The following is a 72,089-nucleotide window of genomic DNA, read 5'->3' on the forward strand; positions in this document are numbered from 1 at the left end:
GAGAGAGATGGAGAGAGAAATGGAGAGAGAGAGAGATGGAGAGAGAGAGAGATGGAGAGAGATGGAGAGAGATGGAGATGGAGAGAGAGAGAGATGGAGAGAGAGAGAGATGGAGAGAGAGAGAGATGGAGAGAGAGAGAGATGGAGAGAGAGAGAGATGGAGAGAGAGAGAGACGGAGAGAGAGAGAGACGGAGAGAGCGAGAGATGGAGAGAGCGAGAGAGAGAGATGGAGAGAGATGGAGAGAGAGAGAGAGATGGAGAGAGCGAGATGGAGAGAGAGAGAGATGGAGAGAGAGAGATGGAGAGAGATGGAGAGAGATGGAGAGAGATGGAGAGAGCGTTTTTCACTTCATATGACACCGCCCTGGCATGCCATCCTGCAGTCTGCTCCCCTTTGAGCCTCTATTCTACCATAGAACAGAAAAAAAAATCAATTGGTATTTCCATAATCCACACTCTTGTCTGCCTGCCTCCTCCCCAGGGTCGACTAACCCCTCCACCCTGATCCTACGGCCTACAACTGTCATTACGCCGGGCAACAATACCGGGCCAAACAAAAGGAAGCCTGAGGAGACTGTTAGCGGCTCCAACCATATGCTCCTTCGCTCCTGGAGAAAAGACGAGTGACTGACTGATTGACCGACTGCAGCTTCTCTCTCTCGGTTGCAGTGCGGAACCACAAAGAGGAAAATGAGCCTAGACCTGGTAATGAGCTGTGTGAATAGTGTACAGGCCTTTCTGGCTGCCGACCGGTGGGGGAAAGGCCAAGCCGTCTGCACACAGTCACACCACGGTATATAATAGCTACACTAGCCATCTCATTCACAATGTGGTCAACACCAGAGAGAGAGACAGATAGCAAGAGAGAGAAAGAGAGGAGTGCAAGATGGTAAATAGACGAGAGACAGAGAGAGTGAGAGAGAAAGGAGAGAGAGGGAGGGGAAACAGTAACACTTGTTACTTAATGCTACTTAACGTTCTGACAGCTTCACTATGAAAGTTCTCTATCATTTTCTTTCTGTATCTGTTTCTCTTTCACTGTGTTTCTCTTTGTTCATCTTGCTGTTAATTTCCTTCTCTCTCCTGATCTTCATCCTTTCCCTTTCTCTCTTCCCCAATCATTCCCTCTCTATCCCATGACAGATACAGTGATCTAGTTGTAGGCTATTAGTGGACAGACAGACAGATCCCCTAGTGTGATGTAGTTGAATTAGTGGACAGACAGACAGACAGACAGATCCCCTAGTGTGATGTAGTTGTATTAGGGGACAGCAGATAGACAGACAGATCCCCTAGTGTGATGTAGTTGAATTAGTGGACAGACAGACAGACAGATCCCCTAGTGTGATGTAGTTGTATTAGTGGACAGACAGACAGACAGATCCCCTAGTGTGATGTAGTTGAATTAGTGGACAGACAGACAGACAGACAGATCCCCTAGTGTGATGTAGTTGTATTAGTGGACAGACAGACAGACAGATCCCCTAGTGTGATGTAGTTGTATTAGTGGACAGACAGATCCCCTAGTGTGATGTAGTTGTATTAGGGGACAGCAGATAGACAGAGCCTGTAGTGTCTCTCCAACCCGTTGATTCTTCAAAGCTGCTTCTTCTCTGCTGTGGTACATACAGTTCGCCTACGCAGAACCCTCTCTCTCCTTTTCTTCCATTATTTTATCTCCTGGCGTCTCTCCCTTCTTCCTGTGACCAGCTGCGGTCTGCCCACTTCTCTGCTCTTACACGTGTGTGTGTTCCAACACCTTTCAACACACTGGCCTGGTCACACCACAATATGGTCCATACCTCCGCCTCATCCCTCCATTCCTTTATTCCCTCCGCCTCATCCCTCCATTCCTTTATTCCCTCCGCCTCATCCCTCCATTTCTTTATTCCCTCCGCCTCATCCCTCCATTCCTTTATTCCCTCCGCCTCATCCCTCCATTCCTTTATTCCCTCCGCCACATCCCTCCATTCCTTTATTCCCTCCGCCACATCCCTCCATTCCTTTATTCCCTCCGCCTCATCCCTCCATTCCTTTATTCCCTCCGCCTCATCCCTCCATTCCTTTATTCCCTCCGCCACATCCCTCCATTCCTTTATTCCCTCCGCCTCATCCCTCCATTCCTTTATTCCCTCCGCCTCATCCCTCCATTCCTTTATTCCCTCCGCCTCATCCCTCCATTCCTTTATTCCCTCCGCCTCATCCCTCCATTCCTTTATTCCCTCCGCCTCATCCCTCCATTCCTTTATTCCCTCCGCCACATCCCTCCATTCCTTTATTCCCTCCGCCTCATCCCTCCATTCCTTTATTCCCTCCGCCTCATCCCTCCATTCCTTTATTCCCTCCGCCTCATCCCTCCATTCCTTTATTCCCTCCGCCTCATCCCTCCATTCCTTTATTCCCTCCGCCTCATCCCTCCATTCCTTTATTCCCTCCGCCTCATCCCTCCATTCCTTTATTCCCTCCGCCTCATCCCTCCATTCCTTTATTCCCTCCGCCTCATCCCTCCATTCCTTTATTCCCTCCGCCTCATCGCTCCATTCCTTTATTCCCTCCGCCTCATCCCTCCATTCCTTTATTCCCTCCGCCACATCCCTCCATTCCTTTATTCCCTCCGCCTCATCCCTCCATTCCTTTATTCCCTCCATTCCTTTATTCCCTCCGCCTCATCCCTCCATTCCTTTATTCCCTCCGCCACATCCCTCCATTCCTTTATTCCCTCCGCCTCATCCCTCCATTCCTTTATTCCCTCCATTCCTTTATTCCCTCCGCCTCATCCCTCCATTCCTTTATTCCCTCCGCCACATCCCTCCATTCCTTTATTCCCTCCGCCTCATCCCTCCATTCCTTTATTCCCTCCATTCCTTTATTCCCTCCGCCACATCCCTCCATTCCTTTATTCCCTCCGCCTCATCCCTCCATTCCTTTATTCCCTCCGCCTCATCCCTCCATTCCTTTATTCCCTCCGCCTCATCCCTCCATTCCTTTATTCCCTCCGCCACATCCCTCCATTCCTTTATTCCCTCCGCCACATCCCTCCATTCCTTTATTCCCTCCGCCACATCCCTCCATTCCTTTATTCCCTCCGCCTCATCCCTCCATTCCTTTATTCCCTCCGCCTCATCCCTCCATTCCTTTATTCCCTCCGCCTCATCCCTCCATTCCTTTATTCCCTCCGCCTCATCCCTCCATTCCTTTATTCCCTCCGCCTCATCCCTCCATTCCTTTATTCCCTCCGCCTCATCCCTCCATTCCTTTATTCCCTCCGCCTCATCCCTCCATTCCTTTATTCCCTCCGCCTCATCCCTCCATTCCTTTATTCCCTCCGCCACATCCCTCCATTCCTTTATTCCCTCCGCCTCATCCCTCCATTCCTTTATTCCCTCCGCCTCATCCCTCCATTCCTTTATTCCCTCCGCCTCATCCCTCCATTCCTTTATTCCCTCCGCCTCATCCCTCCATTCCTTTATTCCCTCCGCCTCATCCCTCCATTCCTTTATTCCCTCCGCCTCATCCCTCCATTCCTTTATTCCTCCGCCTCATCCCTCCATTCCTTTATTCCCTCCGCCTCATCCCTCCATTCCTTTATTCCCTCCGCCACATCCCTCCATTCCTTTATTCCCTCCGCCTCATCCCTCCATTCCTTTATTCCCTCCATTCCTTTATTCCCTCCGCCACATCCCTCCATTCCTTTATTCCCTCCGCCTCATCCCTCCATTCCTTTATTCCCTCCGCCTCATCCCTCCATTCCTTTATTCCCTCCGCCTCATCCCTCCATTCCTTTATTCCCTCCGCCTCATCCCTCCATTCCTTTATTCCCTCCGCCTCATCCCTCCATTCCTTTATTCCCTCCGCCTCATCCCTCCATTCCTTTATTCCCTCCGCCTCATCGCTCCATTCCTTTATTCCCTCCGCCTCATCCCTCCATTCCTTTATTCCCTCCGCCACATCCCTCCATTCCTTTATTCCCTCCGCCTCATCCCTCCATTCCTTTATTCCCTCCATTCCTTTATTCCCTCCGCCTCATCCCTCCATTCCTTTATTCCCTCCGCCACATCCCTCCATTCCTTTATTCCCTCCGCCTCATCCCTCCATTCCTTTATTCCCTCCATTCCTTTATTCCCTCCGCCTCATCCCTCCATTCCTTTATTCCCTCCGCCACATCCCTCCATTCCTTTATTCCCTCCGCCACATCCCTCCATTCCTTTATTCCCTCCGCCTCATCCCTCCATTCCTTTATTCCCTCCGCCTCATCCCTCCATTCCTTTATTCCCTCCGCCTCATCCCTCCATTCCTTTATTCCCTCCGCCACATCCCTCCATTCCTTTATTCCCTCCGCCACATCCCTCCATTCCTTTATTCCCTCCGCCACATCCCTCCATTCCTTTATTCCCTCCGCCTCATCCCTCCATTCCTTTATTCCCTCCGCCTCATCCCTCCATTCCTTTATTCCCTCCGCCTCATTCCTCCATTCCTTTATTCCCTCCGCCTCATCCCTCCATTCCTTTATTCCCTCCGCCTCATCCCTCCATTCCTTTATTCCCTCCGCCTCATCCCTCCATTCCTTTATTCCCTCCGCCTCATCCCTCCATTCCTTTATTCCCTCCGCCACATCCCTCCATTCCTTTATTCCCTCCGCCTCATCCCTCCATTCCTTTATTCCCTCCGCCTCATCCCTCCATTCCTTTATTCCCTCCGCCTCATCCCTCCATTCCTTTATTCCCTCCGCCTCATCCCTCCATTCCTTTATTCCCTCCGCCTCATCCCTCCATTCCTTTATTCCCTCCGCCTCATCCCTCCATTCCTTTATTCCCTCCGCCTCATCCCTCCATTCCTTTATTCCCTCCGCCTCATCCCTCCATTCCTTTATTCCCTCCGCCTCAACCCTCCATTCCTTTATTCCCTCCGCCTCATCCCTCCATTCCTTTATTCCCTCCGCCTCATCCCTCCATTCCTTTATTCCCTCCGCCTCATCCCTCCATTCCTTTATTCCCTCCGCCACATCCCTCCATTCCTTTATTCCCTCCGCCTCATCCCTCCATTCCTTTATTCCCTCCATTCCTTTATTCCCTCCATTCCTTTATTCCCTCCGCCACATCCCTCCATTCCTTTATTCCCTCCGCCTCATCCCTCCATTCCTTTATTCCCTCCGCCACATCCCTCCATTCCTTTATTCCCTCCGCCACATCCCTCCATTCCTTTATTCCCTCCGCCACATCCCTCCATTCCTTTATTCCCTCCGCCACATCCCTCCATTCCTTTATTCCCTCCGCCACATCCCTCCATTCCTTTATTCCCTCCGCCTCATCCCTCCATTCCTTTATTCCCTCCGCCTCATCCCTCCATTCCTTTATTCCCTCCGCCTCATCCCTCCATTCCTTTATTCCCTCCGCCACATCCCTCCATTCCTTTATTCCCTCCGCCACATCCCTCCATTCCTTTATTCCCTCCGCCACATCCCTCCATTCCTTTATTCCCTCCGCCACATCCCTCCATTCCTTTATTCCCTCCGCCACATCCCTCCATTCCTTTATTCCCTCCGCCTCATCCCTCCATTCCTTTATTCCCTCCGCCTCATCCCTCCATTCCTTTATTCCCTCCGCCTCATCCCTCCATTCCTTTATTCCCTCCGCCTCATCCCTCCATTCCTTTATTCCCTCCGCCTCATCCCTCCATTCCTTTATTCCCTCCGCCTCATCCCTCCATTCCTTTATTCCCTCCGCCTCATCCCTCCATTCCTTTATTCCCTCCGCCTCATCCCTCCATTCCTTTATTCCCTCCGCCTCATCCCTCCATTCCTTTATTCCCTCCGCCTCATCCCTCCATTCCTTTATTCCCTCCGCCACATCCCTCCATTCCTTTATTCCCTCCGCCTCATCCCTCCATTCCTTTATTCCCTCCGCCTCATCCCTCCATTCCTTTATTCCCTCCGCCTCATCCCTCCATTCCTTTATTCCCTCCGCCTCATCCCTCCATTCCTTTATTCCCTCCGCCTCATCCCTCCATTCCTTTATTCCCTCCGCCTCATCCCTCCATTCCTTTATTCCCTCCAACAGATCCACATCCTGTTCCGTTCCCACTCTGCGTAACTGATCACCAGCATCACCCTCACATGGCGGAAGTTGTCAAATGAGAGGATTTATAATGAGTGGCGCTATAGCTATCGGGCTTTAAGGTCTCTTTTACCATAGTGGTGTTTTAAAAACGAAAGAGAGAGAGAGAGAGAGAGAGAAAGAGAGAAGGCAAGAGAATGGAAGACATAAAATGAGTGAAGTGAAGACAAAAAGGAAGATCGAGAGAGCGAGGAAACAGAGTGCATTCCTGTCACGGTTGCACGATAATTACTGATTCGTCAGTTATTGAAGACCTGCTCACTGCTTTCATTACCAGGAACAGCCGTTCACTGAAAGTGAGAGAAAGAGAGGGGAGGGAAGAGAATAGGTGGGGGTTCGTACAGGATAGCAGGATGAGTAAGGGAAGGATGGAAGGAGAGGGAGGGAGGGAGGGAGGGAGGGAGGGAGGGAGGGAGGGAGGGAGGGAGGGAGGGAGGGAGGGAGGGAGGGAGGGAGGGAGGGAGGGAGGGAGGGGAGAGATTGAAAGGGGGGGGAGAGAAGAGAGGTTGAGGGAGAGGGGAGAGAGATGCAATATGACTTGCGATTTCAAAACACTTGGGTGAACTGTTGGAATCAGGGAAATAGAATGATTATTCTAATTCTATAGTTAGAATATAATAGTGGCCACTTTGAATACAGTGTTGTTTGACATGACAACAAATGAAAAAGCCCAGGAGACATTCATAGAATTAGGAATTTGAATACTAATATGATCTCTATGGAGGTGTTATTGTGACAGGTTAGGAACCAAAGGGTTGGTCAGTATTTCCCAGGGGAGTGGGACCCTATAATCCAGGGGTCTCTAACCAGTTAATCACAGACACTGCAAGCTCCCAGCTACTATCTAGTCAACGCAACATTCACATTATCCCACCCCTGGTTAGCCACTGTTGGCTTAAAAAGCCAAACCTAACACAATATCTGCCAAATAATGTCCAGCATTATTACCCCTGTCTGTCTGTGTGGGAAGAGTTGCAGAGGAAGAGAAGAGAATAACGTGCCTATTTGAAAGCAAGAAAAAAATTAATTGTAGCTCGCGACATGGCTCTCGCTCTAGAAAAGGTTTGGGACACATGCTATAATGTTTGGCTACATGAAATGTTCTCTCTTACTTCATGTAGCTAGCTAACATTCATGCTTCGCTTATTCCTCTCGGATTTAGAAGATGCCTTTGCAAAAACAACATGCTGATTTTGGCCTACACCAGCACTGGTATAATTTATTAGCTAGCTAGCAAGCTATTAGCATTAGCAGCTAAAATGATAATTTTAGCGCTCCTTGAGTGACAGGGGGCGGGGCTTGGTGAGAGACGACTCAAGTATTGGAGTAAACTATCAAAACAGAGCAGTGCATCACAACAAACCAAACATTGAAATACCGTTTTAGAAGATAACGTAAAAACCAAAACCGGTCCGTGCATCAATACCGGTATAGTAAAATACAGTAAACTACCCAGCCCTAAGTGAGAGAGAGGTTAAGGCAGGGGGGGACAGAGAGAGAGTTTGAGGGAGAGAGAGAGAGAGAGAGAGAGAGAGAGAGTTTGGGGGGGAGGGGGGAGAAGAGAAGTTGAGGGAGAGTAGGGGAGAAGAGAGGTTGAGGGAGAAGAGAGGTTGAGGGAGAGTGGGGGAGAAGAGAGGTTGAGGGAGAGTGGGGGAGAAGAGAGGTTGAGGGAGAGTAGGGGAGAAGAGAGGTTGAGGGAGAGTAGGGGAGAAGAGAGGTTGAGGGAGAGTAGGGGAGAAGAGAGGTTGAGGGAGAAGAGAGATTGAGGGAGAGTGGGGGAGAAGAGAGGTTGAGGGAGAGTGGGGGAGAAGAGAAGTTGAGGGAGAGTGGGGGAGAAGAGAAGTTGAGGGAGAGTGGGGGAGAAGAGAGGTTGAGGGAGAGTGGGGGAGAAGAGAGGTTGAGGGAGAGTGGGGGAGAAGAGAGGTTGAGGGAGAGTGGGGGAGAAGAGAGGTTGAGGGAGAGGGGGGAGAAGAGAGGTTGAGGGAGAGGGGGGAGAAGAGAGGTTGAGGGAGAGTGGGGGAGAAGAGAGGTTGAGGGAGAGGGGGGAGAAGAGAGGTTGAGGGAGAGTGGGGGAGAAGAGAGGTTGAGGGAGAGTGGGGGAGAAGAGAGGTTGAGGGAGAGGGGGGAGAAGAGAGGTTGAGGGAGAGTGGGGGAGAAGAGAGGTTGAGGGAGAGGGGGGAGAAGAGAGGTTGAGGGAGAGTGGGGGAGAAGAGAGGTTGAGGGAGAGGGGGGAGAAGAGAGGTTGAGGGAGAGGGGGGAGAAGAGAGGTTGAGGGAGAGGGGTGAGAAGAGAGGATGGGGAGAGGGGGGATCACTATGAGAAGGGAAGAGTGAGAGCGAGAGAAAGAGGTGTGTGTGAGAGAGAGAGAGGTGTGTGTGTGAGAGAGAAAGAGGTGTGTGTGTGAGAGAGAAAGAGGTGTGTGTGAGAGAGAGAGAAAGAGGTGTGTGTGAGAGAGAAAGAGGTGTGTGTGAGAGAGAGAAGGCAGCAGGCAACATGAAAATGTTCGTTCCATAATGCAATTAGATGGGAAACAAAGTTGTCAAAAGGGCACTGCACATGTAAGATGACAAAGATGAAAATATCCATTAGAAATGTAGAGAGGAGATCTAAAGATGCAACAACTAGCATGGGTTGATAATATGACTAGGAGTGTGTCTTTGGCTAACTGGACAATAAAAGAAAGTCGATATAAAATAATTGCACAAACGGATACGGTCTGATTTTGGCTAGGCTCCTTTGAAGCAAGGTAAGACATGCCTCATAATATGTAATAAATCAAACAACTAAAAGATGCACTACGCAGAAATCACAATTTCCTGGTTGCTAAAATTCTAACAGTTCAGCTAATTTCAGTTTCTGTGACAAAACAAGCAAATATGGTGTAGAGAATCATTTCACCATCTAAAACACTGAGAAATTATTGGACCTTCTAAATCGCAATGAAATATATTTTCCATAACCAAATCTATAGTAAACTCAGCAAAACTGTGTTTATTTAAACTGTGTTTATTTTCAGCAAACTTAACATGTGTAAATATTTGTATGAACATAACAAGATTCAACAACTGAGACATAAACTGAACAAGTTCCACAGACATGTGACTAACAGAAATGGAATAATGTGTCCCTGAACAAAGGGGAGGGGGTCAAAATCAAAAGTAACAGTCTGTATCTGGTGTGGTCACCAGCTGCATTAAGTACTGCAGTGCATCTCCTCCTCATGGACTGCACCAGATTTGCCAGTTCTTGCAGTGAGATGTTCGCCCACTCTTCCACCAAGGCACCTGCAAGTTCCTGGACATTTCTGGGGGGAATGGCCCTAGCCCTCACCTTCCGATCCAGAACGAGCAGTATGGCTGGTGGCATGGTCATGCTGGAGGGTCATGTCAGGATGAGCCTGCAGGAAGGGTACCACATGAGGGAGAAGGATGTCTTCCCTGTAACGCACAGCGTTGAGATTGCCTGCAATGACAACAAGCTCAGTCCGATGATGCTGTGGCACACCGCCCCAGACCATGACGGACCCTCCACCTCCAAATCGATCCCGCTCCAGAGTACAGGCCTCGGTGTAACGCTTATTCCTTCGACAATAAACGCAAATCCAACCATCACCCCTGGTGAGACAAAACCGTGACTTGTCAGTGAAGAGCACTTTTTTCCAAACCTGTCTGGTCCAGCGATGGTGGGTTTGTGCCCATAGGCAACGTTGTTGCCGGTGATGTCTGGTGAGGACCTGCCTTACAACAGGCCTACAAGCCCTCAGTCCAGCCTCTCTCAGCCTATTGCAGACAGTCTGAGCACTGATGGAGGGATTGTGCGTTCCTGGTGTAACTCGGGCATTTGTTTTTGCCATCCTATACCTGTCCCGCAGGTGTAATGTTCGGATGTACCGATCCTGTGCAGGTGTTGTTTCACGTGGTCTGCCACTGCGAGGACGATCAGTTGTTCATCCTGTCTCCCTGTAGCGCTGTCTTAGGCGTCTCACAGTACAGACATCGCAATTTATTGCCCTGGCCACATCTGCAGTCCTCATGCCTCCTTGCAGCATGCCTAAGGCATGTTCACGCAGATGAGCAGGGACCTTGGGCATCTTTCTTTTGGTGTTTATCACAGTCAGTAGAAAGGCCTCTTTAGTGTCTCAGTTTTCATAACTGTGACCTTAATTGCCTACCGTCTGTAAGCTGTTAGTGTCTTAACAACCATTCCACAGGTGCATGTTCATTAATTGTTTATGGTTCATTGAAAAGCATGGGAAACAGTGTTTAAACCCTTTACAATGAAGATGTGTGAAGTTATTTGGATTTTTACAAATTGTCTTTTTGCTGAGTTTATTTTCAGCTGTTTGAAGCTGGTGTGCAAAACCGAAAGTAAAAGCAAAACGTAATAATTGGAGGTATAGAAATAGTGCACATAGAACAGATCTACATCCTTCTTAGAGTTGCTTTCAATGAGAATGACAGATCTATAACTCACGTTTCTATGTGAATTTGGTCGGGGGTCGCACAAGCAGTGACACATTGCAGCTTAAGAATATGTTTTCAAAATGCAACCTGCCTCCAGCTCATTGTGTGACGCGCTGATGAACCCTGCCGTCCGTTGCCGATGCTGTTTGAGACGCTGTAGCAGCATCTCTGTATCTGTATCCTGTACTACGCGTGTGATAAGATACATAACCAATATACTGTACACACGCACCAATTTAATTCCACTAAATGTATAAAATTAACCTAGAGGCTGATAAGCATGACCATTCAAATGTATTTTAACGCCGCCAAACATTCCCCCGTAAAACTGACTATCCTACCGATCCTCGACTTCGGCGATGTCATTTACAAAATTGCTTCCAATACTCTACTCAGCAAACTGGATGTAGTCTATCACAGTGCCATCCGTTTTGTCACCAAAGCCCCATATACCACCCACCACTGCGACCTGTATGCTCTAGTCGGCTGGCCCTCGCTACATATTCGTCGCCAGACCCACTGGCTCCAGGTCATCTATAAATCTATGCTAGGTAAAGCCCCGCCTTATCTCAGCTCACTGGTCACGATAACAACACCCACCCGTATCACGCGATCCAGCAGGTATATCTCACTGGTCATCCCCAAAGCCAACACCTCCTTTAGCTGCCTTTCCTTCCAGTTCTCTGCTGCCAATGACTGGAACGAATTGCAAAAATCGCTGAAGCTGGAGACTTATTTCCCTCACTAGCTTTAAACATCAGCTATCTGAGCAGCTCACCGATCGCTGCAGCTGTACGCAGCCTATCTGTAAATAGACCATCCAATCTACCTACCTCATCCCCATATTGTTTTATTTACTTTTCTACTCTTTTGCACACCAGTATTTCTACTTGCACATCATCATCTGCTCATCTATCACTCCAGTGTTAATTTGCTAAACTGTAATTACTTCACTACTATGGCCTATTTATTGCCTTATCTCCTTATGCCATTTGCACACACTGTATATAGACTTTTTTCTATTGTGTTATTGACTGTACGCTTGTTTATTCCATGTGTAACTCTGTGTAGTTGTTTGTGTCGCAATGCTTTGCTTTATCTTGGCCAGGTCGCAGATGTAAATGAGAACTTGTTCTCAACTAGCCTACCTGGTTAAATAAAATAAAAACCATCATCAATGAATCGACTAATAAACATTACTTAGCAACGGGATTGTTTTCTTCTTCTCTCGGACAATTGTTGCCAATTTTATTTATCGGCCATTCTAACTGTATTATTTTGTGGCCAAAAGCCGGCTATTACCGACTAACGGAAAGCCCTGGTGTGTGTTAGCGTGTGTGTGTGTGTGTGTGTGTGTGTGTGTGTGTGTGTGTGTGTTAGCGTGTGCGTTTCCAACCTGGTCTGTGTAGTCCTGGGGGAAGCTCCACTGCACGGTAGGATCTGGAGGTAATTGACAGACAGCATTAATCAGCGGTGAGAAACACAGCCTTCGCAGCGCTGCCTCAGAACACATACATATTAATGAGAGGGGTGGGGGCAAGGGTGGTTGCCGCCAGTCAGCACACACACACATTCAGATAGTAATACACACACACACACACACGCAGTTAGCGAACACTGTGGAGAGACGGAGGATGTGGGTCTCCAATATGCTAATGTGTCTCCTCCATGTAGATATGATGTGATATTATACCCCACATCATCCCTGCTTGGGCGTGTGGAAATCAGACCTGCACGTACAGTAATTTACAACACACATCCTACCCCCCTGTGTGTTTGCCGTAGATGGAGAGAGAATTGGCAGGGATGAATTATGCTGGTGCAAAGGCCTCATGGTTGTCTTGGTATTCGTTTCTAAACATTAAGTAACACTGCCATGCATTATAAGACACGTGAACATCTAGAATCCACAGCAAGTGGAGTGGAGTGATTTTTGTTATTCCGCTTGTGTAATAACAAAAATCATTCCATCATCTCCATTACTAGCAATTACCAAGTAATCCTATGCAACAATATGTCAGTACTATCTTGCAGATGTGGTAATTAGGCCTACAGTGTTACCACAGAGTGGCCTAGACCAAGCAACAATATGACAGAGATCATGGCAATGGAATAGTCCCAAAAGTGTCAAACCCGCCCCACAGTTAGCCAGCTCAAGCTCTTCGAAAAGGACTGAAAAGAAAACAAATAATATTTCTACCACCAGGTCCACGTTCAGTAGCCAAACGTTGTAGATACAAATGAATAGAGCCAATGTGAGTCCTTGTTCTACATGTCAGAGAGGCATGTTTGGGCTACATGGCATATTTCTCTGAAACGTTTCAAAACGTCCTGCTGAACGCTCCCCCAGGTCTATCGTAAAGTCTACATGAGGAAGAGTTCACGGCCGTAGTGTCACTATCAAAGAGGCTTCTGCTAAACACTGTTTCCACGGTGATAGAGTTCCGAAGTCCAGACCACAACTCCAGAAATAGCCTTAATCTGGGTCCGGGAAACTGGGCCAATGGGCTAAGAAAATGTTATTTTAGATTTAGAATTTCAACAGCCGGCATGTTGTCACCAAGTTTCATTCTGGAAGACTAAATTATAATCTCCCTCTCACAAGGACACAGACAAACATCATAAACAGACCACATTTCTCACCCGTGAAGAGAAAAGGGCAAAAGGAGCAAGCAGACAGAATCAAAGTTGCCTTCCATAATCCTGTTGGATGTTCACAGGCCTCCTCTAAAAAGACCCTGACAAAGACACTCTCGGCTCCCCTCGGGGACGCCATCCCAAAATACACCCCCCATCCCTCCACCCTCTCAGCCTGCCACCACAAATACATAAACACCTTCATCCCATATACATGCACCCCTCCACCCCCTCTTGCTGAGCCACCAGGGCAAAGTTATGCTGTTCTTATGGGTGAGAGGATGGGAACCCCTGCCAGACACGGAGAGAGAGAGAGAGAGAGAGAGAGAGAGAGAGAGATTGAGCTATAGAAAGAGAGAGAAGGAATGGAGGGTCTCTTTCTTTCCACTCTCTCCCCTGACTGGAACTCTCCCCAACTACCTTCCCTCTGTCCTCTCTCCCCTGACTGAAATTCTCCCCAACTCCCTTCCCTCTGTCCTCTCTCTCCTGACTGGAACTCTCCCCAACTCCCTTCCCTCTGTCCTCTCTCTCCTGACAGAACTCTCCCCAACTCCCTTCCCTCTGTCCTCTCTCTCCTGACAGAACTCTCCCCAACTCCCTTCCCTCTGTCCTCTCTCTCCTGACAGAACTCTCCCCAACTCCCTTCCCTCTGTCCTCTCTCTCCTGACAGAACTCTCCCCAACTCCCTTCCCTCTGTCCTCTCTCTCCTGACAGAACTCTCCCCAACTCCCTTCCCTCTGTCCTCTCTCTCCTGACAGAACTCTCCCCAACTCCCTTCCCTCACCTTTATTTCCCTCTCTCTTTCTCTGCCCTCTACTCACTCTGCTCCTCAACTCCGCTCCCTCTGTCCTCTCTCTCTTTCCCTCCTCCTCTGCCCAACTCCCCCATCACTCCTTTTGCTCTCTGCCTAAACTCCCCCACTCTCACCCTCACTCCCTCTCCCTTGCTCATCACTCCACCTCACTACTTAAGGTGAAGCTTAGGGAGGTTAAGGTGAAGGTTATGGAGGGTTAAGGTGAAGGCGAGGGGGGTTAAGGTAAAGGTTAGGAGGGTTAAGGTGAAGGTTATGGAGGGTTAAGGTGAAGGCGAGGGGGGTTAAGGTAAAGGTTAGGAGGGTTAAGGTAAAGATTAGGGGAGTTAAGGTGAAGGTTAGGAGGGTTAAGGTGAAGTTTATGGAGGGTTAAGGTGAAGGTTATCGAGGGTTAAGGTGAAGGTTAGGAGGGTTAAGGTGAAGATTAGGAGGGTTAAGGTGAAGGTTAGGAGGGTTAAGGTGAAGGTTAGGAGGGTTAAGGTGAAGGTTATGGGGGTTAAGATGAAGGTTATGGGGGGGTTAAGGTGAAGGTTATGGGGGGTTAAGGTGAAGGTTATGGGGGGTTAAGGTGAAGGTTATGGGGGGTTAAGGTGAAGGTTAAGGTGAAGGTTAGGAGGGTTAAGGTGAAGGTTATGGGGGGGTTAAGATGAAGGTTATGGGGGGGTTAAGATGAAGGTTATGGGGGGGTTAAGGTGAAGGTTATCGAGGGTTAAGGTGAAGGTTAGGGGGGTTAAGGTGAAGGTTAGGAGGGTTAAGGTGAAGGTTAGGAGGGTTAAGGTGAAGGTTATGGGGGTTAAGATGAAGGTTATGGGGGGGTTAAGATGAAGGTTATGGGGGGGTTAAGGTGAAGGTTATGGGGGGTTAAGGTGAAGGTTATGGGGGGGTTAAGGTGAAGGTTATGGGGGGTTAAGGTGAAGGTTATGGGGGGGTTAAGGTGAAGGTTATGGTGGGGTTAAGGTGAAGGTTATGGGGGGTTAAGGTGAAGGTTATGGGGGGTTAAGGTGAAGGTTATGGGGGGTTAAGGTGAAGGTTATGGGGGGTTAAGGTGAAGGTTATGGGGGGTTAAGGTGAAGGTTATGGGGGGTTAAGGTGAAGGTTATGGGGGGTTAAGGTGAAGGTTATGGGGGGGTTAAGGTGAAGGTTATGGGGGGTTAAGGTGAAGGTTATGGTGAAGGTTGCTGTATACATGAAAACACCAACTGTCCTGCAACATATCCATTCACACCAGTAGAAAACATCCCCACCTCCTCCCATCCACTGACTCCCATCCACTGACTCCCATCCACTGACTCCCATCCACTGACTCCCATCCACTGACTCCCATCAGTGACAACATGTTGGCTTTGACAGTGACAAGGAGAAAGCAGTGAGTGACACACACCTAGTCCTTCTTTCTCCTGTGGGTGAGTGTGTGTTAATTTATCGCCGTGGGCTTCAAGCATGGCTAATCTGGGACAGGCAATGTGCAGAAAGGCAACACGCGGTCAGCCCCCCAGCAGTCCAGACAACCAGCAGCAACCTGCAGCCAGGGTCAGTGGCAAATCAATGTGTGAACGTTCCACCGACGCTGGTCTTTAAAAGTCGAAATGCAGTGCTTGATATGTGATGAGAGGGGGGCAGGGGGGCTAATAGGTAAACGATTGAGGGAGACAGTAAGGGGGGTGGGAGGTGTGTGTGTGTAAAGGGGAATGGGAGCAGCCCACTCCCCTTCGACACCACCTACCACCACTTCAGAGTAAATATGAAAGCAACGAGCGGATGGACACATACAGTTGAAGTCGGAAGTTTACATACACCTTAGCCAAATACATTTAAACTCAGTTGTTCACAATTCCTGATATTTAATCCTAGTAACAATTCCCTGTTTTAGGTCAGTTAGGTTCACCACCTTATTTTAAGAACGTGAAATGTCAGAATAATAGTAGAGAGAAGGATTTATTTCAGCTTTTATTTCTTTCATCACGTTCCCAGTGGCTCAGAATTTTACATACACTCAATTAGTATTTGGTAGCATTGCCTTTAAATTGTTTAACTTGGGTCAAACGTTCCGCGTACCCTTCCACAAGCTTCCCACAATAAGTTGGGTGAATTTTGGCCCATTCCTCCTGACAGAGCTGGTATAACTGAGTCAGGTTTGTAGGCCTCCTTGCTCGCACACGCTTTTTCAGTTCTGCCCACACATTTTCTATTGGATTGAGGTCAGGGCTTTGTGATGGCCACTCCAATACCTTGACTTTGTTGTCCTTAAGCCATTTTGCCACAACTTTGGAAGTATGCTTGGGGTCATTGTCCATTTGGAAGACTCATTTGCGACCAAGCTTTAACTTCCTGACTGATGTCTTGAGATGATGCTTCAATATATCCACATAATTTTCCTCCCTCATGATGCCATCTATTTTGTGAAGTGCACCAGTCCCTCCTGCAGCAAAACACCCCCACGACATGATCACAACATGATGCTGCCACCACCGTGCTTCACGGTTGGGATGGTGTTCTTCGGCTTGCAAGCCTCCCCCTTTTTCCTCCAACATTATGACCAAAAAGTTATATTTTTGTTTCATCAGACCAGAGGACATTTCTCCAAAAAGTACGATCTTTGCCCCCATGTGCAGTTGCAAACCGTAGTCTGGCTTTTGTATGGCGGTTTTGGAGCAGTGTCTTCTTCCTTGCTGAGCAGCCTTTCAGGTTATGTCGATATAGGACTCGTTTTACTGTGGATATAGATACTTTTGTACCTGTTTCCTTCAGCATCTTCACAAGGTCCTTTGCTGTTGTTCTGGGATTGATTTGCACTTTTCACACCAAAGTACGTTCATCTCTAGGAGACAGAACGCGTCTCCTTCCTGAGCGGTATGACGGCTGCATGGTCCCATGGTGTTTATACTTGTGTACTATTGATTGTACAGATGAACGTGGTACCTTCAGGCGTTTGGAAATTGCTCCCAAGGATGAACCAGACTTGAGGTCTACAATTATTCTTCTGAGGTCTTGGCTGATTTCTTTTGATTTTCCCATGATGTCAAGCAAAGAGGCACTGAGTTTGAAGGTAGGCCTTGAAATACATCCACAGGTACACCTCCAATTGACTCAAATTATGTCAATTAGCCTATCAGAAGCTTCTAAAGCCATGACATAATTTTCTGTCATTTTCCAAGCTGTTTAAAGGCACAGTCAACTTAGTGTATGTAAACTTCTGACCCACTGGAATTGTGATACAGTGAATTATAAGTGAAATAATCTGTCTGTAAACAATTGTTGGAAAAATTACTTGTGTCATGCACAAAGTAGATGTCCTAACCGACTTGCCAAAACTATAGGTTGTTAACAAGACATTTGTGGAGTGGTTGAAAAACAAGTTTTAATGACTCCAACCTAAGTGTATGTAAACTTCTGACTTCAACTGTAGATGTCAACTATTAAGCGGAAAACAAAAGAGTGTCAAATAGACAACATTTAGCCAATAAGAGTGTCAAATAGAAAATAATAATAACTTACAGCTGCTTTTAACATTATGTCTGAACACATCTATAGAACTAACCGATCAAGTGCAACCCATTAGGAGCCGGACACACATTTTATATCACCACCAAATCGTCACCTTTCACCTTCTCAATAAGACTCTACGTGATGTCGGCCACGTCTCTATGTGAGGCACACAGCATCAGGTTTAAAAATAGAGTGGTGACAAACCACATCACACGGGCACTTGCGTGTGGGCGAGGGCACGCGCACACACACACACACACACACACACACACACACACACACACACACACACACACACACACACACACACACACACACACACACACACACACACACACACACACACACACACACACACACACACACACACACACACACACACAGAGACAGAGAGAGCGAGAGACCGCAGATTCTCACATTTTTAGTACCGATTCACAAACAGTATTATTAAACGTTTAGAAATAAGCTACTTATAGGCCTAAACCTATTGTTACATGCGTTACCAATAACTCATCTCTAAATTAGTTGGCACATTTGCTCACAGAGCAGGAAGAATGTTTCATTGTTGATTTTTGCCTAATCCCAGAAACAACTGGATAGCAGTTAGATTGAATAGGAGCCCTGCTTGTTAAGAGAGAGGCCAGATTCCATATGGAGAGCAGCAGTTCTCTTGTCAGAAGAAAAAGGTTGAACCCAGTCAGCATCCCTTCTCCTCTACACCCACAGCAAGATGAAGGGCCTTGTGACGCCTGCCTCTCCTTGTTTCTCATTTCTCCCTCTCTTTTCCTTTCCTCCCCTCTCTCTTTCTTGGCCAGGGGTTAAACTACTGCACTCTAACCTCACTCTCTCTCCCCCCCACTCTCCCTCCCTCTCTCTCACTTTTATCTTTAAGAGATTTATTTCACCGTATGTAGTGGTCCGGATTAGGGCCTTGGGCCTGTATGGCCTGGGGATAAAGACATTGTCTTAGCGGACGCTAAGTAACTGACTGTGGAGGTAGCGACCGGCCGGGAGGAAGCTGCCGCTACTTAACATCCACAATGGCCGCCATTGTAGAGCAATGGCCGATCGGGCCGCAGGGGCCTGCTTCAGAGACCGTCTAGACTTTGAGCCACCTAGTCAAGGAACTGCAGGAGAAAATCCCATCAGCCACTGAAGTGAAAGTTAACTAAGGTAACCTGCTGTGAACCTGATGACGATGTCAAACCAACATATGGCCCCAAATGTCTATTGTTGGAACGAGGAGTTTTCTTCCTACTGAAGGAGTGAAGAGGTGAGAGGGGGTGATACGGGGGGGGGGGGGGGGGGAGTTAGGAGCCTAAAGAGGAATAACTGTGGTCTTGGCTTTACTTCTGGATCACTAGCCTTATTCTGTTCAGGAGGAGCCCTACCCCCCCGAAACTCACAATTAAAAAGGAGTAAGCAGATTAAGTAGCATCTTTCAACTGGCGCTGAATGAGAACACTCACAGACGTTTACAACGTGTTCCTCTCTTCCCTCTTTCCTCTCTCCGATCTCACACAGCCAATGGCATTACATTTCATGCTGACTTAGTAGGCAATGGGGCCAAGAAAGGAAAAACTTCTCACCGATGATATGGTCCTTAAATTTACTAGTGGTGATCGGTCACACTGTGTTAGTGGCTGGTTCGGTAAAAGTAGGGCCTTGGCCAATGTACTGTGTGTGTATCCTGAAAAAGCCTCTCTCAGCTGCACCCTTTTGGGGGAAAGCACCACAGTTGGCATTCCTACTGAAGGTGCTTTATGGTCTGTGCAGACTGACTATACAGGCTACATATACAGTGGGGCAAAAAAGTATTTAGTCAGCCACCAATTGTGCAAGTTCTCCCACTTAAAAAGATGAGAGAGGCCTGTAATTTTCATCATAGGTACACTTCAACCATGACAGACAAAATGAGGAAAAAAAATCCAGAGAATCACATTGTAGGATTTTTTATGAATTTATTTGCAAATTATGGTGGAAAATAAGTATTTGGTCACCTACAAACCAGCAAGATTTCTGGCTCTCACAGACCTGTAACTTCTTCTTTAAGAGGCTCCTCTGTCCTCCACTCGTTACCTGTATTAATGGCACCTGTTTGAACTTGTTATCAGTATAAAAGACACCTGTCCACAACCTCAAACAGTCACACTCCAAACTCCACTATGGCCAAGACCAAAGAGCTGTCAAAGGACACCAGAAACAAAATTGTAGACCTGCACCAGGCTGGGAAGACTGAATCTGCAATAGGTAAGCAGCTTGGTTTGAAGAAATCAACTGTGGGAGCAATTATTAGGAAATGGAAGACATACAAGACCACTGATAATCTCCCTCGATCTGGGGCTCCACGCAAGATCTCACCCCGTGGGGTCAAAATGATCACAAAAACAGTGAGCAAAAATCCCAGAACCACAAAGGGGGACCTAGTGAATGACCTGCAGAGAGCTGGGACCAAAGTAACAAAGCCTACCATCAGTAACACACTACGCCGCCAGGGACTCAAATCCTGCAGTACCAGACGTGTCCCCCTGCTTAAGCCAGTACATGTCCAGGCCCGTCTGAAGTTTGCTAGAGAGCATTTGAATGATCCAGAAGAAGATTGGGAGAATGTCATATGGTCAGATGAAACCAAAATATAACTTTTTGGTAAAAACTCAACTCGTCGTGTTTGGAGGACAAAGAATGCTGAGTTGCATCCAAAGAACACCATACCTACTGTGAAGCATGGGGGTGGAAACATCATGCTTTGGGGCTGTTTTTCTGCAAAGGGACCAGGACGACTGATCCGTGTAAAGGACAGAATGAATGGGGCCATGTATCGTGAGATTTTGAGTGAAAACCTCCTTCCATCAGCAAGGGCATTGAAGATGAAACGTGGCTGGGTCTTTCAGCATGACAATGATCCCAAACACACTGCCCGGGCAACGAAGGAGTGGCTTCGTAAGATGCATTTCAAGGTCCTGGAGTGGCCTAGCCAGTCTCCAGATCTCAACCCCATAGAACATCTTTGGAGGGAGTTGAAAGTCCGTGTTGCCCAGCAACAGCCCCAAAACATTACTGCTCTAGAAGAGATCTGCATGGAGGAATGGGCCAAAATACCAGCAACAGTGTGTGAAAACCTTGTGAAGACTTACAGAAAACGTTTGACCTCTGTCATTGCCAACAAAGGGTATATAACAAAGTATTGAGATAAACTTTTGTTATTGACCAAATACTTATTTTCCACCATAATTTGCAAATAAATTCATTAAAAATCCTACAATGTGATTTTCTGGATTTCTTTTTCTCATTTTGTCTGTCATAGTTGAAGTGTACCTATGATGAAAATTACAGTCCTCTCTCATCTTTTTAAGTGGGAGAACTTGCACAATTGGTGGCTGACTAAATACTTTTTTGCCCCACTGTATACAAGTAGGGCCTGGGAATTTTACATTTTACATCTGAGTCGAGACAGAGAGACAGAGAAACAGAGAGACAGAGAGAGAGCGAGCGAGAGAGAAGTGCGTCTCCAGGCTAGTTGGGAAGCAACCCAATTTCACAGCTTCACGACTGAGCAGAGCAGCATATGGACGCAGGCGAGGCGAGCTCTGTGACAGGCTCCGCTCTGCGTTCGTATCACAACACTGGTGTTCCCAGTCAGCCTCCATACTGGTCCAACATTATGTCAAACACTGGCTACGCCTCAGCGAGTCAGCTAGCGCTGCCTTCCTCCACACTACTTGTTGGTGTACGGGGGCTATAAAAAGAATGCTTGCTGTCATTGATATCTCAAGTCATATGAACTGACTTCCTCTCTCTCCACAATCAAAGACTGTCTTTGACTCCTACATTGTGAGTTCCAAGTATCAAAACGTACAAGGACAACATTCTAGTTCTAGAATACAGACGATGGGTTACGGATGCACCATATGGGTAAAAATCTAATTGCGAATTTATTTATTTTTTACCAAATACTGTGATTGCGATTTGACGTGCTGTACAGATCAAAATACTTGGGCGAACTGTTGGAATCATAGACATAGAAATAGAATGACTTATATTAAAACGCAAAGTGGAAAGCAGCATGTCCTTGTCTGGAACAACCATTTGACCTAACAGAACAGCATGCAAACTTAAAGTGAATCGAACAGCAAGGAGGAGTTACTGCGTTAATTGAGTTACTATAAAAAGTAACACTACAAAAACGAACGTTACACGCCTCTGAGATGCATTTCAAAATATTGCATATGGTATGGATATCTTGCAATGTGGATATTGTACATGTTAAGATTGCGATATCAATGTGAATTAGATTTTACTGTGCAGCCCTAGGTTCCAGATTATAGGCCGAACTAGATGCTTGTAGAACATTCTAGATGAAGAGTCTGTGCTCGGGGAGCATTCCACCTCAGGTCTGGGTGAAAAAGATGCATTGGAACAGAAATACTTCAGGTAATTACACATTTCTCCCCATATGGTGCAACCATCTGCCTCAGTTTAAAAACAGTACCTGTGAAAAACTAAAATATTAGCCTACCACAGATAACCTGCTCAGAGGGGGAGTAGGTACAAGCTGTGCCTAACCACTGAACTAGGGACAGATACAAGTCACTGCCTTAATGGTTAAGGTTGGGGCGTTTTGGGGGGAGATGGGTAGATTAGGGGGAAAAGTCTACCTCGAGCCTTGAATTTTCTAGCCGTTTTGACAGCCCTCTATTCTCCCATCCATGGTGTGTAAAGGATGGATCTCCCTCCATGACATGTAGGGTAATCGCAGCCTAGAGTACTGTACATATGGCTGCTGATGATGACAGAGTAAAGCTTTGCCTTTGGCGTCTACACGACGGTGCCGTCATACTGTAGCAGGGATCTGACGTTCACACGAGAAGCATGTCAGACAGCTATCAATCTCTAGCGGAAAGACGCCACCGCCGCCGCTGCTGCCGCTGTAAGGGTTGAATGCAGGCACTAGGCAACATGATACTGTTGCTATGGAGAGGAGATGGACAAACTTGCAGTGTTTCTCTTTCTAATACCTTCTCTAGTAGAGAGATGGACTTCACTACTTTGCTTCAGTTGCACCACACCTCACTATTTTTTCAGTTCAAGTGAAAATGTTTCTCAGCTCTGGTTGATATTGTAGGCTTCTTCCTGGAAAACACTAAACCTGGATGTATTTTGCAGGTTTTTTTGTCATTAAAAGTGTTCTTGTATCTGATTTCACTGAGGCTAGTCAGACTACACTGAGCAGCACACACTCATTATTTAGTTATCCTGCCTCAGTCAGCATCAACAACATTGATTCAAGTAAACAAAACTATGAGTAAGAGATGACTTGGTATAACACGACACAAGGACCAGATGACTTGGTCCTACCACGACACAAGGACCTGAGGGAGAGATGACTTGGTATAACACGACACAAGGACCTGAGGGAGAATTGACTTGGTCCTACCACGACACAAGGACCTGAGGGAGAATTGACTTGGTCCTACCACGACACAAGGACCTGAGGGAGAGATGACTTGGTCCTACCATGACACAAGGACCTTAGGGAGAATTGACTTGGTCCTACCACGACACAAGGACCTGAGGGAGAGATGACTTGGTCCTACCACGACACAAGGACCTGAGGGAGAATTGACTTGGTCCTACCACGACACAAGGACCTGAGGGAGAATTGACTTGGTCCTACCACGACACAAGGACCTGAGGGAGAGATGACTTGGCCTACAATGACACAAGGACCTGAGGGAGAGATGACTTGGCCTACAATGACACAAGGACCTGAGGGAGAGATGACTTGGCCTACAATGACACAAGGACCTGAGGGAGAGATGACTTGGCCTACAATGACACAAGGACCTGAGGGAGAGATGACTTGGCCAAGGTTGAATGCAGCCAACCAGTGTATTCACTAGCCTATTTCACAACACCTCAGCTCTAAATCAGTTAGCCTCGTCGCGTTGCGGTCATCACAGCAGTCTTCTCTACTAGCCAGTAACTGAGAAACTACATAACAGTTTTCTTCCCTTACCTTGAAAACTAGATCAATGTCTTGAGGGATTATGACAATGAAGGAAGAGGAAAATGGGGAGGTGGATCTGAACACACACTAGCGTAAACAATGACAACATTGCATATATGCTAATTCCCTATGATACTCAGAGAAACAGAACACCCCTGGACCAATCAGTTGAGAGAATGACGCAACATGTGTGATCACAAATTAGTCACATGATACGTGATGACAAATAGCACGGCTCGTCCCTCACAATGACAACCGTTGGCTGTGACCTACATGCTGTGGTGAAAAATGGGCTGCATCCCAAATAAGGGGCGATAGACCCCATCTAAACGACAGCATATTCCCAGTAAACATATGTACCCAGGACGTCTGTGTAAACGTGAGGGTTGCTGGCTGGCAGAGGAACAGTACAGTCCCCAGAGGAGATACTGTATGGAGTGGTTAAATAGATGCCAGACAGGAAAGGCTATTTTCACATGGCATGGTTTTGATTCAATATTTATGATGGGGCACTTGATTATTTCTAATATAATATATACTCGGGGAACCGGTTCGGGGAACAAACAGAACAGAAAACCAGAAAATAATATTTTTTAGAGGAACAGAATTAGAACCGAGAATGAAAGTGATCTATACTGTTCCGTAACAGAACCAAAGCCCTCACTGTCACTCAGAAACGTATTCCAGTGTCTGCCCACCTGCTGTCTGCCTGCCTGCCTGCCCGCCTGCTGTCTGCCTGCCCGCTGTCTGCCCGCCTGCTGTCTGCCTGCCTGCCTGCCCGCCTGCCTGCTGTCTGCCTGCCTGCTCACCTGCTGTCTGCTCACCTGCTGTCTGCCTGCCTGCCCGCCTGCTGTCTGCCTGCCCGCCTGCTGTCTGCCTGCCCGCCTGCTGTCTGCCTGCCCGCCTGCTGTCTGCCTGCCCGCTGAAAATTTGCTACTTTGCTACTGTGTGTGTAGGCTACCTGCCCCTCCTCCGCCCTCTGAAGCATAGTCCTACTGACGTTGCAAACGTGCTTCAGAAATTAGGGAGAGAGATTTCTTATTCGAGAAGAATGGATGAACTTTTTCAATGCTAGTTAAGGATACTATAGTTATCACGTTTCACATTGGATTTATTAACTACAAAAAGGTATTTTTTATTTTGGTGCCGCTATGCACACACAAGCTTGTTAGCCAGCTAGCTAGGAAAGATTTGAATGGAGAAAACTGACCTGAGAGCAGCACCCCCTTTCTTTCGATCCCATCAATATCAACACATGCCTCAACGGCACACTCACCGACCGTTCTCTCTGTGTGGTTGTTTTGGGAAACGCATGTTACATCTTCGGCAGTTGTAGGAAAGACGCATCGTTAAATACACTCGTAAGCCTAAATTCCATCACTATGGGGAAACAGGGTCCTGCTCTATCCACACTGATTAGTGAAAACATTTCAGAGGTTTAAAAAAAGAACAGAAATGAACGATATAAAACAGAAAGAAAAATAATGTTTCTTTTCAGAATTATACAATTGGAAAATCATTTTGGTTCCAAACCCCTGAAAATAATAATGCCACTTAACAGACGCTTATTAAAGATGTTTTTTGGGGGACTGAAAAACAGCTTTTATCTTAAGGCCATGTTAAATAGCCATCACTAGCCGGCTACCACCCGTTTATTCAACCCTGCACCTTAGAGGCTGCTGCCCTATAAACATAGAATCACTGGTAACTTTAATAAGGGAACACTAGTGACTTTAATAATGTTTAAATAATGTTTATATATTGCTTTACTAATCTCATATGTATATACTGTATTCTATTCTACTGTATTTTAGTCAATGCCACTCCGACATTGCTCAATCTAATATTTATATATTTCTTAATTACATTATTTTAATATTAGATGTGTGTGTATCGTAGTGAATAATTGTTAGATACTACTGCACTGTTGGAGCTACAGTAGGAACACAAGCTTTTCGTTACACCCGCAATAACATCTGCTAAATATGTGTATGTGAACAATGACATTTGATTTGTCCCATGCGTGCCTATATTTTACATATTGGTGACCCCGGGAATGGAAGCCACTATCCTGCTGTTGCCAAAGAGCTACCAACTGAACCATACAGACCCACAATACATGACCAGAGTTTCTTAGACACTAATAACGCAAATGAACAAGAGGAGAAAGATTCTTGGCTGCGTTTACACAGGCACCCCAATTCAGATTTTTTTTAAATTCTTCCCACTTATTGGTCTTTTGACCAATCAGATCCACTCTGAAAAAGATCTGATGTGAAAAGATCTGATGTGATTGGTCAAAAGAGCAATTAGTGGGAAAAAAGTGGGTAAGTGTTATCTAACATGCTAAGTAGTTGCAAAGCTGTTAATTAGCTAAAATGCTAAAGTTGTCCGTGATGAGATTTGAACGCACAACCTTCGGGTTGCAAGGCGTTCGCGTTATACGCCCACCCAACCACCCTACTTTTGTTTTGCCTTAAGTAACCTTCTGTTTTATGTAACCATACCAAACGTAACATAGCATACTAATTTGAGTGTCCCGGATATACGTTTACTTTGTTACGTCTAGTCTATGAGACCAGGCTGGCACAGACATCGGCTTCGCCGAGCCGAGTTCTGCTAGGAGCGAGCCCAACCTAGTATGCTGCAGCCTTTAGGCTGTTTCAAGTTGCTGAAGAAGTTTCAATATGACAAGTAGTAGTCATACGTCGACAACCCCTAACAGCAGACTCAACACAAAACCCTGTCAGTCAACTGGAAAAAAATGTTTGTGATATAGAGAAAGAACAATATTCTCCAACACTACATTTAAAAAAATTAAATTCTGTTCATTAGTAAAGTAGACCACATCAGTACTAACTTCAGTACTCCCTTCATAACAGCCAACCAGTCATTGTTCTTTAGACAGGAAGCATTACAGGTGGAGGAAACCCTGGTTTAAAAACAGCCATCTGCTGCTGACCAGTTACACATACTTCCTGGTTATCGATTCTCCACCAACACAACCCAACATGTCAACAAAGAGCTTTTCAAATTATTGCATATTCAACTGGTCTTGTACCAGCAACGTAATGAAATAAAGCAGCGTAATGGAAATGCATTGGAGTTGTGGTAATAATTAGCCTAGTCCTAATAAAGGAACCCCTTTTATTTCAATTCCATTTTCACTACAAGAAAACGTACACTTCCCCTAACCTCCAAATTCATGTGTTAGTTGGTTTTAAGGTGAGAAATGATCTGAACATCCTCACTGGGCTGATTGACAGGATAAAATGAGGATGAGAGAGAGAGAGGGATGAGGCAATGGGACTCATGTGAATCTCCATCCATCAAAATCATCATATTAATTATTGATCAGGTCCCTACGCATCCCTCTTTCAGAAAAGGGATGAAGAACCACTATTTATAGCTGCAGAGCACCCTGCCTAGAAGTCTTTCCATGTTCTCCCAGACTGGCACCATTACTGCATTCAAATGAGCCTTCTGCATCTTTATCTCCCAGCCAGCCAGCCAGACACACACAGACACACACAGACACGATTTCCAGTAATTCATCAGTGGGAGGTAAAAACACAGCCAACGAATACCACAGTATGCCACCTCTCAGGATGACATACCACTGCCATCAGCAAATCCCTGTTCATCTCTTCTCCCTACCACTCTCTGTCACTAGCCCTACCACTCTCTGTCACTAGCCCTACCACTGTGTCCCTCTCTTAGGGAAGGGCAGAGCAGGCTAGTCCACTGCTGTCCTGAGGGAGGTGGACGAGGGTCATACCACCTGAACGTCCCAGTGACCTCTCTATCTACCCCTGTAGGGACTGTCTGTCCCCTTCACTACAATTCATCTTCAGAGAGAGAGAGCAAGAGAGAGTAAGCAGCAGGAGGGGGACAACAAGAGAGGAAACCCCAGAGACACACAGAGAAAACAGAGGATAACCAGAGACTAGTTTCTCTTCAGTTGCCAGACACATAGCTCCGAGATCGGCAAGACAGACAGCTGCAGGGTTGCCAAGCAGCCAGGGGCCTATCCCTCGGTGCCCAGTAATGTCCACCCTGCGGTCTGCCTCTCTACAGTACAACAGAGCAGGACCCAGAGACCAGCAGGACCCAGAGACCCGCAGGACCCAGAGACCCGCAGGACCCAGAGACCCGCAGGACCCAGAGACCCGCAGGACCCAGAGACCCGCAGGTCCCAGAGACCCGCAGGTCCCAGAGACCCGCAGGTCCCAGAGACCAGCAGGACCCAGAGACCCGCAGGACCCAGAGACCAGCAGGACCCAGAGACCAGCAGGACCCAGAGACCAGCAGGACCCAGAGACCCGCAGGACCCAGAGACCAGCAGGACCCAGAGACCAGCAGGACCCAGAGACCAGCAGGACCCAGAGACCAGCAGGACCCAGAGACCAGCAGGACCCTGAACAACTGAACAACACAGACAAAGAGCAAGGCAAACAGAATGAGATGCAGACGACTGCTCAGAGTTTGACAATCAGTGATAACATAACGTGCAGTCATACAGGGTGTAGAAGGGGACTTCTCATGAGGTCATTACATTTCATAGCAGGGAAGTTATGAAGTTCTGATCAGACTCCATCAGTTTAACAAGAAAAAAACACAAGCTAGATTATATTTTGCCCTCTACATGGAAGATAATTTAACAGAAAGGAGAGTGTGAAAGGAAGAGAGTCAGAAAGAAAGAACAAGAGAGAGAAAGAAACGGGTGTGAGATCCAGGGGTTCTCCAGGAGTGTGTGAGAGAGTGTGTGTGTGTGTGTGTGTGTGTGTGTGTGTGTGTGTGTGTGTGTGTGTGTGTGTGTGTGTGTGTGTGTGTGTGAGAGAGAGAAAAGTGTGGCCTCTTTAATAACCAATCAACACCCTCCTTGTTACCGTGGCATCTGCTGCTCCTCCAATGGCCTCCTGCCTGGGTGTGAGCCCGCCGCAACCTCACCAAGCGGCCAACAGCCAATCAAAACGCAGAACAACCACGCGGGAGGTCAAGGACCAAAAGTGTCATTTTTGCAGAATGTCACCGTTCAACCTTTTCTAAAAGTTCTACCATGCGGGCGTTTTGCAGGGTGAATACGCCGGAAGAGCGGAGGTGGGAAGAGCGGAGGTGGGAAGAGCGGAGGTGGGAAGAGTGGAGAGGAGGGCGGAGAAAAGAGAAAGATGCATATTATCTGTGGAGAGTAATAATATCACAGCAGTGTTTGAGGGTGTGATACAGGAGGAGGGAGGAAGGGAGCAGGGAGGAGGGGGAGGGAGGAGGACAGGGAGAAGGGAGGCAGCAGGGAGAGGGTGGAGGAACAGAGGGAGGGAGGAGGGGAGCAGGGAGGAAGGGAGCAGGGAGAAGGGAGGCAGCAGGGAGAGGGGGGAGGGTGGAGGGAGCAGAGGGAGGGCGGAGGGGAGCATTCAGCAGGGAGGAGGGGGAAAAGGGAGGGAGGAGAAGGAGAAGGGAGGCAGGGAGGAGTAGGGCAGGAGGCAGGGAGGTGGGAGAAAGGGAGGCAGGGAGGAGAGAGGCAGGTAGGCAGGGAAGAGGGAGGCAGGGAAGAGGGAGGCAGGCAAGAGGGAGGCAGGCAAGAGGGAGGCAGGCAAGAGGGAGGCAGGCAAGAGGGAGGAGACAGCCAGGAAGGCAGGGAGCTACGCAGCCAGCTAACTAGCTGGCAGGAGGTGACCTTCTGAGACCTCGGGGTCACGCTGAGAGAATGTTCTGTGGAATAAGAACAAAAGCTGTGATTCATAATTGGTGCATGGTACGAGTGAAGTTAGGAGGGCATCTGAATCAAACGCCACACTGTTATTACGGCTGTCTGGTTCCTCAGCTCAAGTCAATGGAGGATAGAAAGAGCGCATCAACATCGATCCAGCAACCAATCTAATCACCTCAAGTAGCGCAATTCAGTGTTAACTTCAGTATTACCAGTGAAGGACCATCTGAGGCACATGAATTTTGGTCAATAATTCATTGGAACAAGACACATTACTTGATGGGACACGACTGTTTCAGTTCCACCGCCTCACACAGGAACCAATAATCCATAAATGGAATCCATGACTGATAAAGCCATTGACTGGTGTTGTGTTTCTGTCACAACAGCAAATCGTTCAGCTAATTGCAGCATGAGTGCAGTTGCAAAATTAATATGCTGATCTACTAACTTTATAGCTTTGTTAGCGGTAGCGAGCGGCTGGAGCGAGCGGCAAGGACAGGTAGCATCTGTCCCCACCTACTGCCGTTAGTTGGCACCGCTCCGCTAGCAACATCTGCTAGCTTTGGCTGGGCCCTGGAAAACGCATCAATATGGCTTCATGTAGCAGAGCGCTAGCTAGCATGCCAGTCACGCTCTCTGGGAGCTGACGGTAGCTAGCTCAGCTCACTGCCTGCCTGCTTGGCCATGGGCATCCACGGTGCTCTGAGCCAAGAGAACTGAGCAGGGCAGAGAGGGTAGCTCTCTGTAGGTCTGCTGGGGAAAGCAAAGGAATCATCAACTACGTCATAGAAAGAATTTGGCCAGGTTTGGCTAACTTCTATAGCTAAGGCTTGACCCAAAATCTCTGCTTCAATCTGAGCATAAAGTTCTTCTGCCCAAAATGACACATTTGAGTTGTAGGCTAATTCAAATTCTCTTGCATGCAAAAGTTGCCCACCTTTTAATTTACCTGAATGTTGAGGCCTGATGATAACTCTATGGAATCACAAACAACATTTGTGTCTCCACAGTTGTAATCATTATAAAGAATGGGTTACTGAATCCTTGTAAATAATGGCCTAAGCTGATGTCTCTAGGCTAGTCCATGAACAATCAACAGGATGTCACTATCCTAAAAGCTGTTGATGACATGCTCAGACACATTTCAGTGTCATGCTCATTGTTCAATTCAATCTCTATGGGACAAAACTTTTTTAGAGGATATCACATTCATTCTTACAAAGTTTACATTCATTTTACATAAATTCTTGCATTGTAAGAGTGAAACCACTCAACACTGTGGCATTGCTCCCCTAAATGTAATAACATTACATTGTATAATGCCTAAATGTATATAACATTACATTGTATAATGCCTAAATGTATATAACATTACATTGTATAATGCCTAAATGTATATAACATTACATTGTATAATGCCTAAATGTATATAACATTACATTGTATAATGCCTAAATGTATATAACATTACATTGTATAATGCCTAAATGTATATAACATTACATTGTATAATTCCTAAATGTATATAACATTACATTGTATAACCCTAAATGTATATAACATTACATTGTATAACCCTAAATGTATATAACATTACATATTGTAGGCTACTCCGGGTACATATTGTAGGCTACTCCGTGTACATATTGTAGGCTACTCCGGGTACATATTGTAGGCTACTCCGGGTACATATTGTAGGCTACTCCGGGTACATATTGTAGGCTACTCCGGGTACATATTGTAGGCTACTCCGGGTACATATTGTAGGCTACTCCGGGTACATATTGTAGGCTACTCCGGGTACATATTGTAGGCTACTCCGGGTACATATTGTAGGCTACTCCGGGTACATATTGTAGGCTACTCCGTGTACATATTGTAGGCTACTCCGTGTACATATTGTAGGCTACTCCGTGTACATATTGTAGGCTACTCCGTGTACATATTGTAGGCTGCTCCGGGTACATATTGTAGGCTACTCCAGGGAACATATTGTAGGCATTTCGTCAGCCGGTGATTGTCAAGCAAATAACTGTCGGTCTCATCATAATTGACTGTTAATTAACATATACACATTTAGCATCTCCTGGCTTCCACACACAGCCTACAAGCCACTGATGCAGACCTTTAGCCTACACCTTCACAATACATCCATTATTTATTTTTAGACAGGTCTAAAGAAACATGATATGAAGAAAATGTAGTCTATTTCAGAAGAACAGAACAGCATACTCTGAGTTGTCCTTATGTTAGTTAGGTCCTGATCTGGCTATGCCATACGTCTTTGGGCTACACTAGTTCATTTTGCAGACAAGATTTGTGTAGAATTCTGTGGCATTATTTTAGAGTATGAAGAACACAATTGAACAAAGCTGAATTAAACAGAAATTATATTTTCTCCAAACGATTTGAGGGAGTGCGCACATGTGGCAATTCTGTGTTGAGCGGTTGGTTAACAATGAAATAGGTACTCCTATATGCTTAATTTAGAGTTATTAATGTAACTTTAGTTGTTCGACAAACGTTGGGCTATATGTTTAGATTTTTTATTACATTGTAAAGCTGCATGATGCGACTCTAATGATGATTTGAAAATAGTCACGTGAAAGGCATGAGCTCTGCTTTGTTTACTTGCGCAGGCTGTACACACTTCATCAGTGTCCGTTGTGGCCGTTGTGCCCTTGGCCTGGAGTGCTGCGTTGTGCCTTTCTCCCTGAGTGCTGCACGCTCCTAAGCACCTCTCAATCACATGTCTCTTCATCACGTGATCGTGTCTTTCTCACAGGCTACAAGTGAAGACCGACACATCGGGGACGCAACTGCACGCGTCCTTATCCAATTCTGAGGTGCATACTGAGGTGAAGATATTGGAAGAACTGTCCACATTTACTTTTCATCAGCCAACAAATCAAATTTACATTTACATTTAAGTCATTTAAATCAAATGTTATTTGACAGGTGTCAAATATAACAGGTGTAGCCCTTACAGTGAAATGCTTACTTACAAGCCCTTAACCAACAACGCTTTAAGAAGTTAAGAAAAATGTGTTAATAAGTCATTAGTAAAAAATAGAACATAAAAGTAACAAATAATTAAACAGCAGCAGTAAAATAACAAGCGAGGTTATTTACAGGGGTACCGGTACAGAGTCAATGTGCAGGGGCACCGGTTAGTTGAGGTCATTGAGGTAATATGTACATGTAGGTAGAGTTAAAGTGACTATGTATAGATAATAACAGAGAGTAGCAGCAGCATAAAAGAGGGGTCTGGGTAGCCCTTTGAAAAGCTGATGAGTAGGCCTAACAAACAGCAAAATAATTAGCCTATGTCATTTCTACTGTCCACCATAGTACAAATGTTGACCTATTATATTCTGCAGGAGAAATAAATATTCCAAACATAGTCTGGGACAGTTGTGGGATGCGATAGATCCCAAATTAATACAACCACTAGCATCAAAAAAATATGTTTTTACGCAATGTGGCTGATGCAACAGATCAGAACGTTGAGCTTAAAAATGTTGATAAACTATGAGGCTATTTCTTCACATTATAAGTGCAGCAATACGCACACAGCAGCAGGCTATAAGCTGAATGTTCCATTAGCGGGAAAAGTGACCGCAAATGCAATTATGCATGTAATGCTTTTATTATAAAAGGTCCATTTTTATGGTGAAAATTATTTTCCCCAAACTTCCCTGAAACTAATGCGCTGCTTATGTATGCCAGTTAGGCTCTACACCCCTTGTGAAGCAGATTAATGCGCTTAATTTTAAGATGTTATTTGGCCACTTGAGGTGTGATACTAACCTTATCAAAACAGATAGGCCTATGGGCTAAGCTACATGAGGTGTGTGACCATGATTTGAAAAAGTGGTGAGAAAAAAAAAGGCATTGTTTCTTATGCTGGGCATCATTCACAAGTGATAGGCTATTATCGTCACCCATCAGACTATTCTATATTTAATCTTGTCTTTACGTACACTAAATAACATGTGTGAAATTTGTTTTGATTTAAAATGGACCATTATCATCCACCTGTCTCGAATAAAAATACATGTCATCTATGCACTTAAATAGCAAACGGAGGACGCTTTTCCCCGTGGTTCATTTTCATGCCAGCCAGGTAGGCTATACTCCTGTTGTAAATATAAGGTATGTGCTAAATATTCGGAAATTTGGGAAATAAATATAGTAGGCCTAAACTATAGAAAGCTGATGGAATCCTTCTCTTTTTTAAGAAAGAGGACAATTGTGTTTTCGCGCAACTACATAGCCTATAGAAATGTTGAGCAACATGAGCTCTCATGAAGTGTTTGATTTGATTTTCTATTGTATTTGCATTAATGTCAGAGTGGTTAGAGGGACAATAGAGCCCTGAGTACCAGGTCATTAGGACCTGATGGACGGACAATAGAGCCCTGAGTACCAGGCCATTAGGACCTGATGGAGGGACAATAGAGCCCTGAGTACCAGGCCATTAGGACCTGATGGAGGGACAATAGAGCCCTGAGTACCAGACCATTAGGACCTGATGGAGGGACAATAGAGCCCTGAGTACAAGACCATTAGGTCCTGATGGAGGGACAATAAAGCCCTGAGTACAAGACCATTAGGTCCTGATGGAGGAACAATAGAGTCCTGAGTACCAGACCGTTAGGACCTGATGGAGGGACAATAGAGCCCTGAGTATCAGGCCGTTAGGACCTGATGGAGGGACAATAGAGCCCTGAGTACCAGGCCATTAGGACCTGATGGAGGGACAATAGAGCCCTGAGTACCAGGCCATTAGGACCTGATGGAGGGACAATAGAGCCCTGAGTACCAGACCATTAGGACCTGATGGAAGGACAATAGAGCCCTGAGTACCAGACCATTAGGACCTGATGGAAGGACAATAGAGCCCTGAGTACCATGCCATGAGCAAGTTTGGTAGGCTACTAATGACCATCAGCAGCATCAGATCTTGGAGAAGCCTAATTACCGTGACTGAATAGTTACGTGGAATTTAACTGTCTTCATGACTCGTGACCACCGGCGGTAATAACCCTACTCGTGTTTAGACTAGACCAACGGCAACATACACCGTGTGTTTAGTGATGGTTAGGCTATAGCCTCATCAACACTTGAACCCCCCCCCCCCCCCCCCCCCCCCCCACCACCACCACACACACCCACCCTTTTGGCCAAAATGTCAGCTCAATCAATGTGAAACCTGCATCAGATCAAACCCACTGTTCTGAAGTTGGCCATCTCCCACTCTAGCCTAGTGACGCTACTATAAATGGAAGGTGTTAAGGGATGGCGTTGACACATGAGCCTACAACAGAGAACAGACACAGTTGTAGGAAGGTGTGAAATATCTAGTCTGCTTAAAAACAGGCTGGTAACCACTGTGATGATATACTGTATCTGACTTCAAAGACTACTTCAGTCCAATCGTTCTCCTCTCCCTGCCATAGAAAGAGGCCAAGGCAGGGAGTTCCCCTGTGTTAACATACATGCAGAGTAGGCAATGGTAGGCAGCAGTGCATTTAGTAGCCTACTCTGTCAGGATGTGGTGAGGGTAACCGATGTTGAGAGAAAAATGGTACACACCTCAGCCTACCTATAGACAGCCTCCTGTCAATCTTTAAGGGTAAGGCTATTATATAGGCCAGATGCACTCACTGAGCCGGTCTCTCAACTAGGGCGCTCTCTAAACACCAGCCATTTGAGAGCGCAAATTTTTTTTCTCTCGAATTATAAATGTTTGTTTGTTTTTCATCAAGATAGAAGATAAACTTAATTTCTGTTCAATCTATATTCCATATTCTAATTCGCTAGTGTCACACCACTTCATTCCCTAATGTTTATTGTAACATTGTAGAGACATTTTGGTTTCATTTTTGTACAATACATTGTTGCATTTCATTTACCATTTCCTTCCCTCTGAGTGGGCGAGATGTTCATTTTACTCACAAGATAATTTTATTTCCCACAAAAGTGTTTGTTTGCTGTTTTGTCCTTGGAGCTCCTCGGTGTCAAATGGTTGTTACCTCAAGTTATGAGCGCATGGGCATTCCACTAGTTCATACATGGCCTTCCTGTCAGGACGCCAATAACCTACTATAATAAATGAGTTGACTTTGAATTAATGAACGGGTCCTTTCTGAGCGGGTTCTGATTATGACTACTATTATACAATGTAATTAAAGATTTAGGAATATGCCTTTTACATTGAATACCAGTTATGTGGTTTAATTGTCATTTTGACAGTGGTACGTCCCAGGGAGGGGATATTTAATTGTCATTTTGACAGTGGTACGTCCCATGGAGGGGATATTTAATTGTCATTTTGACAGTGGTACGTCCCAGGGAGGGGATATTTAATTGTCATTTTGACAGTGGTACGTCCCAGGGAGGGGATATTTAATTGTCATTTTGACAGTGGTACGTCCCAGGGAGGGGATATTTAATTGTCATTTTGACAGTCCCATTGTCATTTTGACAGTCCCAGGGAGGGGATATTTAATTGTCATTTTGACAGTGGTACGTCCCAGGGAGGGGATATTTAATTGTCATTTTGACAGTGGTACGTCCCAGGGAGGGGATATTTAATTGTCATTTTGACAGTGGTACGTCCCAGGGAGGGGATATTTAATTGTCATTTTGACAGTGGTACGTCCCAGGGAGGGGATATTTAATTGTCATTTTGACAGTGGTACGTCCCAGGGAGGGGATATTTAATTGTCATTTTGACAGTGGTACGTCCCAGGGAGGGGATATTTAATTGTCATTTTGACAGTGGTACGTCCCAGGGAGGGGATATTTAATTGTCATTTTGACAGTGGTACGTCCCAGGGAGGGGATATTTAATTGTCATTTTGACAGTGGTACGTCCCAGGGAGGGGATATTTAATTGTCATTTTGACAGTGGTACGTCCCAGGGAGGGGATATTTAATTGTCATTTTGACAGTGGTACGTCCCAGGGAGGGGATATTTAATTGTCATTTTGACAGTGGTACGTCCCAGGGAGGGGATATTTAATTGTCATTTTGACAGTGGTACGTCCCAGGTAGGGGATAAAAGAATATAGGCCTTAAAAAAGTTCCAACGCAACCATTTTTATCTCAATATCAAATCATTTCTGGGTAACAATTAAGTACCTTAGTGAAAACTGAAAACTAGCTGTTATGGTCAGAGAGATTTGGAACTCTTTCTTGTCTATTAACTAATTTACCACCTGGTGATGTCACCAAGCAGGCCAAAACGCCATCTTACCTTTGCCTGAAATTTCATCCTGGTTGTCTTTTCAAACAGCTTTTACACAAAAAGGGCATGATCATAATTGTCACAATTTCACAGTATTATTCCATCCTCATAGTGTGAAAAAACGTATAAAAACACAGGAAAAAGCACATTTGACTGCACCAGGACTTTAAGCGCCTGTTTCATGTTTCTTTGGCAGTTTGATCTTGATAATTTTGAGGGTAGGCTGAAACGAGGGTGCAACAAGAGTCTTGATGTTAATACAGAGGTTTGCTGCATCCTGAACCTTCCCTGTATCCTACATCCTGAACCTTCCCTGTATCCTACACCCTGAACCGTCCCTGTATCCTACACCCTGAACCGTCCCTGTATCCTACACCCTGAACCGTCCCTGTATCCTACACCCTGAACCGTCCCTGTATCCTACATCCTGAACCTTCCCTGTATCCTACATCCTGAACCTTCCCTGTATCCTACATCCTGAACCTTCCCTGTATCCTACATCCTGAACCTTCCCTGTATCCTACATCCTGAACCTTCCCTGTATCCTACATCCTGAACCTCCCCTGTATCCTACATCCTGAACCTCCCCTGTATCCTACATCCTGAACCTCCCCTGTATCCTACATCCTGAACCTCCCCTGTATCCTACATCCTGAACCTCCCCTGTATCCTACATCCTGAACCTCCCCTGTATCCTACATCCTGAACCTCCCCTGTATCCTACATCCTGAACCTCCCCTGTATCCTACATCCTGAACCTCCCCTGTATCCTACATCCTGAACCTTCCCTGTATCCTACATCCTGAAGCTTCCCTGTATCCTACATCCTGAACCTCCCCTGTATCCTACATCCTGAAGCTTCCCTGTATCCTACATCCTGAAGCTTCCCTGTATCCTACATCCTGAACCTTCCCTGTATCCTACATCCTGAAGCTCCCCTGTATCCTACATCCTGAACCTCCCCTGTATCCTACATCCTGAACCTCCCCTGTATCCTACATCCTGAACCTCCCCTGTATCCTACATCCTGAACCTCCCCTGTATCCTACATCCTGAACCTCCCCTGTATCCTACATCCTGAACCTTCCCTGTATCCTACATCCTGAACCTTCCCTGTATCCTACATCCTGAACCTTCCCTGTATCCTACATCCTGAACCTTCCCTGTATCCTACATCCTGAACCTTTCCTGTATCCTACATCCTGAAGCTCCCCTGTATCCTACATCCTGAAGCTCCCCTATATCCTACATCCTGAAGCTCCCTATATCCTACATCCTGAAGCTCCTGAAACATTTCAGCCCTTATAACTGCTACAAGGTTCCTAATTTACCAGGCCCACGAGAAACACCTCAACATATTTAAGGTAGGTGGTTGGTGTGGACGATGAAGAGTACAAAAGCACCGACAGTCTGTTTAATGTAGGGTAGAGGTCTATCAATTGTAAGGGGAAAATGTTAGGCCCACACATAACATTCTATTTTAATGTTCGTCATTTTCACAGCTCACACCAAGGCATACATGACTGTAAACAATAATCCCCACTCAAACCTTCCATGATATAGTTAACACACTTAAGTGAATCTTCTATCATTATGAACTATGGAAAGGTGAAACTACAACGAAACGTGGAAAGGTGAAACTAGAACAAAACGTGGAAAGATGAAACTAGAACGAAACGTGGAAAGATGAAACTAGACCCACTTCTCTATTTAGTCTATTAGTTCAAACATTTCCGTTTATGATGAACTCATTGGAAATCAAATCTATATCCCCAAAAATTTACTTAGCCATGTGAAGGCTGTGTGCAAGATGCTTTTGGCAGAGTACCGAATGTATGTACTGTAGAGCTACAGGGCTGGGAGTGTACCTCATGCTACAGGGCAGGGAGTGTACCTCATGCTACAGGGCAGGGAGTGTACCTCATGCTACAGGGCAGGGAGTGTACCTCATGCTACAGGGCTGGGAGTGTACCTCATGCTACGGGGCTGGGAGTGTACCTAACGCTACGGGGCTGGGAGTGTACCTCATGCTACGGGGCTGGGAGTGTACCTCATGCTACGGGGCTGGGAGTGTACCTCACGCTACGGGGCTGGGAGTGTACCTCATGCTACGGGGCAGGGAGTGTACCTCATGCTACGGGGCAGGGAGTGTACCTCACGCTACGGGGCTGGGAGTGTACCTCACGCTACGGGGCTGGGAGTGTACCTCACGCTACGGGGCTGGGAGTGTACCTCACGCTACGGGGCTGGGAGTGTACCTCACGCTACGGGGCTGGGAGTGTACCTCACGCTACGGGGCTGGGAGTGTACCTCACGCTACGGGGCTGGGAGTGTACCTCATGCTACGGGGCAGGGAGTGTACCTCATGCTACAGGGCAGGGAGTGTACCTCATGCTACAGGGCTGGGAGTGTACCTCATGCTACAGGGCTGGGAGTGTACCTCATGCTACAGGGCTGGGAGTGTACCTCATGCTACAGGGCTGGGAGTGTACCTCATGCTACAGGGCTGGGAGTGTACCTCATGCTACAGGGCTGGGAGTGTACCTCATGCTACAGGGCTGGGAGTGTACCTCATGCTACAGGGCTGGGAGTGTACCTCATGCTACAGGGCTGGGAGTGTACCTCATGCTACAGGGCTGGGAGTGTACCTCATGCTACAGGGCTGGGAGTGTACCTCATGCTACAGGGCTGGGAGTGTACCTCATGCTACAGGGCTGGGAGTGTACCTCATGCTACAGGGCTGGGAGTGTACCTCATGCTACAGGGCTGGGAGTGTACCTCATGCTACAGGGCAGGGAGTGTACCTCATGCTACAGGGCAGGGAGTGTACCTCATGCTACAGGGCAGGGAGTGTACCTCATGCTACAGGGCTGGGAGTGTACCTCATGCTACAGGGCAGGGAGTGTACCTCATGCTACAGGGCATGGGAGTGTACCTCATGCTACAGGGCTGGGAGTGTACCTCATGCTACAGGGCTGGGAGTGTACCTCATGCTACAGGGCTGGGAGTGTACCTCATGCTACAGGGCTGGGAGTGTACCTCATGCTACAGGGCTGGGAGTGTACCTCATGCTACAGGGCTGGGAGTGTACCTCATGCTACAGGGCTGGGAGTGTACCTCATGCTACAGGGCTGGGAGTGTACCTCATGCTACAGGGCTGGGAGTGTACCTCATGCTACAGGGCTGGGAGTGTACCTCATGCTACAGGGCTGGGAGTGTACCTCATGCTACAGGGCTGGGAGTGTACCTCATGCTACAGGGCTGGGAGTGTACCTCATGCTACAGGGCTGGGAGTGTACCTCATGCTACAGGGCTGGGAGTGTACCTCATGCTACAGGGCTGGGAGTGTACCTCATGCTACAGGGCTGGGAGTGTACCTCATGCTACAGGGCTGGGAGTGTACCTCATGCTACAGGGCTGGGAGTGTACCTCATGCTACAGGGCTGGGAGTGTACCTCATGCTACAGGGCTGGGAGTGTACCTCATGCTACGGGGCTGGGAAAGTACCTAATGCCACAGGGCTGGGAGTGTACCTCATGCTACAGGGCTGGGAGTGTACCTCATGCTACGGGGCTGGGAAAGTACCTAATGCCACAGGGCTGGGAGTGTACCTCATGCTACAGGGCTGGGAGCTACATGGCTGGGAGTGTACCTAACGCTACGGGGCTGGGAGTGTACCTCACGCTACGGGGCTGGGAGTGTACCTAACGCTACGGGGCTGGGAGTGTACCTAACGCTACGGGGCTGGGAGTGTACCTAACGCTACGGGGCTGGGAGCTACATGGCTGGGAGTGTACCTAACGCTACGGGGCTGGGAGTGTACCTAACGCTACGGGGCTGGGAGTGTACCTAATGCCACAGGGCTGGGAGTGTACCTAATGCCACAGGGCTGGGAGTGTACCTAATGCCACAGGGCTGGGAGTGTACCTAATGCTACAGGGCTGGGAGTGTACCTAATGCTACAGGGCTGGGAGTGTACCTAATGCTACAGGGCTGGGAGTGTACCTAATGCTACAGGGCTGGGAGTGTACCTAATGCTACAGGGCTGGGAGTGTACCTAATGCTACAGAACTGGGAGTGTACCTAAAGCTACAGGAGTGTGAGCTACATGTCTGGGAGTGTACCTAACGCTACAGGGCTGGGAGTGTACCTAATGCCACAGGGCTGGGAGTGTACCTAATGCCACAGGGCTGGGAGTGTACCTAATGTCACAGGTCTGGGAGCTACATGTCTGGGAGTGTACCTAATGCCACAGGACTGGGAGTGTACCTAATGCCACAGGACTGGGAGTGTACCTAATGCCACAGGGCTGGGAGTGTACCTAATGCCACAGGGCTGGGAGTGTACCTAATGCCACAGGGCTGGGAGTGTACCTAATGCCACAGGGCTGGGAGTGTACCTAATGCCACAGGGCTGGGAGTGTACCTAATGCCACAGGGCTGGGAGTGTACCTAATGCCACAGGGCTGGGAGTGTACCTAATGCCACAGGGCTGGGAGTGTACCTAATGCTACAGGGCTGGGAGTGTACCTAATGCTACAGGACTGGGAGTGTACCTAATGCTACAGGACTGGGAGTGTACCTAATCCTACAGGACTGGGAGTGTACCTAATCCTACAGGACTGGGAGTGTACCTAATGCTACAGGACTGGGAGTGTACCTAATGCTACAGGACTGGGAGTGTACCTAATGCTACAGGACTGGGAGTGTACCTAATCCTACAGGACTGGGAGTGTACCTAATGCTACAGGGCTGGGAGTGTACCTAATGCTACAGGGCTGGGAGTGTACCTAATGCTACAGGGCTGGGAGTGTACCTAATGCTACAGGACTGGGAGCTACCTAATGCTTGAACTGTAGAGCAACAGGGCTGGGTTGTGGTGAGTGATAGAGGAGGTTTCACACAGCTAGGCCAAAGCCTGTCCAATATGACTCAGAAAGAACACTATCTGATACCACACACACCCCCCCTGCATCCTCCCACCCACACACACACACAACATCATCAGGAACCGAGTCAACAGCACACACTGGAGCTTAGCATTACCATAGGAACGTAGTAAATCTATTCAGGCCTACTGTAAGTACACGTCACAAGTTCCCACACGATCCATCAATCTGAATTATATCTTAACACAAGACAATCTACCCTATTTCATTCTTAACCAGCAGCGTATAAGAAACATATCACTCCACACACCCCATAGACTAGAACCCGGGCCAATTTTAAAGGAAAAGGGAAATGGATAAAAATTGCACGGAGTGGTTGATTCCCTGTTTCGATATCTGAAACCCATTTCTCTAAAACAACCTGTCAAAAACCACAAGATTCAATTTGCAACAAATAATGATCTCTCTGGGTCTCCTGTGAGCATAACAACCTCTCCCAATGGCCATCCATCCACGTCATAACCCACTTCCTGTACCCGACAACTATCCTGTCCAATAAAGAGACAGTATTCGGTTGTAGCAGTACACTTATCCAATGAGGTACCGGCATTTGGTTGTTCCATGGGAGCTGAGGGCACTGTAATGAAGCAGTGAGCTCCTGAGAGCCTAGCTCCGGATATGAGTCTGACCCTGGATCAATGACAGGGAAGCCAGTTATTACACTACAGGCCCAAGGTTTATGAGTTTGGTTTTAAATCTAATATCAGCATTACGTCCAAGGATAATTTCCCCTCCTTATTCTGGTCAGTTCAGCAGCTGCACTATTGAATCATCCACATAACACCTATTTAATTCACGTCAGGACTGAGGGGGAAAACGACAAAGCTGGCGTAATATGTACAACAACACTTTTTACATGATATTCGACTTAAGGGTGGACATTGGATATCAATGTGAAATATAGGTAGTTGTGTTTCCCATAGGCTACTGCACTGAACATTTGGAACCTTTCTTCGGTGGCCGGAATCATTTCCTGGGTTATTCTAAGCACGTTGTGTTCTACTGGTGAAACGTTTCACCATCACATATAGATGGACAGCTGATGCTGGCTGGTCATGTCCTGAACTCAGCGTTTCCCCCCCAACACGCTCCCTGTTGGGAGTTGCTGCTGAACCGTGGATTGTTGTAAAAAAATATATATATGTTGGTTTGATCTATTTGGTGAGTAACAAGAACATGAAAAAGGATGCATCTGGATCCCTGTTGTCAAAACGTTTATGTTCCCAACTCCATGTGATGTATTTAACATTCCAACCTTTAACCTAGCCATAGATATTCATCAGTTCTCCGTCTGTTGACTGCTGTAAGTGACGTTATATCCTGTTATACTGGTGAAAAAGTCCTGTAGTCCAGGGCTAAGCCTAACCACAGACGTACCATAATCACCACCTCCACTGTAGCCTACTTTACCAACGTGGACATGCTGACTCATGGGATGTCTGGTGAGCATGGAAATTATGTTTAAATCTCACTAATGTCTGCAGTCTCTAAGACTTTGCTAGTATACGCCCTAAATTGACATGTTATGCACAGTGTTTATAAAGACAACATTTTATAGTGTATGATACACTAACCAGGCCAAGCAACTGGCAGGATATTCAGATCTGTCTATTGCTCTCTCCATCCAGGGTAACCTACTAAGGATGTGTTGTTTATCACATCAACATGCTCATGTTATGTTACCCACCTTCATTTTCAGATGTTGGGCATGCAACCTGTAGCACCAAATCAAACGTCCTCTCGGGAAACTCGCTGTAATAAAAGGAGAGAGCTGATGACTTTAGCTGGGAGTAAAATAAACATCTGTGTACAAACATAACCTATGGTATGCAATAATTGCAAACTAGCTACATCAACAGCATATTATGCAACATAGTTTAACACGTAGTTATAAATAGTGATGAAGCAACTCATATATAGCGGAATCATCGGTCAAGCTCAGTCTATGTGCTGGCCAGACGTCAAACAATTCAATTCTCGCGTGATTCATTTGATGGTCGAGAAATAAAATTGTTATAGCTGCTGTTACTGCTGACAATTCAGTAAACATTCGGGGGGAAATGTCTTGTACCTAAACATCTATATTGACACCAGATTATATTATTTACTTTAGGACCGTTAAATACTAAAATATAGGAGGTCCTAGGCTAATTAATTTAGCGAACTTGATGAAAATGTATTTATCAACTTGACAGCATTATACTGACCCAAATGCTAACTCAGCATGCCAGACAGACAGCTAAATAAATTACAATTCACACTTTTAATAACGGTCCATAAAACATTGTTATGTATAGTCTAGAAGTAAACAAACTCGTGTCTTACTTTATTCTGCTGTCCATGGTTTACAACATCGCGACAGCTCGCGTCACCGGCTTTGCTGTTCCAGACCAAGCTTGCGTTCGGAAGCAACGAGAGGTTCGTAACTAGTTCAACCTTTCAGCCTGTTACCTACCGCTGATACCGCATGCTTCAAAGATTTATTCTAGCTAGTAGCGGTGTGTCTTCCTTGTTCCTGATCTGTACAGTTGGCTGTTTCAGTTCCACGGTATTTCCACAACAAACAGCACCAGGAAGTGGCTGTGAAAGATTTAGTGACGTCACCTAATTTGATAAACATCTTGGAGTGTCCCCTCCTCCCCCTAAATCCTCAGAACAGCAGTGACTTCATGTCCTCCTTGATTTGAGCTGATGGCGTTATCATGTTGTTCTATAGTAAATGCTTAGTAATTGAGTTTATTTCATTTTTTATTTTATTTTTATTACACATGTGCAATAGGGACTGCTCCTTCACAAGTAAGAGTAGTGATGGCTATAGGGAGTGGCAAATGGCATAGAAGTGGCAAATGCACCCTCGGTTGTTCTTTTTTTACATGATTCATCTTCACTTACCTGTCTGGATCTGACGTCATTAACAACAACAACAAACATGACCAGAGCTTTTTGATTGTTGTAAAGCAGAGGAAATTCCTGTGGGCATATATTTGGGCCTTATGCATGCGTTCCACATTTGCTGCATTAAATAGGCTATAATTCACACACAACTCTTAGCAGTCCAGCCTATGATGCAGAGTCATCGAGCCCCTGTGTTAGCCTATATGTGTCCCGGGGTAAATTGAAACCAGTGGCTGAGCCTGCCTGTGTGTGTGTGTGATGTGTGTCTCTCCTAGCCCTCCTGAGAGTAGACCTGGCTGGGAGCCAGTTTCCTGCAGGCAGACTGAAGGTAATTAAGTGGCAGCAGACTGGGACATGCTGTTGCAGGTTTCTCCTATGAAATGATAATGGCAGGGTCCTGCTGGTGCTGTCTCACCATTCACAAAAGCATTACCTACGCACAATACGCATCGGGCTGGAGTCAGGAGGGAATAGCCTACTGTGGATTAAATACACCACTTTATGTGGTTCAACGTTTATTTTATTTCAGTGTGTGTGTGTGTGTGTGTGTGTAACAGAGATGGTTTGGTAAACCCTGTTCAAATGATGATGAGTGACCTTGCAAGAGAACTGAAGATCAGGCTTTTAGCTCATCGCGCGAACACCGTCCTGTGGCAAGCAGCAGACGACTTAAAGTCAGTCAATCACATAGGTTCAGTGTATTCTATTTCAATGCACAGTTAAAGCCTACACAGTGCAATGGCAGTTGCCCATTAAAAATGATTTGAGAGGCAAATAGCTCTCTATTAGGATAAACCCTCACATTAACGGAGGTTCTAAGTGTATACAGTAACAGTTCTGTCTAAAGGGAATTTACAAAATTCCACATTACTACTTGGGCTCCCGAGTGGCGCAGCAGTCTAAGGCACTGCATCTTAGTGCAAGAGGTGTCACTGCATTCCCTGGTTCGAATCTGGGCTGTATCACATCAGGCTGTGATTGGGAGTCACATAGGGCAGTGCATAAATGGCCCAGCGTCGTCCGGTGTAGGCCGTCATTGTAAATAAGAATTTGTTCTTAACTGACTTGCCTAGATAAATAAAGGTTAAATTAAAACACACATATATATTTAAAAAATGGCATAAATGTTGGAATCAGGATCAAAATAAATAACACTAGAAAAAGAAACTCATGTATCCATTTACAGACATGCACAGGTACTGTTGTGATTCAAGAAACAATGAAATACATCTTCCATACTGTACATTTCTAATTACAACATGAAACACAGGCAATGGATGACTGTAATAAATATGGTAGAAAATAAAATACAAATCATCATCCCAATGTTGACATGAAACCATTTCAGTGAAGTACTCACATCCCCTGCACTTTCCGACAACATACAACCTTTATTTTTAATACACATGTTGTGTTATTATTGCTTTGAGGATAACACAGTGCCACCGACGCGGCCCGCTACCAAGGACTGTGGGCTCTCCTTCTCTGTGGCCGACGTGAGTAAGACATTTAAGCGTGTTAACCCTCGCGAGGCTGCCGGGCCAAGACGGCTTCCCTGGACACGTTCTCAGTGCATGTGCAGACCAGCTGGCTGGAATGTTTACAGATGATGCAATCACCATCACCCTGCACACTGCCCTATCCCATCTGGGCAAGAGGAATACCTATGTAAGAATGCTGTTAATTGACTATATCTCACCATTCAACACCATAGTACCCTCCAAGCTCATCATTAAGCCCGGGGCCCTGGGTCTAAACTGCGCCCTGTGCAACTTGGTCCTGGGCTTCCTGAAGGACCGCCCCCAGGTGGTGAAGGTAGGAAACAACACCTGCACTTTGCTGATCCTCAACACAGGGGCCCCACAAGGGTGCGTGCTCAGCCCCCTCCTGAACTCCCTGTTCACCCATGACTGTGTGCTCACGCACGCCTCCAACTCAATCATCAAGTTTGCAGACAACACAACAGTAGTAGGCCTGATTACCAACAATGACGAGACAGCCTACAGGGAGGAGGTGAGGAGCCTGGGAGAGTGGTGCCAGGAAAATAACCTCTCACTCAACGTCAACAAAACAAAGGAGCTAATCGTGGACTTCAGGAATCAGCAGAGGGAGCACCCCCCCATCCACATCAATGGGACTGCAGTGGAGAAGGTGGAAAGCTTCAAGTTCCTCGACGTACACATCACTGACGATCTGAAATGGTCCACCCGCACAGACAATGTGGTGAAGAATGCGCAACAGCGCCTCCTCAACCTTATGAGGCTGAAATAATTTGGCTTGGCCCCTAAAACCCTCACAAACTTTTACAGATGCACAATTGAGAGCATCCTGTCGAGCTGTATCACCACCCGCAACCGCAGGGCTCTCCAGAGGGTGATGCAGTCTCCCCAACAAATCACCGGGGGCAAACTACCTGCCCTCCAGGACACCTACACCACCCGATGTCACAGGAAGGACAAAAAGTTTGTCAAGGACATCAACCACCCGAGCCACGGCCTGTTCACCCCGCTATCATCCAGAAGGCGAGGTCAGTACATATGCATCAAAGCTGGGACAGAGAGACTGAAAAACAGCTTCTATCTCAAGGCCATCAAACTGTTAAATACCGATCACTAGCCGGCTACCACCCGGTTACACAATCCTGCACCTTAGAGGCTGTTGCCCTATATACATAGACTTGGAATCACTGACCAGTTTAATAAGGGAACACTAGTCATTTTAATAATGTTTACATACTGCTTTACTCATCTCATATACTGTATTCTATTCTACTATATTTTAGTCAATACCACTCCGACATTGCCCGATCTAATATTTATATATTTCTTAATTCCATTCTTTTAGATTTAGTGGTTTTGATTAACAGTGGTGGGTTAATTTTGCCCCAGACTAAATCAAATGAAATCATATTTTATTGGTCACGTACACATATTTAGCAGATGTTATTGCAAGTGTAGCGAAATGCTTGTTGTCACGGCTGTTGAAGGAAGTGGACCAAGGTGCAGCGTGGTGAGCGTACATTTTCTTTTATTATAAAAAATGACGCCAACAAAACAACAAACGAGAAAACAACCGTGAAGCTCAAGGCTATAGTGCCAACAAACAAAGACAACTTCCCAAAAGACAGGTGGAAAAAGGGCTACCTAAGTATGGTTCTCAATCAGAGACAATGATAGACAGCTGTCCCTGATTGAGAACACTACCCGGCCAAAACATAGAAATACAAATAATAGAATATAGAATACCCACCCCAACTCACACCCTGACCAAACCAAAATAGAAACATAAACAGGATCTCTAAGGTCAGGGCGTAGCAGTACTCCCCCCCAAAGGTGCGGACTCCGGCCGCAAAACCTAAACCTCGTAGAGGGCCCCGGACTGGGCACCCTCGTCGCGGGCCCCGGACTGGGCACCCTCGTCGCGGGCCCCGGACTGGGCACCCTCGTCGCGGGCCCCGGACTGGGGACCCTCGTCGCTGACCCCGGACTGGGGACCCTCGTCGCTGACCCCGGATTGGGCACCCTCGTCGCTGACCCCGGATTGGGCACCCTCGTAGCGGGCCCCGGACTGGAGACCCTCGCTGGAGGCTCCGGACTGGAGGCCTTCGTGCCATGGATCATCACTGGAGGCTTCGTGCCATGGATCAACACTGGAGGCTTCCTGCCATGGATCATCACTGGAGGCTTCGTGCCATGGATCATCACTGGAGGCTTCGTGCCATGGATCATCACTGGAGGCTTCGTGCCATGGATCATCACTGGAGGCTTCGTGCCATGGATCATCACTGGAGGCTTCGTGCCATGGATCATCACTGGAGGCTTCTTGCCATGGATCATCACTGGAGTGAGGAGACGTATGGGCAGTCTGGTACGTGGAGCTGCCACAGGGCTCACCAGGCTGGAGAGACATAAAGGAGGATTAGTTCTGGGCGCAGGCACAGCACTCACCAGGCTGGAGAGACAAACAGGAGGCCCTGTCCTTGGTAGAGGCACCGGATACACTGGGCCGTGGAGGCGCACTGGAGGTCTCGAGCATGCACAACCTGTCCTGGCTGGGTGGTTATCTTCACCGCGCAAATGCGGGGCGCTGGCACAGGACGCACTGGGCTGTGCAGACGTACCGGAGACACAGTGCGCAGAGCCGGCGCAGGATATCCTGGGCCGTAGAGACGTACTGGCGGCCAGATGCGCTGAGCCGGCACCCTCCGACCTGGCTGGATGCCCACTCTAACCTGGCCGATTCAGGGAGCTGGAAGGTAGCGCACCGGGCTGTGCACGCGCACTGGAGACACCGTGCGCTCCACCGCATAACACGGTGCCTGACCAGTACGACGCTCGCCACGGTAAGCACGGGGAGTTGGCTCAGGTCTCCAACCTGACTCAGCCACACAGTGTGTCCCCCCCCAAAAAAATGTTGGGGCTGCTTCTCGGGCTTCCTTGCTAGCCGTGTCCCTTCGTAGCTCTGCTTTTGCTGCCTCCAGTTCCTACCGTGGACGGCGATACTCCCCAGCCTGCCTCCAGGGTCCCTTACCGTCCAGGATTTCCTCCCAAGTCCATGAATCCTGAACACGCTGCTCCTTCTTACCACGCTGCTTGGTCCATTGGTGGTGGGAAGTTCTGTCACGGCTGTTTAAGGAAGTGGACCAAGGTGCAGCGTGGTGAGCGTACATTTTCTTTTCTTATAAAAAATGACGCCAACTAAACAACAAACGAGAAAACAACCGTGAAGCTCAAGGCTATAGTGCCAACAAACAAAGACAACTTCCCAAAAGACAGGTGGAAAAAGGGCTACCTAAGTATGGTTCTCAATCAGAGACAATGATAGACAGCTGTCCCTGATTGAGAACCCTACCAGGCCAAAACATAGAAATACAAATGATAGAATATAGAATACCCACCCCAACTCACACCCTGACCAAACCAAAATAGAGACATAAACAGGATCTCTAAGGTCAGGGCGTGACACTTGTGTTCCTAGCTCCAACAGTGCAGTAGTATCTAACAGTGCAGTAGTATCTAAAAACAATTCTACTACTGCACTGTTGGAGCTAGGAACACAAGCATTTTGCTACACCTGCAATAACATCTGCTAAATATGTGTATGACCAATAAATATTTGATTCGATTTGATTTGATTCAGTCTGGGGCAAAAGTAACCCACCACTGTCACTCAAAACCAGTTGTCACATTACATTAGCTGGATATACAGTAGACAGATAGCAAACAGCCATGGCTTAAAGCAGTACATAACCTTGAAAGGACCAATAATTGTCCACGCATCAACTTCATGTTTTAAATGTGTTAGTGCAGAATTGTCACGCCCTGGCCTTAGTATTCTTTGTTTTCTTAATTATTTTAGTTAGGTCAGGGTGTGACATGGGGAATGTATGTGTTTTTTGTAGTGTCTAGGGTGGTTGTAAGGCAGGGGTGTCAAACTCATTCCACGGAGGGCCTAGTGTCTGCAGGTTTTTGGTTTTTCCTTTCAATAAAGCCCTAGACAACCAGGTGTGGGGAGTTCCTAACTAATTAGTGATGTTAATTCATCAATCAAGTACAAGGGAGGAGCGAAAACCCGCAGACACTCGGCCCCCCGTGGAATGAGTTTGACACCTGTGTTGTAAGGTTTAGGGGGTTTATTAGAGTAGTTGGGTTTATGTTTAGTATAGTAGTCTAGCTGTGTCTATGGTTGAGTGTAGGTATATAGGAAAGTCTATGGTTGCCTGAATTGGGTCTCAATTAGAGACAGCTGGTTATTGTTGTCTCTGATTGGGAGCCATATTTAAGGCAAGCATAGGCTTTAGCTGTTGGTGGGGAATTGTCTATGTCGAAGTGTTTTGTGTCAGCACTTATGTTTGTATAGCTTCACGGTCGTCTGTTTTGTTGGTTTGTTTTGTTTTTTCCTTCTTTAAATAAAAAGAAGATGTACTTTCCACGCGCTGCGCCTTGGTCCTCTCTCAGTCCCTTTGACGATCGTGACAAGAATGCATGTATGCTACAGTAAGACTGGCTATCTTGCTGGTTTCTATATGCCGGTCTCAAGTTTTTTGAAAACCTTGATTTTGTGAAAAATAATATAGGGTCTAGAACAATTTTTATGGAGAATTCCAGTTTGCTACAATAGCTTTTATTCCCATGTTGAATTTCTATCAATCTCATAGCAATACAACTTCAATACGATAGGGGCGCAGTGAAACTAGGACTGCTGCATAGTCACATGCCAAGAGGCGACAAGGAAAGAGGAAACTTATGATACAATGTATCGATGATAGACTTTTTTTGGTTACATTATAGCCTACAAGTTTGCTGTAGGTTGTAACTGTTTCATACTTTTTGGGGGTGTAATAAGCGTGTGCTTGCATTTTGGATGGCAACATTGTCGTATAATGTTACCACTGCAACACAGCCTTGTTACTAGATAGGCTAGTCGTTCTAAACTCGAAAGTCGAAGAAGGAAACATCATAAATGTTAGGAGCCCATTTTCTTCAGCAATATTATGTTGTTTTGCCAATGTTTTCCGCGTGCAACATTACTCTGCGGGTTGATCTCGCAACGTGCTAAACGAGCAGTTAAAATCATGTCCACTCAGGACGCCTCACAACACGATTTTAACCAGAAGCGATTGATAGCCAACAATAGCGGATCATTACAGATTCATACAACTAAAGCAGACGGTGAAGACTCGGATACCGGTGTCAAGACAAGCAACGACATGCAAGAAACAAACAGAAAAACTGAAAAACAGTTCACAGAGGACGAACTTGCCATACATAAATTACACAGAGAAGCATGTGAGGTAAGCATCAGACATCCTACCGGCGTTACATGAGCCCGTACTTTGTCACCACAGTGACTGACTGGCCTGGCCGCCTACCTCATGTCCCCTAGTTGTAAAAAAGCTTCACGTCATGTCCCGCAAGGATAGGAATCAGAGGGTGTTGGCTCTACTGCTGTCATTGACACAAAACTGGGTCACTCCTTTTCCTACTGGGGCAACAAACAGTTAAATATAGTACAATACTTTATGTAAGCAGTATCTCACTATATAACATGTTAGGTTACGTTTTTTGTTTGATTATATTTTGTTTTTACTTGTAAAATATATTTATACAAAATATGACATTGTTATATGCTGTAATAATGTTAACACTGACGGCAGTGACAAGATGGCCAATAGTTAGACAGGACCAGAGAGGGGCCAACTTTTAGAATTTTGAAATGTGTTCTAATTCTGGACATTCGGTTACATTGCATTGTTTATATATTCCCCATGTAATGTTAATGGGGAGCTAACATGGCTGCCATAGAATGTTGTACTGTCCTGTAAATGCATCATAATGCAGAAACCTCGTTGAGCTACCTCTCTAAATACATGGCTCTGGACTGTTCTACCATCCAAGGTGTCTTCACTTAACCAAACGCTTATAACATTCTTATAGACCTAGTTTTCTAAACATTGCCTCATAATGTGTGAGTGTCAAGCCGGGCCGGCGATGTTTACCACCAAACCATTGACAGACGCAGACCTCTCTCTATCCTTAACCCACTCCCAGCCCACTCCACGTCAGCAGCAATAGGTGTCACTCCCCAATGCCAGCGGGCTTCCCAGTTGTAAAATATTTACCATGGCTCCTGAGTCTGGCCGGAGTAAAGCATGTTGGGCGAGAGAGACTTGAGCGTGGCAGGGCCAGGGCCTCGGTGGGAAAAGCACAATGCAAGGAGAGCAATGGCAGTGCCAGTTCCTCTCTGGGGCCGTGCGATGCCATGTGAAATGACAGGCGGTGTCACCAGAGAGCCCCAGGCCTTTCTCCCACCGTGGCCTGCCTGGCTGGCTGGCTGGCTGGCTGCATGGCTGGCTGGCTGCATGGCTGCCTGTCAAAGCTGAAACTAGTGGGCTCTGCTTTTTCAAACAGACTGAGAGGTGATGTTTTGGAACTTCACATTAGAATGAAGGGGTTTGGTTAGTGTGTTTCTCATGTACAGTAAGGTGTGTGGATTGATATAACACAAACTACAGGGGTAGGGCATGTCACCGTTTATTAAACACAAACTACAGGGGTAGGGCATGTCACTGTTTATTAAACACAAACTACAGGGGTAGGGCATGTCACTGTTTATTAAACACAAACTACAGGGGTAGGGCATGTCACCGTTTATTAAACACAAACTACAGGGGTAGGGCATGTCACCGTTTATTAAACACAAACTACAGGGGTAGGGCATGTCACTGTTTATTAAACACAAACTACAGGGGTAGGGCATGTCACCGTTTATTAAACACAAACTACAGGGGTAGGGAATGTCACCGTTTATTAAACACAAACTACAGGGGTAGGGAATGTCACCGTTTATTAAACCCAAACTACAGGGGTAGGACATGTCACCGTTTATTAAACACAAACTACAGGGGTAGGGTATGTCACCGTTTATTAAACACAAGCTACAGGGGTAGGAATGTCACCGTTTATTAAACACAAACTACAGGGGTAGGACATGTCACTGTTTATTAAACACAAACTACAGGGGTAGGGCATGTCACCGTTTATTAAACACAAACTACAGGGGTAGGGCATGTCACCGTTTATTAAAGACAAACTACGGGGTAGGAATGTCACCGTTTATTAAACACAAACTACAGGGGTAGGGCATGTCACCGTTTATTAAACACAAACTACAGGGGTAGGGCATGTCACCGTTTATTAAACACAAACTACAGGGGTAGGGCATGTCACCGTTTATTAAACACAAACTACAGGGGTAGGACATGTCACTGTTTATTAAACACAAACTACAGGGGTAGGGCATGTCACCGTTTATTAAACACAAACTACAGGGGTAGGGCATGTCACTGTTTATTACACACAAACTACAGGGGTAGGGCATGTCACCGTTTATTAAACACAAACTACAGGGGTAGGGCATGTCACCGTTTATTAAACACAAACTACAGGGGTAGGACATGTCACTGTTTATTAAACACAAACTACAGGGGTAGGGAATGTCACCGTTTATTAAACACAAACTACAGGGGTAGGGCATGTCACCGTTTATTAAACACAAACTACAGGGGTAGGGCATGTCACTGTTTATTACACACAAACTACAGGGGTAGGGCATGTCACCGTTTATTAAACACAAACTACAGGGGTAGGGCATGTCACCGTTTATTAAACACAAACTACAGGGGTAGGACATGTCACTGTTTATTAAACACAAACTACAGGGGTAGGGAATGTCACCGTTTATTAAACACAAACTACAGGGGGTAGGAATGTCACCGTTTATTAAACACAAACTACAGGGGTAGGGCATGTCACCGTTTATTAAACACAAACTACAGGGGTAGGGTATGTCACCGTTTATTAAACACAAACTACAGGGGTAGGGCATGTCACCGTTTATTAAACACAAACTACAGGGGTAGGGCATGTCACCGTTTATTAAACACAAACTACAGGGGTAGGGCATGTCACTGTTTATTACACACAAACTACAGGGGTAGGGCATGTCACCGTTTATTAAACACAAACTACAGGGGTAGGGCATGTCACCGTTTATTACACACAAACTACAGGGGTAGGACATGTCACTGTTTATTAAACACAAACTACAGGGGTAGGGAATGTCACCGTTTATTAAACACAAACTACAGGGGGTAGGAATGTCACCGTTTATTAAACACAAACTACAGGGGTAGGACATGTCACCGTTTATTACACACAAACTACAGGGGTAGAGCATGTCACCGTTTATTAAACACAAACTACAGGGGTAGGGAATGTCACCGTTTATTAAACACAAACTACAGGGGTAGGGCATGTCACCGTTTATTAAACACAAACTACAGGGGTAGGGCATGTCACCGTTTATTAAACACAAACTACAGGGGTAGGACATGTCACTGTTTATTAAACACAAACTACAGGGGTAGGGAATGTCACCGTTTATTAAACACAAACTACAGGGGTAGGACATGTCACTGTTTATTAAACACAAACTACAGGGGTAGGGCATGTCACTGTTTATTAAACACAAACTACAGGGGTAGGGCATGTCACCGTTTATTAAACACAAACTACAGGGGTAGGGCATGTCACCGTTTATTACACACAAACTACAGGGGTAGGACATGTCACTGTTTATTAAACACAAACTACAGGGGTAGGACATGTCACTGTTTATTAAACACAAACTACAGGGGTAGGGAATGTCACCGTTTATTAAACACAAACTACAGGGGGTAGGAATGTCACCGTTTATTAAACACAAACTACAGGGGGTAGGAATGTCACCGTTTATTAAACACAAACTACAGGGGTAGAGCATGTCACCGTTTATTAAACACAAACTACAGGGGTAGGGAATGTCACCGTTTATTAAACACAAACTACAGGGGTAGGGCATGTCACCGTTTATTAAACACAAACTACAGGGGTAGGGCATGTCACCGTTTATTAAACACAAACTACAGGGGTAGGACATGTCACTGTTTATTAAACACAAACTACAGGGGTAGGGAATGTCACCGTTTATTAAACACAAACTACAGGGGTAGGGCATGTCACCGTTTATTAAACCCAAACTACAGGGGTAGGAATGTCACCGTTTATTAAAGACAAACTACGGGGTAGGAATGTCACCGTTTATTAAACCCCTATCTATTCCCCTTGTCAAGCTCTTCATTGAAATGTGCTTAGTTGTGTGTCCACTGTACTATCTCAGGCAACAGTTGTCCTCATCAGCTCAGCTGTGTGTGTAAGCGTTTGGTTGTGTTCCTGGCACGGTGTGCCCCCTGTGTGTGTAAGCGTTTGGTTGTGTTCCTGGCACGGTGTGCCCCCTGTGTGTGTAAGCGTTTGGTTGTGTTCCTGGCACGGTGTGCCCCCTGTGTGTGTAAGCGTTTGGTTGTGTTCCTGGCACGGTGTGCCCTCTGTGTGTGTAAGCGTTTGGTTGTGTTCCTGGCACGGTGTGCCCCCTGTGTGTGTAAGCGTTTGGTTGTGTTCCTGGCACGGTGTGCCCCCTGTGTGTGTAAGCGTTTGGTTGTGTTCCTGGCACGGTGTGTCCTCTGTGTGTGTAAGCGTTTGGTTGTGTTCCTGGCACGGTGTGTCCTCTGTGTGTGTAAGCGTTTGGTTGTGTTCCTGGCACGGTGTGCCCCCTGTGTGTGTAAGCGTTTGGTTGTGTTCCTGGCACGGTGTGCCCTCTGTGTGTGTAAGCGTTTGGTTGTGTTCCTGGCACGGTGTGCCCCCTGTGTGTGTAAGCGTTTGGTTGTGTTCCTGGCACGGTGTGCCCTCTGTGTGTGTAAGCGTTTGGTTGTGTTCCTGGCACGGTGTGCCCTCTGTGTGTGTAAGCGTTTGGTTGTGTTCCTGGCACGGTGTGCCCTCTGTGTGTGTAAGCGTTTGGTTGTGTTCCTGGCACGGTGTGCCCCCTGTGTGTGTAAGCGTTTGGTTGTGTTCCTGGCACGGTGTGCCCTCTGTGTGTGTAAGCGTTTGGTTGTGTTCCTGGCACGGTGTGCCCTCTGTGTGTGTAAGCGTTTGGTTGTGTTCCTGGCACGGTGTGCCCCCTGTGTGTGTAAGCGTTTGGTTGTGTTCCTGGCACGGTGTGCCCTCTGTGTGTGTAAGCGTTTGGTTGTGTTCCTGGCACGGTGTGCCCTCTGTGTGTGTAAGCGTTTGGTTGTGTTCCTGGCACGGTGTGTCCTCTGTGTGCCGTGCTACCTGGTAGCTACCAGCAGTGAAAAAACACAACATCACAAGATCCAGACTGCTTTTTACATCTGTTTCCACGCTTAGGGTCGCGTCTTCACTCCTCTCTGACCTAACGCAATCTGTTTGTGTGTGTTTTGCAGGCTAAGAGGCAGATGTACACGGACCCAGGCAGCGGGTACAAGGTGTTCACAGAGTTTGCCCACCGCCAGAGAGGAAAGTGCTGTGGCAGCGCCTGTAGACATGTGAGTTCTGGCTTCATGGTCTTGACACACACACACACACACACACAGCCCTGCTGTTACAGTCAAACTCAAGCCTGACCCCTGACCCCTCACCCCAAACCTCTGTCTCCTCTTTGTGTAGTTCAAATAACTCATTTCATTTTTTTCCCCCATTCTTCCCACAGTGTCCATTTGGCCAAGTCAACGTGAAAGACCCAGCCAACAAGAAACATTTTAACTCTATGTATTATGTATAATACACCAAGCACACTCAGGTTCAGTGTACAAGGCATGATATAGTCTGTGTACTGTGCTGTTATTTTGGACAGTTTTAATGGTGTGTTTTTTTTTTTCAGCACTGCGCTAAATGATGAAATTTAGAGTGGTGTGTGTGCAATCCTCTCCTGCTATGAATTCTCTGTGTGATTTTAGTCTCTACAGTAGGACACTGGAAAGGGGGTAGGTCTCTGGAGTCTAAATTTGGTTTTGGTTTTTGAATTTTACCCTGTCAATGATTTTGTTCATTTTTCCTCAATGATACAATGAAAATATATATTTTTTTAACCTTGATTGATGATGACTTGACAGGTATTATTGTTATTTGATTGAATGTCTGAGATGGTGATGTTACTATATATATTTTCACAGGGAGTGTATGAGATGGACATCCATCCCTCTACTGTCCCTTTATCTTCCAAAATGTACACATATGCACATTTTTGAAACATTTTAAACACAAAACACTGAGTTGTCTACCTCCAACTGAAAGGGATGTGCAGTTTAAATAGTCACCAGGTCAAGGTTCATCTCTCAGCCTGGCTCGCTGGTTGAACGTCAGCTGATGGAGTCAACCTGTTCACATACAAACGGTGGACATCAACAGGCTCTCTCCCTCCTGTATTTCCCAAGGAGCCTTCTGGCAACGCAAGGCTTCTCCATGTCTCCCTGCAGCTGCTCCCCCGACACACAGCCCTAATGAACGCTGGGTTACTCACTAGCCCTGCAACACTGGGTGGCAGACCACCCCGCACCAACACACACACACAGGCATGGGGACACACGGGCACACATGCATGCATGCACACACAAATACACAGTAGTGGACACAAAAATACACAGACATAGACAGGCACACAAAATGGCAATGAAAGTAGCCTCTAAAATCAGACTAGGTATTGTACAAGATACTGCACAGAGTAGACCTAAAGCCAGAGTGAGCTGAGGATAACCTTCCATCAGAGTACTGTGTGTGTTAAACCAGAGCAGTTTTAATCTGTGTGACTTCTCACTAAGCACAGAAGTCAATTCAATGTATATTCTACGTTGGTTCAACGTCATTTCCTTAAAATGACTTGGAAACAATGTTGATTCAGCCAGTGTGTGCCCAGTGGGTTGTGGGTAGGGGCACTGGCTCCAAACCTGCCACACACTCTCCTGTATCCATTTGATCGGGCAAACGGTGTCAGGATGAGTGAGTGTGTCTGCCGCGGAATCCTTTCGCAGCCGTCTACTGGCCCGGACAGGTGGGTCCCAAAGGCAAAGTGCTTAGTGATCAGGAGCAAACCCCAGCGAGCGGCTACAAGGAAATTCATGATCCCAACAGTGCTGAGCAGGACAGGTTCACCGCGACGCGTCGTCAGCCTGGATGAGAGGCAAATTTATTTGGGCGACGGTTGTGAAGCGAGGCAGCAGAGCGTAGCGGCAACAACACTTCGTTCGCCATTCCGGGTAGAAGGTGTCACAGTCATCAAGTACCTGGGCCCGCCTGCCTGCCTGCCTGCCTGCCGCAGGTCTGGGAGTTTTGCCTAGGGACTTGTCTGTCACATTACGCTAGATGCATTGCCATTCCAGGGCCTGCGCGCTCCTGCAGCCTGACCATGAAATAGGCCAACTTTCATGTCTGCCTCATCTCTCTCCGTCGCCTCACTCCACTGATGACACAGTTGGAAAGGTATTTCTTCTTCTGTGCTACTGAGACACAGCAGCACAGCTCTCAGTCAGTCCCTTCGCAGCGCTAGCTAGACATATATCTGGGAAACTCATGGTAGCCAGAAGCAGGAAACTGGAAATGTCCCTCGCTCTCTCCAGACTTGTCATGTTGTCAGGCCCTTTTCATGACATACAGGGCTATATTCTATTCTGGATTTTCTATTTCTTTACCTTTGATATTGAATAGTGCCTCGTTGAGGGAAAGCATTTCCCTCTACTGTTTATAACTGTTGTAGCCTGTGCATATGACAAATAACCTTTGTTTTTGATATATTTGTGCATTCTGGAATTCTTTAGAATATCTCAGGGAATGTTTTCAATATTTTAACCTGTATTTAATGTTATTGTCCTGTGCAATAATTATTAGTATTGCATGTATGTGTAAACATAGAAAAGAGTGTGATTGAACTATTTTGTAATTGAATAAACGATTGCTATATTTAAGTAGTGTCAATAGTTTTGCGGTGTCAAGCGTGATCCAAATTGACTGGTGTTTATTTATGCTGAATTTATATCCATGAAATATATAAATAATTTAAAACAGCCTGTACATTGTTTCTGGTTAAAACAGCCTGTACAGTGTTTCTGGTTAAAACAGCCTGTACATTGTTTCTGGTTAAAACAGCCTGTACAGTGTTTCCGGTTAAATCAGCCTGTACAGTGTTTCCGGTTAAATCAGCCTGTACAGTGTTTCCGGTTAAATCAGCCTGTACAGTGTTTCCGGTTAAATCAGCCTGTACAGTGTTTCCGGTTAAATCAGCCTGTATAGTTAAAACAGCCTGTACAGTGTTTCTGGTTAAATCAGCCTGTACAGTGTTTCTGGTTAAATCAGCCTGTACAGTGTTTCCGGTTAAATCAGCCTGTACAGTGTTTCCGGTTAAATCAGCCTGTACAGTGTTTCCGGTTAAATCAGCCTGTACAGTGTTTCCGGTTAAATCAGCCTGTACAGTGTTTCCGGTTAAATCAGCCTGTACATTGTTTCTGGTTAAATCAGCCTGTACAGTGTTTCTGGGCTTTTCTTTGTTGGGATATTTCATCTCAGACAAAAGAAAATGCAATGAAGCCCCATTGCACTGTGTCTACTATTGTCTTGGCAGAGCTATATCACATCCATTCCAGGCTGTGAATTGAGTGGCGGTCTGCCTGGCCAGTTGCTAGTAGTGTATTTATGTCAAGCTCTTAGGACTGAGACACTCTGACTGACCTTCAGCGGAAGCATATGTTGTTCTGGAGCAGCTAGATCCTGCTGTTGTCATGCCGTATGCCTGATAGAGGATCCAGCATAGCAGACACACAGGCAGGGACCTGTCCAGTTTGGAGCTCTGGCTGGCCAGACACGCAGGCAGGGACAGTCCAGTTTGGAGCCCTGGCTCGCCAAACAGGCTTCTATCGTCCCCAGCTGACAGGCCAAACTCTCTCTCTCTCTCTCTTTTGCTCACACACAAACACACACACACAGCCCCGCGGCCGTAGGCCCAGCCACAGTCACTCTCAGCCTCCATCACTGCTGTCCAGCAAGGGTTTGACACGGAGTTGGCGGGCAAAACTGGAGTGTCAGCCGCCTCGTGACGCCTGAAAGGTACATCAGTCTCAGCATCTGGCCGAGAAGTGTGTGTGTGTGTGTGTTTGTTTGTGTGTGACAAAGAGAAATCACAGTGGGAGGGTGGTTTCTTTGCACTTTGTGTGTACGTGTGTGTGTGTGTCTTGATCCAAGCAGCAGCTGAGCAGCCCCTCCAAACATCAACGTCTGGTTGTGCAACAGAGACAATGTCATCTGGCCTCGGGGCAGGAGCTTCACCACTGGTCAGATGGACAAGCAGCTCCCTGTGGTAGAATTACAGCCTGACAAAAACGTCATGCACCTCTGAGTGACAGTCAGCACGCCAGATTCCTTTGGACAGACTGGCCTGCGAATAGCACTGAGCAGCAGTAGGCTTTTCAGCCATGTCTCAACTGGTGGTCAAGCCGGCTGTGCCAGGCCAGAACCCTGCCACTGCCAGATGAGACCGGACAAGGGGAGGGAGGGAGGGAGCGAAGGATGGGAAAGGAGGGAGGGAGGGAGGGGGAGCTGTAGCCTTGAGATATGGCAGAGTTTGGGACTGCACTTTTTGGGTGCATCTCAGTCTGTAGTGGTGGTGGAGGAGGAGGAGGAGGGGGGAGGGGCGGCAGCCTGGATTTGTTGTGGAGAAACAGACAGGCAGGGAGGCTGCAGTTGGTGTTCATATGCTCAAGCTGGCTAGTTAAGAGCTAGCTCTCCTATTCTCCATCTGGCAGGGAACTGTACAGGGGGCTGTGATATGGGCTCCAACAGAGCAGGGAGAGGGGGAAGAGAGGGAGGGAGAGAGGAGGGGAGAGGGGGAAGAGAGGGAATGGAGAGGGGGAAAAGAGGGAGGGAGAGAGGGGAAAGAGAGGGCGGGAGGGGAGAGGGGGAAGAGCGGGAGGGAGAGGTGAGGGGAGAGGGGTAAAAGAGGGAGAGAAGGAAAGGAGAGAGAAGGAAAGGAGAGAAGGAAAGGAGAGAGAAGGAAAGGGCGAGAGAGAAATAGGGGGGGTAGTGATGGGGAGGAAGAAATCTTCAAATGATGCTACACTCTTAGAAAAAAAGGAGCTATCTAGAACCTTAAAGGGTTCTTCGGTCAGGCAGATCGCTCAAGAGTGTGTTCGAGATTGGACATCTATCCATGTCCTGAGGATGTCGGAAAATGCCTTCGAAAACAGAACTATTACCATCAAGAAGGCTTGGGTTTTGCTAGGGCATGGTGGACAGGGGTGGTGGATGGGTATAATCCCATGACTCTGGATTGATCCCAGTGGTGGACACTCATAAAAATCTAAATAAATAATTACCCTTTCCTAAACCTTAACCCTAAATTTGACTTTTGGAGAAACGGAACAATACTGAGCAGGAGGAGTCAACCCAAGGCTCAATAACACTTTGAAATTTGAGGTTTGGAGCAACTTCAACACTTTACTTCTGGAGAAATGTTTAAATCTGCATTGAGACTGTGAGAGCTCGTTGTCTTTGGCTGTCCCCATAGGAGAACCTTTTGAATAATTATTTTTTTGGGTTCCAGGTAGAACCCTATTCAGTCTGAAGATGTATGAGATGTCCCACCCTTTTTTCAAATCATATGATGAAATACATTTTCTAACATGCATTATAATAGGCTGTGGCAGTTCAATGCATTTGATACTATGCCAATAGCCTATTCCAAATCACGCACAATATTTCTCAAAATTGAATAAGACAAATTTTTCACATTTCCTCATCACATTGAAAAAAACACATCTAAAGTAAACCAACCAACCCACCATACACATTCATAAGCAGTCACGATTGTGTTGCATTTCTGAACGAGAAAAAATATTGGCTCCATTGAAATAATTTCCACATTGTTTGCGAATTTGTAATCTCTTGTAGACAGATAAGAAAACATAAGAGATGACCAATTAGGCTACGCAAGGCTTTAGTTCTGGATTAAACCGAGATGACCGATTTTGTGAAGGCTATGTTTCGTTTAGATTTAATATCTACAAATATTCACTTTAACGGATTTCTGTGAAACGAAGCAGTAATAGTCTGCTATGTGGAATTGCGACAGCCGTGGAGCATTTCGCCTCCGGGCAGCGCGCGACATACCTAATATGACACTCTATAATTGGGATTCTCGAGGTGACACGCGCTCCTGTTGACGTTCCCCGGTAACCTAAAGATTTACGCAGACCCAACCGTTTCACTATAGCATAATTCTAACGACCATCTCCATTGTTCATTGTAAGGCCTACCGGTATGCCTATATCTTGTTGACTGGAAGGCGGACAGGGGTTGATTCAAATTGGAATGGAACCATTCAAAGACCGAGGGAGTTGTAATTTAAGGTATTTTTTCATGTGATTAGAAAAGAAAACGTGGATGTCAAGCCCAGCCCATTTCAGAGGAGAAAGTGAATGTGGCTATTTAATTTCTGTCTTCAACATCACAAGATTTCGTTCCAAGCGTTTTTAATATTCTCCCTGATTTGGGCAATATAGCCTATTAGTATAAAATGTGCCTGCTAGGTTACGTAATGTGACACGTGGATTAATGTTACATTTAATAATAATCTACTCAATTGAATAACTTTTAATTTCTATGCACTGTGATGTTTTTAGGCGTGGTGTATCTTGACGCTCATATTCTCCAGATAGCCTGTTAATACAGTTTGACTGCAACACCCAATGATTTATTAAAACGGACCCATCAGAAACCACTGTAATCTGGGGTGTAAAACACACTTGACTAGATTTTAATTCATATGGGCATTGACATGCTGATATTTTGGATAAACCCGTGATGTGTGTGTGTGTGTGTGTGTGTGTGTGTGTGTGTGTGTGTGTGTGTGTGTGTGTGTGTGTGTGTGTGTGTGTGTGTGTGTGTGTGTGTGTGTGTGTGTGTGTGTGTGTGTGTGTGTGCGTGCTCGTGTGTGCGTGCGTGTGTGTCTCAGCATTGTCTCGTGAGCTCTCATTATCAGTGCGTTTGAGAGGGTTTGGTGGAGGGAGAAGAATATGTATAATTGTCTTCTCGCCAAGCGATGGGTTTGTTTTAATTGACACTCGCTGGGACTACAAGAAACAAGGAACAACCCCCATCTACCGGCAGAATCTCCGCCACCCTCTCCTCCTTCTCCTCCTCCTCTTCTCTCTTCTGTACAGCCCCGCCACCCTCTCCACGCAAGGTTGGCTTCTATAACAGGACAACGCTTTCTCAGCTGAAGGTAACCTCAACTTTCACATGAAATACAAATGTTCACGCAATTAATCGGTATATGTGCCATAGGCCTACATTATATCCACATGGCTGATATTTGTCGAGGTGCGAAAAAATGGCATTGAAATAGAATACAGCCTGATGCATGGAGTGGAAAAGATTGTGCGCGTGCAAGCTATAAGATTTTGCATTAATGACAGATATAGTGAGACGTGTTACTGCCTGGTTACTGAGCTTTGAGATGTGGAAGGATTGGCGATAGACGGCTTATTTCTTTCATTCACAAGGAAACCAAAGTCAACATTGAGCCACCCGTGGTATAGTTCAAATATGGTTATCTTATCTGTCATTGTTTTTGAATACATGTTCATGGTCAACATTTTATAAGAAAAAATAACAAGGTTGAAATTGAGAAGACACAGTACACTGAACTGCAGAGGTTAGAGGTGATTCGCAGCAAAGTCTCAGCAGAATAGTGGAAAAAAGAGGGAAAACGGACAAAAAATACGTAATAGTAGCCTAAATGTGTTGCCAGTTTTAAAATGTCACGAGACACCCAAATAATAGTAAAATAACGATGAATTCTGAACTCTAACCGGAATGGAAATACTTTAGTTGGCCGCTATATTTCATTTTATTTATTTTATTCTTCAGGAGACAAAAGCCTGGCATGGTTACAAACAATGCAGGTATGAATTCACCCCAAAAAATAAAAGCCAAGGCGTTTAGAGACCAATAAGTTACTTTCCTTAGAAGATACTAATCTGTGTCCTCCATCCTTATTGGCATTACTGTAAGATGCATCATCAATAGTCATTTATTTTATTTTCAATTTTTTATCATATAGCAGATAATTACACATTTATAACCAATAACCTGCTATGGGACCCTAGACTTCTAAAATAGGCCTAGCTATAAACTAAATCCGAGAAAGAGGCAATAAGGCTACATTTCGATTTTGTTAAGTAAAAAAACCCAAATAGGTTGATTTCCATTTCAGAGAGATGGACACTGGGAGAGCTCATGCATACATTGACGCATTTTAATCCCTTTTCACTCGGATGAAATGTCATTGCTGGAGGCAAGGGAGACACGCATCAAGGGGATCTATAGCACATTTCATATTCCTTATGAAGATGCACAATGAAATTATAACAATACTAATAATAGTCAGGATAATTTTAGTTTATAAAATAAATAACAACAGCTATCTATACATTTAGCAGGATATAAGCTTTTTAAAATAAGGTGGGCCACTTTGCGTTTTCTATCCTCTCCTGGGAACGCGTAATAAACACTGCAATTAAATGTCACACTGAACTGACATAATTTTAAGATTTCTTTGTCCAAGTGAAATGAATCCTCAGTATTTTTTTATTAAATGTTTTACCTCAGTGGTATGAAACTGACAGAGCGCGAACTATCTCCGCTGCTGCTAGCACATTCACCTCCTCCTCTAAAGCTTGGACATTTCTGCGCCGCGTTATCTAGAGGGGCCCAATTAAACACCCGACTTCTGATCCCGGGGACAAAATGGAAATGTAACACTTCTTAAAATGATTGGTGTTGGCGAGAGGAAGCGCACCTGCAACTCCATTGAGCTTTGGGGAGTTTATTAATGGTCCGGACTGTAAGCAGAGTTATCTTTTGTCCTCTGACACAAAACCTTTAATTCTCCCAGACGTGTTTTATTGTCTGTCAGGCCTCGGCCAGGGCCTTGGGGACAGAATAATACACACATTCGTTATATAGATAATATCAATTACCTCTTCGATAACATGGTATCCGTGCAATAAATATATTTAATGGAATTCAATATTTTGGATTAAAGTACAAAATGTCAATGGCAAAAAACAAGCAAACAAGCAGATTTAGCCAATATCATGGGTGCGTGTTGTCACACATTTGAGAGAGAAATCTGTCTGTCAGTGTATCGCGATAGTTTGAGTGTACAGAGGGGTTAATTGGAGAGACGATGGGCATGCTAATGAAGAGTTAGTGGCGGATAATTAGTTTCCATTGAGTGTAGGTTACCGTTTAATTGAGAGAGCATTGATTGGGCTTTAAAATGTGTAATTCCGTTACTTACACAGAATGGAAGCTTGACACTGGCACTTCAGCGCATGCAGCCTTAGGATAACTAGAAAATGCATATAGGCTCCTATATAGGCTTCTTAATTAGGCTTACTTATTATGTTGGTTAGGAAAGGGTCTGGCATTTGGCATCTGTTCGTTTTAGAATCGCCCTATATGTTTTTGCCATGCTCTAGGCTATTTGTGGCATATTTATCGTGGTCCATATTGTATTATTTTGCAGGCCTACATTGTGTTTTGTAGGCTAAACTTGACATATGTTGGCTATGATAATCTTTTACCATTCTCTCTACGGAGTTACTGTAGCTGTCTTCTCCCTATAACATATCACTGCCCCGCCCCAACCTCCCAACACACACACAGACACACACAGACACACACACACACACACACACACACACACACACACACACACACACACACACACACACACACACACACACACACACACACGCACGCACGCACGCACGCACACACGCACGCACGCACGCACGCACGCACACACACACACACACACACACACACACACACACACACACACACACACACACACACACACACACACACACACACACATCATGTAATCTTTAACATGAATTAATCAGGATCCTGTTAAATTAGGCCTATTATAATCTCGGGCTAAAGTAAAAAATATCCAATCCAAAATTTACCCGACAATTGTAAAAATATCGCTTCACACGACTGTTTCACATAAGACGTGTCACATAAACGTATCGAATCAAATTCAACAAATTAGAATTCTGAAACTGCATAATACATTTCAAACATATTAAAATTAGTTCAAATTACAATTCAATATCCAATGCTTATCCTTCTAATTCAATCACACCAAGAGCTTATGTAAATATCCCTAAACCGTATCGTGTCTTTAAGCTGCGATTTAGTCTCCACTAATGTGTCTGGTAACTAAAACCTATAGAAAAGAAAAGTAATGAAAATGTCAATACCCGAAGTGTCTCTCTCCACGCTCTCGCAGCCAGCATGCACGGCGGGTTTGAGAGGAGAGTGACAGCTCTTTGTTGGTGAATAGAAATCAGTGGCATAGAGAGAAGGGGCGACTCCTCCTACCAAATTATCCAAACTGGGCAGGCTTTTGCTCTCTTCACAAATAGAACACGGCTCTCCAACACAGGCAGTCCCAATCTGACCTTCAAGCACACGGAACCCTGTAACGGGAGATCGGTGGGGGACTGTCGAGAGAAAAATACCCAATCTAAACTTCTGCCATTTTAACCGTTCATCACCATCATCATCAGTGCCTGTACTGGCACCCGCCGTATCAGCTGGACTATACTTTTTCTTTTGGTAACAAGACATTCAGGGGAGAGGAAAACAATTTATTCCTGCCTTGACTTCTCCCCGTTCCTCATCTCTACACCGAGTTGTATTCGTTTTCCCCCAGTTTGCTTTGCACACTTGCAGAGGAGGTAAGCTGAGCTGAGTGTGCCTCTTGTGTGTGTATGCCTGTCTCGCAGCAGAACCAGTCGGATGCTCTGAGCCTACCGGACGCAGAGCTGTATATGGAAGTTGTGGGCTATAAGGCAGAAGCGAGCTGTTGCACATTGCGTCGTTCAAGAGCGGGAGCCATGCTGTTCCACGGGATCTCCGGTGACCACATCCAGGGCATCATGGAGGAGATGGAGAGGAGATCCAAAACCGACTCGCGCCTGGCCAAGGGCGTGCGGCTCAACGGAAGGGAAGCGGTGAGGAAAATTAACACAATGCAATGTTGTTGTTTTATTCTGACATCTATGACGATTAACACCTACATCCGAATGGAAATAACTGCTTATGCGCAAGAGAATGCTTTAGAAGGTAGGCCTATAGTTGGGCTAATATAAAGAATCACTCGAAATAAAGTCTTAATGTTGTGGTTAATATTGAGTTTACAGATTCCTCTGCCCAACATAACAAACAATAACATGCAGCCTAAATTGTATGCTCGTCTGGGGAAGTTTTCGTATGTAATACAAATATATTCACTTATAAACCTGTTAAGTGAATGTGCATAAACTAAATGTGACAATTTGCACAATTTTCCAATTTGTTACACAATTTATATTTTGAGCAAATAGCAAATTGCTGTTGTCAATATTTATTTATATAATATAGACTATAATTAAACAATAATTACAGATATAGCCTACTAGAGTTATCTGTGCTTGATTATTATTAGCATTTACATAATAATTTATTATAGGCCTACATCATTTGTGTTATTATGATAATTATTATTCCTGGGTCATTGTTGTAATTTATGGTTAGGCGTGTAAAAGTAGGAGGTTATAGGGCCTTCTCGGCTGTCGATACAGCTTATTTTAAATGTGCAAGGAAGCGTCATTAATTATTCTTTGTCATTGTAATATCATTATGTAGCTCCATTTGTTAGATAAGTTGAACGCAGTTACTCCCTAAACACAATGGGCCCTGCATGTTATTACACTTCCAGCTCCGCAGGAATTTCTTGGGGTTCATTTAGCTTTTAAACCGAACTGTCATGAGCCTAAAATCTAACTAAAGTGCTACTTACTATTTTATTTATTTTCAAGAAAATCGTGTAATGCTGATTTTAGTGTAATATGTAATTTTCATATATGTTACAGTTTTATCACACACAAGCCAAACCCTCACATGAGAAGTAGAGGCCTACAGACTCAGGATGTGAGCCATGCATTTCCCACGTTAATATCCCCCTCCTTTCCTTCTCCTTCCAGACCATGCCTTCCATGGGCCCTGAGAAACCCGCGTTGTGTGCCGGCTGTGGAGGCAAAATATCGGATAGATATTATCTGCTCGCTGTGGACAAACAATGGCACCTACGGTGCCTCAAATGCTGTGAATGTAAACAGCATTTGGAGTCAGAGCTCACGTGTTTCGCCAAGGATGGCAGCATCTACTGCAAGGATGATTACTACAGGTAAGAAAAATCTAAGGTTATGAATTGTTTTTCTACAGGCTTAGTGAAATAATGTATTTTATTATTCGATAATTGAACAACTCTCTCTCTCTCTCCCCCTCTCTCTCTCTCTCTGTTTGGTATTAGGCCTGTCATACAAACGATTGTTAGTGACTGAATCCATAGGCGTAAAACACAGACATAGGCCACGGAAAAAGGCAAATAGGCTATAAATCTAGGTTAAATGTATAATGTATGCAGAGAAGGCTTATTGGTTCGATCGGCTATAGCTTTACTCAACAGGGCATACAAAGCCTCATATAATGACTCGACAACATGGACATAGACACAGCTGTAGCCATGTAGCCTATAGATATCAGAGGCAATCTGACATTTCCACTGCATAGCCGAGGTGTTATTATACAAAAACTGCGGATGGAGGTTATAACATTATAAGCAAACTGCTGGGGGGAAAAAGCAATAACGACATGGAGGTGTCTTTTATGTGGCTCCCCCCCTCTCCTCGCAGTGTGTGTGAGTGTGTTCCATTTTTTTCAATCCTGTTCGGAATGTTTTAGAAGTGTCATGTCTGCGCGTCCTTGTTCTAGAAGGTTCTCCGTGCAGAGGTGCGCTCGCTGCCACCTCGGGATCTCAGCATCTGAGATGGTGATGCGCGCGAGGGACTCCGTGTACCACCTGAGCTGCTTCACGTGCACCACGTGCAACAAGACCCTGACCACAGGCGACCACTTCGGCATGAAGGACAGCCTGGTGTACTGCCGGGTCCACTTCGAGACCATATCCCAGGGAGAGTACCCCCACCCTGGCCTCAACTATGCCGAGATGGCGGCTAAAGGTGGAGGTCTGGCTCTGCCATACTTCAATGGCACTGGAACGGCCCAGAAGGGAAGGCCTCGGAAGAGGAAGAGCCCCGCCATGGGCATAGACATCACTAGCTACAACTCAGGTGAGGAGACAGAGAAGATGAGAGGACTGGCTGGTTGGGGAGTTGTATCGGGGAATTGATGCTGTTGCACTCTTTGAAAATAACGTTTCGATGGGGATGTAATGGTTAGGGCTAATATATTGTTATTACATGCTAACGAAGGGGCGGCAGGTGGCCTAGTGGTTAGAACGTTGGGCCAGTAACCGAAAGGTTGCCAAATCGAATCCCCGAGCTGACGAGTTAAAAATCTGTCGTTCTGAACAAGGCACTCAAGCCACTGTTCCTAGGCTGTCATTGTAAATAAGAATTTGTTCTTAACTGACTTGTATAGTTATATAAAAAAAAAAAACACGACGTGCGCTGGTGAACTGACGAATATAGAGCTGGCTGCTGGAATTTTTGGCTTGCTCGGTGTTTAAGTCCGTAGGCCTACTCCGAAAGCAATTTTAACCAAAAAGGGAAGGGGGAAAGAGAACAATTGGCCATTCAACAAAATTGAAGAGGCCTTCTATGAATGTCTGCTCTGTTCATGAAGCCTATTTGCATTTACCATCATTATGCTACATTTCTTGTTGTCAAAATGATCTAAAATGGACCCCCAGTTAAACATTCTATTACATTTTCTAATTAAGAATCGTTTTAGGTTATCGAATGTCTAACATGGGCACACACATGAACTTGAACCATATGCACGTGCAAGGGGTAACGGGTGACCTATACGCACGTGCAGAGGGTACGGTAATTCACTTGCTTAAAATGTGCCGCAGCTAATGCCCTTTTTCCGCCTTTAGTTTTACTTGGGGGGACATTGCCTCCTCGGTTAGGCTATAGCCTACCGTAGGCATACAGTTAGCCTAATTTTACTTTTGAAATCTGGAATTCAAAACGCAGAATGTTATAATGCAACCAACCCCGCATATTCTCTTTTGTTGTTGCTTTTTAGAATTAGTATCCGGTTGATACAATTGTTAATTGTGTGCCAAGTTTCCTCTGTTCACCATGAATGAAAGGAAAAAAGGTAATCTGCGTGTTAACAGTTCTGCGTTAATTGAAGGTGCTTTAGGAATCCCTGGCCTTCAACCACGTCTGAATCATACTCGGGAAGGTCAGCACAGTTCTCAGAAACAGAACAAGTGAAAGATGGAGCGGGAATACAGTAGAATAGGCCTACCAATAATAATAAATTAATAACGTCAAGGATAATAATCGAGATTTTCTGAAGACTGTTTCATTTCCATAAATAATGTCAATATGCCTCCTTAATTTATTTGGTCTCCGTTTAAAAAATATATATATATTTAGCTATAGAAGTTGTGCATCTTTAAAGCACTTTTTGGTTGCACTGCAAAGACATACATACACGCTTGTAGTTAACTCAGAATGAAGTCCTGCTTTTGTATGTAGCGTTCCAAAATCAGAAATTGCACGTCTTTCACAGTCAGGTGCGGGCAAAAACCTTTATATTGTCTAGATCCGATTTATAATGTTTTGGATCTGTCTCCTCTGTATGCCTATACGTCTTTTAGAGGATTCTCCAATGCAGTCCCATGTCGACTTTGCAGTTGTTCGGTTATACTTTGCTGCTCAGCATGTTTTCATAGTGACCCCTGGTGGGTAGTTATAGAACGAAAGGCACTGGACGAAAATAGGATACCCAAGATTTAAAGATTGAGGTCTTATTTATTGCAGTGCTTTCAAGATGCGTGTCTAACATTAATTAAGATGAACATCTGATATCTGAAAATAAGTGTTTTAAGTTATAAGTTAATGATGAACAATCTGGTAGTAGTCCTGGTCGAGATTCATTTGAAAAATAAATGGAGTGTGTAGGTCAGAGATATTTAATCCTAGATTCATCTGCGTTCATGCTTAGCTCTGGATTCACTAAAACTAGAATTAAGCCTACTGGAGCAATGCATTTTGGGTCTTTGAAACCGGCACTAAAGTCTGTCATTTAAACGAGTGATTTGCATTTCCAGGGGGCCGTAAATAACAAGATAGGTGTGTTGAAAAAAATGAATGGCCTGCTATATTGTTCCAGTTTATTAGACAGAGAATTAGAGACGACCACTTGATGTGATAGAGTAGAAAGAGTCTGTCATAGGGAGCTACTGTAGGTCCATATACGCTATAGAAATGACTGCTGGCTGTGTTGACTATTAAAATAATTGTCTTTTAATCATGGAATGTCAATCAATGATTGTAAATATTTTCCCATAAACAGTTAAGGACCTAATATGATGGTGCATGTTGGAAGGAGGGATTACATTTTAATGACAAGACAGTATTACTTCCTTTAAACACATTAGAAATACTGTACCAAATCAACTAACTCTTACTGTAGATTTGATTTATTTTAAAAAATAAAATACATTTATAATACTTTCTAAGGGTTTCGGGTCAGTTCAATTTGGAATAATTATGAATCAATGAAAGATTTAAATCTTAACTGAAAACTATGGCCAGTTTACGGACATTTTGTGTCTTGAATTTCTGTTCATTGGAATGCGTGGCCATATTAAACTATTCCCAACCCTGCTCCGGTTGACTTGTATCTTTCTATTCTCACCCATTTTGGGGGAGTGCCGTCCATCTAATCTTCTAGGGATTATATTTACAAGTATCCAGCAGCACCCCGATTAAAAAATATATATATTATTCTACAATGCACGTAATGCATTCTCCAATGTGGCAGTATTTGTGTTCTAAGCTGACGCCTCCTCCTCTTGGTTAGGTTGTAATGAGAATGACGGGGAACACCTGGATCGTGACCAGGCCTACCCTCCAGCCCAGAAGAACAAGCGCATGCGTACCTCCTTCAAGCACCATCAGCTCCGCACCATGAAGTCCTACTTTGCTATCAACCACAACCCAGACGCCAAGGACCTCAAACAGCTGGCCCAGAAGACAGGCCTCACCAAAAGAGTTCTACAGGTAAGCAGAAGCCATCGACCTCCTTCTCGACCTCTGACCTAGTATGACGTCTTCACTGTATCCTCCATTCCACCATTTGTTCTTTTTTTTTGACCATCAGTCCATTTAATTCATCCTTTTTTGTTTTGTTAGGTTTTAATAAAATGTTTAATTTGTTTTCTACCAATGTTGAGTTGTATGGAATGTTGTTAGGCACTAGGGTTCCTTGATGTACTGTATGAA

At 45.8% G+C, this 72,089-nt stretch overlaps 1 protein-coding gene and 1 long non-coding RNA gene across 3 annotated transcripts in view; one reads left to right on the forward strand and one right to left on the reverse strand.

The window, feature by feature from the left end:
- Positions 1 to 11,701: 11,701 nt before the first annotated feature.
- On the reverse strand, positions 11,702 to 43,983 carry LOC120035272. Its single transcript, XR_005474135.1, has 3 exons — positions 43,757 to 43,983; positions 43,119 to 43,183; positions 11,702 to 12,017 (listed from the first exon to the last, which is right to left on the reverse strand). It is a non-coding gene; the product is annotated as an uncharacterized LOC120035272 (long non-coding RNA).
- Positions 43,984 to 66,236: 22,253 nt separating this feature from the next.
- Positions 66,237 to 72,089, forward strand: part of LOC120035273 (LIM/homeobox protein Lhx9-like) — a 10,031-nt gene continuing 4,178 nt past the window's right edge. For both annotated transcript variants that reach the window (XM_038982068.1, XM_038982067.1), the window contains exons 1-4: positions 66,237 to 66,794; positions 67,806 to 68,008; positions 68,596 to 68,954; positions 71,668 to 71,867. In XM_038982068.1, coding sequence (XP_038837996.1) covers positions 66,552 to 66,794; positions 67,806 to 68,008; positions 68,596 to 68,954; positions 71,668 to 71,867 — 1,005 coding nt within the window. In that variant the 5' untranslated portion in view covers positions 66,237 to 66,551. The remainder of the gene's footprint in view (positions 66,795 to 67,805; positions 68,009 to 68,595; positions 68,955 to 71,667; positions 71,868 to 72,089) is intronic.

This window comes from Salvelinus namaycush, unplaced genomic scaffold (assembly GCF_016432855.1).
Source record: "Salvelinus namaycush isolate Seneca unplaced genomic scaffold, SaNama_1.0 Scaffold1001, whole genome shotgun sequence".
Taxonomy (NCBI): Eukaryota; Metazoa; Chordata; class Actinopteri; order Salmoniformes; family Salmonidae; genus Salvelinus; species Salvelinus namaycush.